This window comes from Dipodomys spectabilis, unplaced genomic scaffold, assembly GCF_019054845.1.
Source record: "Dipodomys spectabilis isolate Male_0828 unplaced genomic scaffold, ASM1905484v1 ptg000498l, whole genome shotgun sequence".
NCBI classification, from domain to species: Eukaryota; Metazoa; Chordata; class Mammalia; order Rodentia; family Heteromyidae; genus Dipodomys; species Dipodomys spectabilis.
In genome coordinates, this window is record NW_024871175.1 from 43,075 (window position 1) to 115,163 (window position 72,089).

The 72,089-nt window shown below is 35.8% G+C and overlaps 1 pseudogene; it reads left to right on the forward strand.

Moving 5' to 3' along the window:
* Positions 1-30,821: 30,821 nt before the first annotated feature.
* Positions 30,822-33,197, forward strand: LOC122098971 (annotated as a pseudogene).
* Positions 33,198-72,089: the final 38,892 nt, after the last annotated feature.

Sequence of the window (72,089 nt, forward strand, 5' to 3'; positions counted from 1 at the left end):
ACCCAGGCCAAAAGTTTAGTGGAATTCCTTCTCAATCTACAGCTGGGTGCATTGGATCATTTCCACCATCCTTCACTATCTAGTTACGAAGATTGGAAAGACTGCGGATCCAGGCCAGTCAAGGTAACAGGCTAGACAAGGTGGTGTGCAACTCTGATGCCATTGATGATGGGAATGCTAAAAGGACAAATCAGGTGCATGTTCTTGTGGAAAGAAAACCCCTATCCTAAAATTAACCACTGATATGACGCTGGCCTAGCAAGAAAAATATACCCCAAGTTGAAATACCCACAATTTCCCACAACCAAAATAAGTATATACATGAACATTCAAAAACTTAGTACAATCTGTTCTTTACTCTAATATCAGCTTTATCTGATTATCATATGATGTGACAGAATAGGTTTTTCATTAAACTTATGATAATTTAAAAAGACCTAGAAAATTCTTTCTCATTTATTAAGTGCAAACGAATGGCAAATTGCCTTTCTTACATATTTGACTACCACTATAAATTCGTCTTATGATTATTATTAATAGTAATATATTCTGATTTATTACTTTAAACTTTTTGCTTTTCTGCTGAAGTTGAAGTATTGAAATAGTATCATCAAAGTGTATTTCTTGGGTATTTAAGGAAGTTTTTTAGAAAGTTTTTAACCAATGGCTTCTAAGAATTCTTAATTGGTGTATATTTTGGTTTGTTTTAAATTTCAATTTAATTTTATTTTAATGGTAATATACACAGGGGTTAAAGTTACATAAATGAGGTAGTGAATACATTTCTTATGGCAGGAACATTGTTATATCTTCCACCAATATTTTTGTACACTTAAAACAAGAACTACTGATGCTTTTGCTGTTGCTATTGATCATTGGGTACTTTTGCTTTCTTTGTTCATACATTTTTATTATAAAATTGATATACAGAGGGTTTACACTTAATTAAGTAATCTAAAGAGTACACTTCATTTTATTTTCTAAATTTCAAATTTTGGGCTTAAATGTTTTCATTTGTTTCTTTAGGATAATTCATTTTTTTCAGAGTTGTAGAATTAGTTAATTTATTTTTGCATGATTTTTACACATGTAAATTATTCAGACACATATATTTTGCTTTTATAATATTTAACATGTGACTATTTAAAATTTGTTTTCTTATTTTTTATATGGTTAATGATGTTAAATAAATTTATTTTCTTATACTTATAAACATATTTGTCCAGGTAACAAATACTTACTGTATTTTCAAAAAGCACATACTTTATTAAGAAAGGCTTCATTATTTGGTCACTTTTTGGAAATATTTTTACTTGAATTAAAAAGAAGTTTGAGCTCGGCATGGTGATTTGTGGCATCCATTTTCTAGCTCTGGTGGGAAGTGTAGATAGAGTTTGTAATTCGGGAGAGACTGGGAAACTCTGTGACCTTATTATAGAACTATTCAGGGTGAACTGATTAGAGGGATAGCCACCGCTACTGTTATATATGGCACCTCGCTATCATATTCTAAATCTTGAGTTAAAACACCAGTAACATCAATCTTTTTTCAAAATAGAAGTACATATGTTTCAAAATGTTTATTATTTAAACTTATTTGCAAAGGTTCTCATTTCTTCTGTTAATTTTCAATTTACTTAAGCTATAAAAATCGAAGTATATTGTGACTATTTTATTTCTACTAAACTTTTAAATAGTACGAGCAATATTATGATTTCATATAACATACTTTTACTATTTGTGATAATTTTCTCCGTTTAATACGATAAAATCTATATTCCAAATATGTGTATGTGGTGTGTATATGTGTGTTTATGTGGTTTTTGTGTGTGTGTACTTTGTGTGTACTTTGTAATGTTTAGGAGGTCACACCATTGCTTCACACATGCAAGGCCAATGTTTTACCGCTGAGTTATACTGCCTAGTTATAATCCAAATAGTGTTTTAAATCATGACTTTGAAACTTTCATTACTAGTATGTTTTTTCAAAATTATATATGATAAAATGTGATCCATATTCTATCCACTCTAGCAATTTTTATTGTTACTTAGAATATTTCCACTGCCTTTCCACTTCCAAACTCTTGTGTTTGTTATTGATAAAGGTTTTACTTTGCTTCTTTTCTCTCTTCATTTTTTTCCTTTATAGTTTAGCTATTCTTTCTCTTATTTCTTTGGGAATTAATTATCATATTCCTATTATAATATCCTTACATTGTAACAGGTATATACAATGCTTTAATTTCTATTTTGTTTTTTCCCATTTTCACTGATTTTTGGTCCAAACTATTAGATGGATTAAAAAGAAACTTGACTTAGGACACTTTATTTTTCTCCTTCTCTTCTCTGAAGTCTTTCTGTTTTTTGCAACACAAAAGCAATGGTATATAACTCCTACATGGTCCATCATTCTTTCCCCTCTCTCTCTCCTCTGTTGTACAGCTCAAGTTGTTATCATTCAGATTTATTATGCTACAGCATTATCTAAATCTTAACTCATTTCTAAATTAATTTTAGTTGTATCAAGTATTCTCTAAAGACATTTATCTCTATATATATCTGGGGTCTTGTGTTTTTACAAGGTACAAAATATGAGTGACTATCAAACATCTAGATATCTCTGTAGAATATTGGTCCACCTGCTCAATAAACTCTTATGTAAATTCAAGGAGTACAGGTCAGTCAGAACAATCTTGTAAAATGGTATAGCTTCAGCCTTCATACTAGCTTTGAATCTTTTTACCATGTTTAGTAGTGAAGACAAAATAGCTCTACTATAAGAGCAGATACATAGAAGAATGTAACCGATTTGTCAAAAATAAATTCTTAGTTTTATGGTCAGTAAATTTTGAAAACTATCCTATAACTTTATGAAATAAAAATAAAATCTTAAATGGTGTATTGGCACTATTGTCTCTCGAGATTTAAAGAATGATCGTAGACTACTACCTCAATACTTTTTTGTTTTGTTTTGTTTTTTGTCATTCATGGGGCTTGAACTCGGCTTAGGCACTGTTTGTGTGCTCTTCCGCTCAATGCGAGTGCTCTACCGCTTGAGTCACAACACCAGATCTGGTTTTCTAGTGGTTTATTGGATTTAATGGTCTCATGGACGTTCCTGCCCGGGCTGGCTTTAAACTGTGATCCTCAGATCTCAGACTCCTCAGTAGCTAGGGTTACAGATATGAGCCTTAGGCACCTATCCTACCTCCATCTTTATACAAAAATTTAAAATAAAAAATTGATTATCAAACTAAATGTGAGATGTTAAAACCTATAAAACATAAATGTAAAAATTCATGACATTGCATCAGTAAAGGTTTCTAAAACTTTGATATGGAAAGCATTAGTGGCTAAAGAAAAGCAAGAATAAACTGGATTATATAAAGTGATAGCCTTTCATAATTCAAAGGACACTATAGCAGAAGTGAAAACATATCCAACAGATACAGGGAACATATTTGTTAACAGAAGTGAAAACTTATCCAACAGATACAGGGAACATATTTGTTAATGCTACAATATTAATGCTACAGTGATTCTGAATCTTAAGTATTTTTATATCTTCTAATTCTATATAAATTTTTTCCTGAATAGGATATTTCTTTGAAGAACATATGTAAATTAATAGTAAATAGAAGGAGCATATGAAATAAGTTCCTCTTTAGTATCTAAGAAAAAAGACAAAGAAAACTCACTAGTCTGACACTAATATAAAAAGATGACACAAAATATAGTAATGCATTTGTGGAGAAAATGATAAGCTCTACATAGGAGAATGATTTGTATAATACTGGGATCATTTTAGCAAGCAAGATTTCAAGTCTTCAAAAGTTCAAAGAGAATTGTATATGATCCAGCCAGTACACTTCTATGTATGTATTAAAGAGAAGTAAAAAAACTTGTTTGGACAGGGAATGTAGTTCATTGACAGTACACTTGAGTCGTATGTGTGAGACCCTGGAAATAATCCTCAAAAACAAATTTGAAAAGACACACTATAGAGTATGTATGCTGGACAAATTCCTGTGAGTGAATTTTATATCTATTTTAATGTCTGTTCTAAAATTTACAGCATTTCTATTTGAAGAAATGCAAGTTTGTGAAAATTAGGCTTGGAAAACCTATTATTGTACAATTTACTTCCAAAGCACTAAAATGTATACAATAAAAGGAGATTATATATTGCATGTGAATTTCATGGCAGCAAAAAAAGAAAACTATTGTTAAAATACTTCACACAAATTGCAGAATACCTAAAAAGATGTTTTCAGGGTTGGCTAAAAATTCTTTGTAAACTACACCATTTAAAACAAAGATGTGATTTCTGTGTATTTTGAGTGTTTTTGGTCAGTTTTTGTTTTTGAGTTCATACAGAATTAAATCAATCAAAAAGTGTATGTGATAACTGTAATATCTAGGAGTTATGCATAACTTATAAGTAATTGATAAACTTTTCCGGAAGAAACTTTTAGCAAATGACAGAAGACCCAAATCTATTCATCTGCATTCTATGAAAGTCATAGGTCACTTCCTCAATCCAATTGCTTTTTTCTACTTTGCTAGGAAAAATATTATTCTCAAGGTAAGATCCAATAGCAATGAAGAGAAACAAAATACATAATCATCTTGATTTATTTGTGAAAATATCAAATGAAATAAAACAATTCCACTTAAGCGACTCCAATATTAGTACCTATGAAGATGTTCCTGAATACCAATATCCAATAAATTTTTGGAATTTTAATTTCTACCAACATATAAAAACTAGAACAAGAAAACAAATATAGCCTTAGAGCAAACCCTTGGACTAATTGTTTTTAATTGTTTTGAAATTACAAAAGAATTGATACCATTAAGAAAATGATTTGTTTTGGAAATCAATTAAAAATGTTTATTACTTATTATAACTCAAATACTAAACAAGAGTATTTTTATACAATCATTACAAATATCACTTTATTACTATAGTAAAATAGAATAAAAGACCAGTCCCAATATATTATCATTATTCTTAATTCCTAATTATTACCTAAATATCTTAAACAAACTAAATAGTCATGTCTTTAACATAAACGTAAATATTCTATACTTTTTACTTAACATTTTCCAGGGGCATGTATTCATGTTTCTAAGAAATGTTCACAGCAGTTAAAAGGTGCTTTTGTGAAATTAATGTGATATATTTTGTTGTTGTTTGCAAGGCCTGGGCATTATCCCTAAGCCTTTTTATGCTCAAAGCCAGCATTCTACAACTTGAGGCACAGAGGGAATCCTGTTTTTAGTGGTTAATTGGAGATAAGAATCTAACAAGTACTTTTTTAGTGTGTGGGGGTGTTCTAGTCGTGGGGCTTGGGCGCTGTCCCTCAGCTCTTCAGCTCAAGGCTAGCTCGACCACTTGAGCCACAGAGCCACTTCCAGCTTTTTTATTTTTGCTTATGTGGTGCTGAGGAATCGCACCCAGAGCCTCATGCATGCAAGGCAAGCGTTCTAACACTGAGCCACCTTCCCAGCCCCCTAACAAGTACTTTCCTGTCTGGGCAAGTTTCGAACACAATTCTAAGATCTCATTACCCAGAGCAGCTTAAATTACAGGTGTGAGTCACTGGCACTTGGTTGGATGTATTTTTTAAATTTTAATTTTGTTTTAAGATTTTTGTTTCACTATAATATTCATCGTTCTACACATAAATTCAGATTTATGTATATATTTCTGATGACAACTAATATCTAAAAATTGTGTCTTTCTACATATAATATATGTATATATATGTATATATATACATATATATATATATTGCTGAAGACAGACTTACTCTAAAACTTTTATGCTATTTTTTGACCTTTTTCATTTCAAAGATATACAGTCTATTGTTCCAAAAGTTTCCTAGAATAGAATAACTAATATTTCAATAGAATGTAGAATCTATTATTTCAAGGGAATTTTAGATATACACATGATATTGCAGTAACATTTACAGTATATTACTTGAAATAATTCTGTTCACACTCTTAAATATTTGCGTGTAGTTATGGAGAGAGAGGAAGTTAATTCATACTGGTTAGGAATTTGCAATACTTCCAAAATCTATTCCAAAATTTGATATAAGCATGTAGTCAATCTACCTGTTATGGTTTAGTTTTTTGGTTCTTTATTTGTGCAAGTTTTTAATATGGATGCATGCACAGTGGTAACATTAAAAATATTAATCCAGATTTTGTGGGTATTTATATTTCTCTTGGGAAAACTAATGAGCTCCAAGAAAATGTCCATAAGGAGCCTTTCAATTTCAATACCACAGTTTGTCTTAAAATGCTTTAAATTCTACAAACTCTAATGTGGACATAGGGTCATATTGTGGAACTTTTCTCCTCAGAGAGTGAGTAATACCCTATTGCTTAACATGGACAATGTACCTTCATACAGAGACTGGGCATGTGCAAAGAAGAAGTGGTAGTTGAACAATTTTCTTAGCAGTTTTTACAGATGAAATGGAAATAGAGCAGCTATGAGCTCAAAAGGAATGCGCAAAGAAGACAAGGGCACAAAGTAGAATATGCCAAGAAATGCTGAAGTATAATTTCAAATAATGTGCTCAAGTGTGAGGGTGTGTTCAAAGTACAGATTCAGACAATGTACTTGGATATCTTGGGGGGAAAACTGCTTTAACCTATTCTGGGATAATTGTACAAGTACAAGCCCCTAACTCTGACTCTAATCAGCCGCAACATCATCATCTAGGGACTATTTTCCAAACTGCAAAGTGAGAAAAAGGGGCTCATCACAGTTAGTGTTCAGGTTGAAACAGTGGCAATCACATAACTTTTCTATAATTCTTCAATTGTTTTGGAACATTAAAATAGGAAAAAGCCAAGTAATTATTTTACATGTACCTAAATTAAGAGGGATGTATTCTATTGGTGTCTCTTTAACTTGAAAGTTATAGATTATGTCTTTTTATTCTCTATCTTGGGACAATGATCTGCTGTAGGTCATTTTCTTCTCGTCCCCTTCTTTTGCCCTTCCACTTACATAATTGTTATTTAAAGAGACATAATAAGCTTGCATTTCTAATTTCTTCAAAATTATCTGAACTACTTTATACTTCTGGCAGCCTCCTATATCTTTCTCAAGGGAAATATTTTTGACACTACCATTTTTATCCTCTATGATATTGGATATCTTCCTACCTAAATCAGTGCAAGATATACATGAGACTCATCCAGATATCTCAAAACTCATACCACCATAAAATCCTATCTTACTTAGAAATCATGCTTTTAGAATGTCTGGGGAAGTGGCATCTCTCATTTTTGAATGACACTAAGTGATACTTATATGCAGTCATGTTTTAAACCAATATGCCACTCAGTAGATGAATGAATTGACAAAATGTGGTTTATGTATGCACAGTGGAATTCTATACTTCAAATTCATATGGAACTGGAAAGACTTGGAAAAATCCTACGAAGTAAAATAAACAAGACACAAAGAAACAGATTCTGTGGTTTCCTCATTTGTAATAAGTTGGGAATGTCTAGGATAGTCCTAGCAGTTGAGCAGAATTGCTCAATAACTATGTTTGTAGGACCATATAAGATGATGATGAGCAAAATGACCTCCTGGATATGGGAACAGAATTTTCTGTTTCTGGTTGTTGTTTTTAATGTACTATGTGATTTCTTTTTCTTTTGTGTTTTCTCTTTGGTTTATCCCCTGTTATATTTGATTTCAGTATCCTGTGTATTGTATATACATTTATCTTAATTTGGCAAGGGAAGAGGCACAACAAAATGGCAAGACAAAGAACAAAGGGCAAACCAATGCAATATCAATACTCAAAGACAACATGTTGGAATTTTACATTACAACTTATGAGCGGTATAGGGGTGAAGGAAAACTGTGAGAAAAATGAGGGAGCGGGTAAAAAGTTCAACATGTTATGTATTCACTACCTTACAATTACCTTGATAATAAAATTAAATTAAAAAAGAGCTGCATAAAATATAATTTCACTGTATTGGTATAGTAAATATTATTCTATGTGTATTACCTTTTTAAGAAATGAACATTTTGGCTACTAATTTGAATTAATTACCCCTTTATCAGAGGGTCATCATCTTGCATATTATGAAACTATACAATATTTTCAGAATATACTTGCCATTATTTTGAAAAAAACATTATTTTAGTATTGTCTCATACGAAAACAGAAATAGTACAATTCTATGGAAACTCCTAACTTTTCAAACGGAATAATTGTTTAAGAGGGCAGAGTATATGTGTTCTTCAACATTCCTATTATTACTAACTACTCATTTTCAAATTCTGAACATGCCATACTAGAGACATTCAAAACAGTACCTGTTTTCATTTTATTTAATTTTGCAATAGGTGCAGTTTTCAATGTGGCGTTACATATTTAAATTCAAGAGAAAAAATAGCCACAGTATGGTAGAAGGTAAAACTATGATGTATCTATATTAATTCCTCTAGAGTAAACATTTGTTCATCAAAGTAAGCCATTATTTCTATGGCCATCAATCCCAAGTTTTATGCCATAAAGTCATCCTAGCTCAACAATTTCCAACTTGTAATGTGCACCTTAAAATTCCTTAAATTCACAACATGACAAGCATATAACTATTGTGAAAAAATACTAAACTTCTGCTAATATGATGCCCTTCGTATTGTGGAAAAACCCTACACTAAACTTTGCTGCATCATTTTCCACCCAGTGTTATTCTTGAGATCAGAACACCTGCAAATATTATTTATGTTTATATAATTTATATACCATAGATATTCAGGAGAACTGAATGTCTGAATATTAAGATCTGAAGACTCTGGTTCAAATCCCACCCAGGAAGGAAGTTTCATTAAATTCTTACCTCCAATAAACTGCTCACGAAAAGCCTGAAACAAGTGGCACTGAGGTTCAAGTGGTAGAGCAGTAGCCTTGAGCAAAAACAGGCTCAGGGACAGTGCCCAGGTCTAGAAGTTAAGTTCTAGGACAAACCAAACAACAAAAACAAAATAAAAACAGACCCTAAGCCTATCATTTTTCTCATTGTATACAGAGGTACATAATTAAGGAAATTTCTTCCTGTGTTATGTATTGTAGAAAAAAAGATGTCACACAATTACTCTCTTCATAACATGTAACACCAAAGTCTCAAAAAATTGCTCTTTTGCTAAATTCATAAATTAATAGCATCAATTTGTTGGCAATTTTATCTAGGTTATTCACATTATCATGTTACTTATGAACTGTTGAAATTAACTATTAACTAAGTTCTAATTATACCTCACTTGAAAGAATATTTTAGGCAAATAGAATGCCAGAATCATTTGTGAATTTGTAAATTAAATCTTCTACTTAAAAACAATTTTATAGTATCCTATAGAATATTAAATTACAAACAAAAATATTTATTTTAACTCTAAATTCTTATTTAGCCAGGTCTACAAAGTCCTACATTAAATGAACTTTCCTATTTCTTTAGGCTAAAGCTTTTGCAATCCTTCATCATTTCTTTGGAATCTAACAGAATGATTATTGCTTTTTCAAATTCTTGGTTGGGAATCATGAGCTCTTTTGCATCTAGTAATGTTCTGTAATTAAGACAATATTTAAACACAACTGAGGATTATATATGAGTTGCAGTTCAATAGGAAACGACTTCTCAAAACATAATGACAAAATTAGCCCAAACGTCCAACTGTGTGTTCCTTTCTGACTTATTTTTTATTCCTTTCTTGGTTTGTTTTATTGAGACAAAATTATACTACCTAGTCCAGTGAAAGTATCACTATGTCATTACACTCTCTATTTACCTGTTTAAGTCTGAGTAATAGAATTCCTGGCTTGTATCACATTGTCCTACCATAGTTTGTCAATTGATTTAATCTACATACAGACTAGCAATTCTGAACTTCTCCAATAATATTTTACACTAGACTGATGGCTCAGACTGTTCATGTACTATTTTCAAAGATGTTCTAATATATGAAAAAGAATATGAACATTTTCAGATGCACGTGAAGGGGTCTCTGATTCATTCCTTCCTGGACCCGATCCCTTTATCCCTTTATTAATGATGACTTGACTTTCTTACTATTTTTGTTCCCACCTACATAATATTCTCAAGCTTTTGGGGAAATTTCACTTGAAGACTTTCTAATATTAAAAGTTATCACTTGATTTTAGTCTTACTCAGGGCATATTTTCTAACTTTTGTACAGAATCTGAGAGTTGTTCCATATGTGTGTTTGATCATATAAGTGCCTCCGTGTGTATGTGCGTATTTGTATGTATATATGTATGCAAAAACCTCAAGCTCTTCTTCAGCAATCTTGCTCATAACTAGTATTCCATCACTTGAGCCATTCTTCTTCTTTTTTTTTTTTTTTTGGTCCGGTCGTTGGGCCTGAACTCTGGGCTTGGGCGCTATCCCTCAGCTCTTCAGCTCAAGGCTAGCGCCCTACCACTAGAGCCACAGCGCCACTTCCAGCTTTTTTCTTTTTTCTTATGTGGTGCTGAGGATTGAACCCAGGGCCTTATGCATGCAAGGCAAGTGCTTTACCACTGAGCCACCTTCCCAGCCCCTTGAGCCATTCTTCTAATGCATCTTTTGGCTGGTTAATTATAGTGTTTCAAAGACTGTTTGCCCAAGCTGGATGCAAACTGAACTTCCCAGACTCCTTTGCATTCTTAAGTTTCATTTCTCCAGGGGTATCAACTTTTGAACTACAACCATTTTTGTGAGTGTAAAATCTAAGCTGTAGCCCAGATTTTTAACTCAAGTTCATATAAAGATAAATGCACATACACATTACATATACTGAGTGTACACTGTTAGAAATGTGATCCTAAGCAGGGTTCAAGTGGCTCACACCTGTAATCCTAGCTAATTAGGCTGAGATCTGAGGATTGCAGTTCAAATCCAGCATCAGTAGGAAAGTTTCTGAGGCATTTATCTCTAATTAACCACAAGAAAACTGGAAGTGGTGTGGGGCTCAAAGGTAGAGAAAAAGTTTTGAGCTGAAGAATAGAGGGACAGTGCCCAGGCCCGGAGTTCAGGCCTGACTACCATCAAAAAAAAAAAAAAGAAAGAAAGAAAGAAAAGAAAAAAAAAGAAATGTGATCTTGGCCACCACTTTATTGCTAGTATAATTCCTGCTCTCTCGACATGGACTTTTTTCCAGTTAAGTCCATGATCTTATATCTGACTTGCTTGGAACCAGAATTATTCTTCCATTCTACTTTTTACAAATTTGCATGATTACCTATCATGATTTAGAGCTAGTAGAAGAAAGAGAGTGGTCTCATCCTTCATGTTCCACTTAGTAGTAATGCTTTCTCTATGTCACTCCCATAGATCTACATACTGGCCTTGGCTTTATTATTTCAATGTTGTCTTATTTGCAGTCTTCTATAGAGTATTGAACCATTATACTTAAATACAGAACTTCTCTTTCTCCTATACCTATTGTTTCTCCTTCTGTTAACTTATGTACACTTGGGTAATAATGCACAACACAAACACTGACCAAAAAATGTTTCTGAGAACCTTCTTCCCACTTGAAATTGGTCTTAATTTACAGAGCACTTGGGAAATTTGAATTTAGTGTTCCAGGGTAATGTTTTTTTTTTCGTATTTTTTATTGTGAAAATGGTGGACAGAGGGGTTAGAGGTACATAAGTAAGTTAATGACTACATTATCTAAGGAGCATTGTTACCTCCTCTTTTTTCTTTCCCCTGCCAGCCCTTTTCACCCCACCATCCCAACTCTCCCCTCCTATCCCCAAGTTGTGAAGTTCGTTTTCAACATAGTGTCTTGTTCATCTCATTGTTACAATAGGTCATACTGTATCCTTGTTTCATCATTTTATTGCCCTTCCCCTCCCCACATTAGAAAAATGTATATGCATGATGCAGTTCACCGATATCAAACAGTGGTTATAACATGGAGGAAGAAAATAGAAGAGAAACAAAAAAAAAATCACATAATTCATGTTAGATACATTAAAAACAATAGTAAAAAAGAAAAAAAAACAAGTTGTGTCCCTATTTTGGGGCTCATTTCACTTAACATAGTCTTATATGGCCATATGTACATGGATAATGTTTTATAAGCCATGGAAATTCCATATTTTCTCGTTACTAAGTTGTCTCTGAAACACATGTTACTGCATGCCCAAAGATGTCTTTGTGCTATTTCAATGAAGCCAGAAAACATTCATTTTGCCTGGAGAAGCACCGTAGATTGTTACTGGAAGTAATTGGAAGGAACTTTTACAGGAAGTAGAAACTGAATCCAGGAGAGAAATTGAACATAGAGAAATGACAAAGTTCAAGTTAATTTGTGCTCTCATTTTTACTGTACAAGAAAATAATCCAAGGCTTGAAGGAAACCCTGTCCCTGACTTCTTTGAGTGTGCTATTTACTCATAAAACTTTCTGTAAACTTCTAGTTGAGAGTATTACAAAAGGAAACAATATGAAATTTGAAGGCCAGCATAGAAAAAAATGGAAATAACATTGTTATACAATGTTCTACTACAAAGAAACAAAGACACGGAGGTTTTAAAATGTCTTATGCATGGATATTTTACTCCTCAGATGATTCTCTTGTTGTAAAAGTCAGATATCCATCCTTTATTCTGGTCCTGAGTTCGCCATATCAATAAGGATTCCAAAAAGCAGGATCCAGTGAGTATGATCAGCAAAAGGAGCCTCTTTTCAAACCAGTGTTTTAAGGATGGTCCAAAGAAATATGTGGGGGTTCTTTTGTTTCATGTTTGTTTGTTTAGTTTGTGCCGCTTCTGGGGCTTGAACTCAGAGGCTGGACCCTGTCCCTGAACATTTTTCTTTCCTGCGCACCTGCTCCCAAAGCTATTACACTACTGCTTGAGCCAAAAGTCCACTTCCGGATTTTTTTGTGTTTAATTAGAGATAAGAATTTGACAGATTATCCTGCCTGGGTTGGCTTTGAACTGAGATAGTAAGAAAGCTAAGTGACATCAACTTTATGAACTTCCCTTTTGAACCAAGAAATATTAGATGAAGTTTATTATAAAGGTAATATTTGACAATTTTTAAAAGAAGAGAACACATCCAGCAAATAAGACATAACTAAAATAATTCAGCAAAATAGGTGCACTGAATCATACTGGAAATTTTTTTTTGCTTGGGAAGATTACTAGTGACTTCGTAGATCCTTTTGGGGAAACTAAAATTATATTTGACTTTTTTGTTGGTCGTGGGGCTTGAACTCTGATCCTGGGCACTGTTCTTCAGCTCTTGAGCTCAAATTGAATGCTCTAACACTTTACATACAGCACCACTTCCTGGTTTCTGGTGGCTAATTGAAGATAAATGTCTCATGTACTTTCCTGACCAGGCTAGCTTTGAACCGCAATCCTCTGGTCTCAACCTCTTGAGTAGCTAGGATGACAGGCGTGAGCCACCAGCACCCGGCTCATATTGCATTTATGTGCACTTAATGACACTGTAGACAAATAATGAAAATTTGAATCAAATGATGACATTTCAGATTTTCAGAAAATTTGAGGTAGCAATTAATATGTCTTCTTTTTCCATGCTGTTACATTAATCACTCATCAGCTATTGGACTCTTAATTTAGCATCCTCTAATGTCTGCGACGGTGGACTTAGTATAAATAATTGTTAGTATAGAAATATAGAAAGCCTGATATTTTTATAAAGCAATGGAGATCAGATAGGAAAGAACAACATAGAATGACATACACTTTATCACACAGAGATTAAGAATTAGCCTAAATGATATAGAATGCTAAAGGTAATGAGGAATAAGCTTGGTTGATAACTAGTTCTTCAATAACCAAATATGGTTCCCTAGAACAGTTTCATTCCTGATTTCAGCCACACTTTTCTCATTGTTGGCATAGAGAAAAGGCATTGATTTTTGAGTGTTGATTTTATACCATGTTACTTTGCCAAAGTTTAAAATCACCTTGAGTCACTTGAGAGTGGAGACTGTAGTATTCATTAAACACAAGCTAATGTCACCTGCAAAGAGGAAGAGTTTTAATTCATCTTTCCCTATTTGGATCATTTTTATATTTGCATCTTGTCTTATTGCTGTAGCTAGGCATTCTATTGCTAAAATGAAGAGAAATGGAGAGAGTGAACATCCTTGTCTTGTTCCTGAGTTAAGAGGACATGGCTTTAGTTTTTCACCATTAAGTTTTATGCTGGCTGTAGGTTTGTAAGTTTTGTCATATACAGCCTTTATTGTATTCAGGAATGTTCCCTCGATTCCTAATTTTTGCAGAACCCTCATCACAAAGGGTTATTGAACCTTGTCAAATCCTTTTTCTGCAACTATTGAGATAACCATTTGGTTCTTATCCTTGCTGTTTGTGATGTGATGAATTATACCAGATTATTTGGTTATATTGAACCAACTTTGCATCCCTGAAATGAATCCTGTTTGATCGTGGAGTATGATTTTTTGGATGAATTGTTCAAGTCAGTTGGCCAACATTTTGTTGAGAAGTTTTGCATCAATACTCATCAAAGAAAGAGAACAAAGAAATGAGTCTATAGTTCTCTTTCTTTGATGAGTCCCTTCCTGGTTTGGGGATGAGGGGATGAGGGTTATGATGGCTTCATAGAATGAGTTTGGTAGTGAACTTTCTCCTTCAATTTCATTGAAGAGTTGAAGGAGTATTGATGTGAGCTCTGCCATGAAGGCCTTGTAGAATTCCGCTGTAAATCCATCTGGTCCTGGGCTTTTCTGAGATGGGAGGTCACTTATTACTGTTTCTATTTCAATGCTTGATATGGGCCTGCTAAGATGGTTTAACTCATCTTGTTTACTTTCAGCATTACCATATTTGCTAGGAAAACGTCCATTTCTGCCAGGTTCCCTAACTTACTAGTATAAAGGTTTGAAAAGTATTATCTTATAATGTTCGGAATCTTGATTGTTTCTGAGGTGATGTTTCCATTCTCATCTCTGAGTTTATTTATTTGAGTGTATTTTCTTTTTTTTCTCATAAGATTTGCTAAGGGTCTGTCAAATTTTTTAATTTTTCAAAATACCAATTCTTTGTCTTTTTGGTTCTTTCTGTTTTCATATTTGGATTCTAATTTGTTTAATTCTGATGTAATTTTAATGATTTCTTTCCGTCCACTGTATTGGCGTTTATCTTGCTCCTCTTTTTCAAGGTGGTTCAGATGTCTCATTAAATTGTTGGTTGCAGATCTCTCCAATTTGTTGCTGTAGGAACTCAGAGCTATAAACTTTCCTCTGAGTACTGCCTTTGCTGTGTCCCAGAGGAGCTGGTAATCTGTGTGTTCATTTTTGTTGAATATCATGAACATTTTAATTTCTTTCTCTTATCTTCCATGACCCACTGGTGATTCAACAATGTGCTGTTCAGCCTCCATGTATTACAGGAAGTTCTTGGGGGATTTTGGTGTGGAGTTCTAATTTTATTCCCTGTGTTCTAAAAGAATGCAAGGTATTACTTCAATATTTCTGAATTTAGACAAGTTTGATTTGTTACCTAAAATGTGGTCTATTTTGGAAAATGTTCCATGTGCTGCTGAGAAAAACAAGCATTCTGATGCTGCTGCTTGAAATACTCAGTAGATGTCTGTTAAAACTAGTTGATCTATGCAGTTGTTTAGAAGTGCAGTTTCTCTATTGAGTTTTTGAAGAGTTGATCTATCTAGTGGTGATAGTAGTGTGTTAAATCCCCCAACATTTAATGTCTTTGTATCTGTGTTATCTTTGAGACAAAGTAGTGTTTCTTGCATAAATTTGGGTTCTCTGTTGTTTAGCGAATAGATATTCAGAATTGTAATATCCTCCTGAAGGAGAGATTCCTTAATTAGTGCATCATAAACTTTTTTTATCTCTTGTGACTAATTTTAATTTGAAGTCAATTTTTTCAGATATTAGGATTGTAACTCCCGCCTGTTTATGAGGGCCATTTGCTTGGTAGATTTTCTGTTTGTTTTTTTTTTTTTGGTTTTGTTTTAATATGAAAATATACAGAGGGTTTGCAATTACATGGTCAAGATAGTGAGTAAATTTCTTATCAAGCATTGTTGCCTCATCCTTTGTTTCCCCATAACATCCCTTCCCATTTCCACACCCCCACCCCTACTGGCCTCTACCACCCCATCCCCACCTCTCCACCCCCACCCCACCGAAGTTGTAAAGGACATTTATAAATATAACGTCTTGTTCATCTTATAGTTGTAATGGGTCCACCTGTAAGCCTATTTAACAGTTTGTTTTTTTCCTTTTCCCTCCACAAAAATATATCAACACCAAATACAGTGAAAGCAGGGCTTATACTCTGGGGGTGATACATATAAAGCAACAAAGAAATCATCTTGTAAACATCTTAGAAACAATCACAGGAAATTAATAAATTTGAATCCTTAACATGTGGTTCATTTCACCTAACATCAAGTTGTCTGACAATTTCTGTTTGTCTCACACATATACTAGTTATTGCAAATAAAGGAAACCATGGGACCTATATTTCTTTGGGCCTGGCTTACTTCACTTAATATAATTTTTCAAAGTCATTCCATTTCCTAACAAATGGGTCAATGCCATTCTTTCTGATGGAGGCATAGAATTCCATTGTGTATGTATACCACATTTTCTTGATCCATTCATCTACTGAGGAGCATCGGGGTTGGTTCTATATGTTAGCTATGGTAAATAATACTGCAATAAATATAGTTGTGCTGGTAGTTTTAGTATAGTCTTGTTTGTGATCATATGGTAAATTGCCTAAAAGTGGGATTGCTGGGTCACAGGGGAGCTCTATGTGGAGTCTTTTGAGGAATCTCCATAGCATTTTCCAAAGTAGATGAACAAGTTTACACTCCCACATACATTGCAGTAATTTTCCATTCTGTTCAAATCCCCTCCAGCATCTTCAAAACTTTGGCAAAATAACAGGTTACAAAATTAAGCCTCAAAAATCAATGGTTTTTCTGTATGTCAACAATGAAAAAAGTGTGGCTGAAATCAGGAAAGAAACAACCACACAAAAAATAAAATGCCTAGGAATTAAACTAACCAAAGAAGTGAAGGGCCTCTATGATGAAAACTTTAAAAATCTGAAAAAGGAAATGAAAACGGATATTACAAAGTGGGAAAACCTCCCATGCTCTTTAAATGGAAAGATCAACCTCATGAAAATGGCAATACTCCCCAAGGCTATCTAAAAATTCAATGCAATACCTATCAATATTCCAATCTCATTCTTCAAGAAAATAGTAGAGGAAATCCAAAAATTCTTATGGAACAGTTAAAGACCCCAAATAGCAAAAACAATCCTTAACAGAAAGAACAGTGCTGGAGGAATATCAATACCAAATTATAAACCCTCCTACAAAGCTATACTAATCAAATCAGCTTGGTACTGACACAAGAACAGACCTCAGGACCAATGAAATAGAACTGAAAACCCAGAAATGAACCCACAGACCTTTAGCCATCTAATCTTCGATAAGGGAGATAAAAAAAGAGAATGGAAGAAAGACAGCTTCTTCAGTTAATGGTGTGGTAAAATCGGTTAATCACTTGTAAAAAACTAAAGCTAGATCCTTATATATCACCCTGCACCAGAATCAACTCCAAATGGATCAAAGACCTCAGAGTCAAGCAGATACTTTGAAACTATTACAGGATGGAATAAGAGAAACCCTAGGTCTCCTTGGCACAGGTCGAAATTTTCTTAATAGAGACCCAGAAACACCACAAATCAAACTGGATTGCATGAAATTGCAGAGCTTCTTTCGGCAAAGGATATAGCTAGCAAGATCAATAGAAAGCCCACGGATTGAGAGAATATATTTACTATCCATACAATGAACAAGGGTCTCATATCTAAAATATGCCTGGAACTCAAAAAATTAAATCCTCAACAAATCTTCAAAGAAACAACTGGCCAAGACATAAGTGGGTGAAAGACTTAAAGAGAAACTTCTCTGAAGACGAAAGGATGGCAAGTAGACACATGAAGGAATGCTCAACCACCCTAGCCATAAAAGAAATGCAAATCAAAACATCATTGTAATACCACCTCACCACAATGAGAATGCTTGGTACATTTTGTTCTAGTCTTTCGCTTTCTACATATGTTTTTATGGGCACGGTGTGACTCCTGAAGGAAGCAGATAAATAATCTTGCTTTGTAATCCAACTGGATAATCTATGTTGGAGAGTTAAGTCCATTAATGTTGAAAGATATGACTGAGAGGTTTTTGGGAGTTCCTGCCATGTTATCCAACTTCTTGGGTGCTGAGGCAACTGTGTTCTTCTTATGGTTCTTGGATTCTCACTTTTTGTGCGGTTTCTTTCCTCTTATTGTGGTCTTGTTGGTTTTCTATGTGAGGAAATCTTTAAGTATCTTTTGTAGGGCTGGCTTGGTGGAGATATATTATTTCAGCTTTTCTTTGCTATAGAAAATTATTATTTGACCTTCGGTTGTGAAGGAGAGTATAGCTGGGTAGAGTATCTTGGTTGATAGTTGTTTGTCTTTAGGGCATGGCATACATCATTCCAGCCTCTTCTTGCTTTAATTGTCTCTGCTGACAAAGCAGAGATTATTCTAATTGGTTTCCTTTTATAACTGATTGATCCTTTTCCTTGACAGCTTTAAGGATCTTTTCCTTGGTTGAATTGATTCTCTGCGGATTTTAATGTCATGGTGGCATGTCCTGTTATGATCTGGTGTATTTTAGGTTCTAAAATCTTCTTGTATCTGAATAGGCCTAACTTTTTGCATGTTTGGGAAGTTCTCTGCTTGGATCCTATTAAATGAATTTCCTAAACCATTAACTTCTGTCCCTTATCTGCTGCTCTACACCCATTATCCTCAGATTAGGCCTTTTGATGGTTTCTTCCAAATGTTGAATAGATCTGTTATATTACTTGGATTTGTCTTGGATAGTTGTATGTCCTTTCACTATAATATCTAGGCTGTCTTCCATCCCCGTGATTGTATCTTCTGCATGATCAAATCTACTGTCAAGGCTTTCTACTTTGGTTTTTATTTCTTTTCCTTCTAATTGGTCAGCTGTGATGGCTTCAAATTCATTGTTGGAGTTTTGTTTTAGATCTTGTATAAACTTTTTTAATTCCTTAATTTGATGTTCAGAGTTTATTCTCAAATCACTTAGTTGATTGGCTATGGTTTCCTTGGATTCCCATTCCTTCTGTCGGGCTCCATTCAGCAGTCTATTTCTGATCTCCGTGAATTCCTTCAGCTGTCTGTTTATGAATTCCATGAATGCTTCTATTGATCGTTATCTAGACTCATCCCACTCTCGCAATGCCTCTATTACTCTTTGATTAGCTTCCTCATCTTCACACAATTCCTGTAGTTCTCTTTGACTGTTCTCAGCCTCCTCATGCAATTCCTGTCTTTATCTTTGACAGTTCTCAGCCTGTTCACACAATTCCTTAATTTCTCTTTGACTGTCCTAAACCTGTTCACTCAAGTCCTGTGTCAATCTTTGAGTAGCTTCCTCACCTTCAGGAGATTCCTGTATTAACCTTTGCTTTGCCTCCTCTCTCTCCTTATCATGTTCATCCTGAGTCCTTTGCAGATTTTCAATCTTTTCATTCACCATGTTCACCAGTAGTATTTGTAGATCTTTTTAGGAACTCTCCTCTGGATTATTCATGAATTGTTCTGTTACCAGATGTCATGAGTGGGACTTGAGATACCCAGACCTGCCATTTTACTTGTGTTTTTCTGGCTTGTTTTGCCCATTTTGTATGAAAGTAACACCAATTTCATACTAGAACACTATTTTAAAGCAAGCATCAACAAAAGTATTGTAGTTGCACAATCAAAATGGCTGCAGATAAAATCTAGTTCATCAGATACAATCTATTCAACATCAAACAACTATGGATTAATGGGCTATAAACAGCAAAGATAAATTTGGCAAACCAGAAATTTTTAGGTTTAAGAAGAAATGTGTTGAAAAATAGGACTAGAGGGATGTGGAGAGATTTAAAAAAAAGAGTGAATTTAACCAAATCCTAATCACAGAGAGGGAAATGGATTGGACAGAATGATAAGAGAGTGAGTAAAACAAAACAACAAGAAAAAATGGAAAAACAAACATTTAAATTTAAAAATGAAACACGTAAAAATTATATAAGTTTAAAGAAGTGATATTGAGAGAAGAAAAGGATAGGATGAGAAGAGGGGAGAGATAGAAAGAGGTATGAAAAACTAAAAAATAAAATTTCCTAAAATTATTTACTTGAAAATTATCTAGGTATAAAGATATAATACTGCTATTAAAGAAGTTAAGCCTGAGGTTGTCAATTGAGTGATAAACTTCTGGATTAAGTATGTACACAATGGGGCATAAGGTCTAATAATCAATGGCAGGAATATATCTAGGATGAGCGGAACAGCAATTAAGTCATGTAAAAAAGGAAGAAATAGAAAAAAATGAAAAGAATAAAAAAAGGACTAAATGGTCAAAAAAAGCATACACACAAACACACACACACACACACACCTAAAAATTTATGAGAGAAAAAAATAGATTAATAGAAAAAATATTTTTCAAAAGTATTAAAATTAAAAAAGGTACAAAAATAGAGTTCTTTGATTTCTTTTTGGTGGGAGAGGGTGAGAATGGGAAAATCCTGTATCTCCACTGTGTCCCTAACCAGTCTCTTGGTGGAGTCTCTGGTCTGCTTGTGGTGGTTGGTTTTCCACTGGCTTGATTGGTTTCTTAAGTCAGTTTGTTTGAGCAGGCAGAAAAATGTTCTGCGTTACCCAGGATTTTGTGATCTGCTTCCCAGTCTAGTTCAGTGGGAGGGAAATCTGCTTTGAGTATCACAAAAGAGGGAGGTGGCTGTTTCCTCTAGTTTGGAGATGCTGTGATGAGGCTAGGTTCTTGGCAGGGTTGAGGCCTTTCAGCAAACAGTAGTTTTTCTTGAGGGGTTAGCTCCTGAGACACTCACAGAGCTCAGCATTGAGACATTCTTAGGTTTTTTGTTTATTAAATTTCAATTGATTGTGTAAGCTGCTGTAGGGAGGGGCAGCCACTGACTCTGTTTACCCAATGTAGAAAGTCACTCCTCCAGAGGCCGAGCAATCACTGCTTGGGATGTGTGACTTTGCTCTGGGTGGAGTTGAGCCTGGCAAGTCAGGTCAGGTTCCTGTGAGCAGTTAAATGACTCTTTTGTTTTCGACCAAGGTCTGAGTTGGAGGTAGTTGCTCAGTGGGGCTTTGTCAGGATCAAAGGTGGAGATCTATGGTGGTGGGGGAGGCGTGGCCTTCCCTCCTTTGCTCGCTGAAGAGTAAGGATGTCAGGGTTCTACTCTCACCACAGTCTTAGTTCCTGGGCCGTCTCTGTTCAGTGATCTGCAGGATGAAGATATCTGCTCCTTGTCAGTTCTTGCAGGTGTTGAGCAGAATCTGCTCTCCTGCTGCTTCTGGCGTCTTTGTCCTGGACTCTCTCAGGTTTTATTTTTGTTTTGTTTTGTTTTTAAATTGTGAAAATACCATAGAGAGGAGTTACATTTACATGGGCAAGGTAATGAGTGCATTTCTTATCAAGCGTTGTTGCTTGCTCCTTTGTTTCACCTTCCCATTCCTTCCCATCTACCCCCAACTCCCGGCCAAAGTTGTAAAGTTCATTTTTCGATATAACACCTTGTATATCTCATTCTTGCAATGAATCCACCTGTATCCCTATTTAAACAATTTGTTTTTTCCCTTCCCCTCACAAATTATACCAACATAAACTACAATGAAAACAGGGGTTATGTCGTGGGGGAGGGACATAGAAAACAACAAAGAAATCATCTTATAAATATGTTAGAAATAATACCAAGGGGGGAAAACATTTGAATACTTATCTTGACATTTTTATCTCCAATAAACCACCAGAAAACTGGAAGTAGACCTATGTCTCAAGCAGTAGAGCTCTCACCTTGAGCTGAAGAGCACAGGGATAGCAATTAAGCTCAGAGTTCAAGCCACATGACTTACCAAAAAAAATGTGAACATATATATATATGTATGATGAAATGAATTACATTTAAAATTAAATAAATATTTAAGTTACACATTTAAATCATAACTAAATATATGATACTTTTATACTATATACATATATTTAGATATATAAAATCATATTGTATCTTTATGTTTATAAATATATTTGTAATTTATTTCCAAATAGTACATCTGAAGATTTTGGGGAAAATGTAGAGTTTCTAAAGGCTTACTACTGACCCATCATACTTTCAATCATATTTTTCACTAATAAAAAAATGTCTGGAGTACTAAGACAATGATTTTGAAACAGAGTAGCTTTTTATTCCTTATGATTTTGGATTAGAAACATCTACTTTGTTGGTATGAAACCTAAAAAATATGATCTTGAACTCACACTCCACAAACTGGACTCATACATTAATTTAGCAACTTACAGGTCTCAAACTGTTATTTGAATCCTGTATCTCACAGTGTCTGTTTCCTTAGAGTCAGCTACATGTACAAACATGCATGCATTTTCATGCTCACATACACCCTCATACTCACATGACATACTAAATGTAAAACTGTAATAAAAAAATAATATAGATACTGAAAAAGAACTCCTTTGCAAATGTGATTAAAATTTTCTTTTTGAATATAATGTATTACTGAAATACTAATGAAAGAGCAGCTGAGAGGATGTTTCAAATACTAGAGTGCCTACATAAAGAGCATGTTTCTCAGTCCAAACATCATTATTTCCATCCTTCCTTCTCCCACATAAAAAACATAAATAACTACAGAATCAACCTACATGTTCCTTATTCACTCATTGACTAAAGAAACTATAGTATATATGCATATATGCACAATGATATATTATTTAGCCGCACATAATAGTGAAATCATATCATCTTCAAGAAAATAGTTAGAACTGGAAACCTTCATATTAAAGCAATACCCCATAGTGTGAAAAACAAATACTAGATTTCTCATATGCAGACTCTAGACTCAGAAAATAAAATGATTGACTCAGGTGTAAAAGTTGGAAAGGATTAAATTTGGAAAAAGTAAGAGAGGAGATGAAGAGAAATATTGTGGAGTAAATATATTCAAATATTTTGTTAGTATGATGACAGAACAAATCATGAGTATAAAAATAGGATAATGAAATTAATAAAAGGAATATAATTTACCAAGCTACATTATATGGACGGATGTATATAACACAATGAAATACTTTGTGAAATTAATATTTGTTAATAAACAAAAATTCATTCAAGTTGTTATAGATTCATATGTTAATTTCCATTTTTTGCTCAGTTGTTTCCTTGATAAAATAGAAGGAGATATTGGTTTTACTCATTTAGAAAAACAATCTTGTCCAATTAGCATTAAAGTAATCTAGTTCTTTACTGTCAATGTGAAATTGTTCAATCAAATTAATAATTATATTAGAATATTTCCAATGCACTCTTCAAAATATTATCCCTTAGGTATATACTTTTTGCAATTTGTTGAATATGTTTTCTTTACTTAATTACTATATACCATTTTCTGAATGTAGTTTGGTAGATGCAACTAAGACATATTATACCAGACCAGGAAAACAACTATTCAAAGAGTTTTATCAAAAATGCTTATAACGAAAAAAAGAGGTAAATCCAAATTATGTATATTTGAAGACAATACTTGGTTAGTCTTCTTCTCACATTCCCCATTCCCTTCTTGAGAATAATATACATTCTAAAGAGATGTTTAGAATGTTTTGGAGAAATAGCTTGACTTTAATCTGAGGAGTTACTCTATAAGGCATATTGATTACTTTGTGTTCAGAAAAACTAAATTCTTACCTTATCATTTTCTTAGGTTTTATACTCAAGTTTAATTTCTGATGGATGACAGATAAAGATATAAACATTTTTTAACTGTGGCTAAATTTAGGCTGAGGAATGTAGGTACAACTGTACTCCTGCAGATAGGCCTCATCATCAAGAGACCGTTAAATGAAAATATTAACCAATGCTTCATGAAATCTTGCTTATGAGATTTTGTGTATTATAAACAGTGGTTATTAGCATTTGTTTTGTAATCACCATCATTTCATGAGTTAGTAATTGAAGTGAGACATTATACTCAAAACAAAATTTAAGGAGGCATCCAAAATTAATTACCAAAATATACATCATTTAACACAATGTTTTTAAAATACTAGCTAAAGTAAATGATTTAAGAAAAAAATAAACATGTAAAATAAATACAGAATGAGTATGACGGATTTTTCTTTTACCCTAGTTGCAATATGGCTTGCATGATGACTTTTCTGGTAATATGTTTAGTTAGGTCTTAATATTTAAAGTTATGTTATTTTGTATATTGATTTGTCAGGTAAAAAAGGAAATGAATTCCATGCCAGTGTGAACATCCATAATGATGTTACAGTTGTATCGTGCTACTCCCAAATACCGCTTAGTCCTAACTCACAACATTAATGGACTTAACTGTCCAGTTAAGAAACATAAAATGTCCAGTTGGATTAAAAAGCAAGATTCTTTTTATCTGCTGCCTTCAGGAGTAACACCTTGCCCATACAAGCAAACAACTTTTGATAGTGAAAGGCTTGAACAAAATCTACCCAGCAAATGGCTCCTACAAACACGTAGGAGTTTCAATCCAAATATCAGATGAAATAGAATTCAAATTAAAATTAATGAGAAGAGATTACCAATGTCGCTACATAATAATTAGGGGATCTCCCCTAAAGGAGATTATTACAATTTTAAACATATATTTGCCAAAGAATGGAGCACGAAAATGTATCCAAGAAACACTACTTTCCCTCATATCTCACATAGATGCAAAGACATTAATTACTGGCGACTTTAACACACCACTATCCTGATTACATAGATCAACTCGTCAAAAACTCAATAGAGAAACCGCACATCTGAACAACAGCATAGATCAGCTAGATTTAACAGACATCTACCGAATATTTCACCCAGCAGCATCAGAATACACCTTTTTTTCAGCAGCACACAGAACATTTTCCAAACAGACCACATTTCAGGTCACAAAACAAACTTGTTTAAATTCAGAAATATTAAATTTGTACCATTCATTCTCCCAGACCACAAAGAAATAAAATTAGAACTCAACACCAAAATCTACCAAGAACTTCCTGTAACACATGGAGGCTGAACAACACACTGTTGTATCACCAGTGGGTCAGGGAAGAGATGAGAAAGAAAATTAAAATGTTCATGATATTCAACAAAAATGAACACACAGATTACCAGCTCCTCTGGGACACAGCAAAGGCAGTACTCAGAGGCAAGTTTATAGCTCTGAGTTCCCACACCAACAAATTGGAGAGATCTGCAACCAACAATTTAATGAGACATCTGAACCACCTTGAAAAAGAGGAGCAAGATAAACGCCAATACAGTAGACAGAAAGAAATCATTAAAACTACATCAGAATTAAACAAATTAGAATCCAAATATGAAAACAGAAAGAACCAAAAAGACAAAGAATTGGTATTTTGAAAAATTAAAAAATTTGACAGACCCTTAGCAAATCTTATGAGAAAAAGAAGAAAATACACTCAAATAAACTCAGAGATGAGAATGGAAATATCACCACAGAAACAATCAAGGTTCCGAACATTATAAGGTAATACTTTTCAAACCTTTATACTAGTAAGTTAGGGAACCTGGCAGAAATGGACGTTTTCCTAGCAAATATGGTAATGCTGAAAGTAAACAAGATGAGTTAAACCATCAAGCATTGAAATAGAAACAGTAATAAGAGACCTCCCATCTCAGAAAGCCCAGGACCAGATGGATTTACAGTGGAATTCTACAAGGCCTTCATGGCAGAGCTCACATCAATACTCCTTCAACTCTTCAATGAAATTGAAGGAGAAAGTTCACTACCAAACTCATTCTATGAAGCCATCATAACCCTCATCCCCTCATCCCCAAACCAGGCAGGGACTCATCAAAGAAAGAGAACTATAGACTCATTTCTTTGTTCTCTTTCTTTGATGAGTATTGATGCAAAACTTCTCAACAAAATGTTGGCCAACTGACTTGAACAATTCATCCAAAAAATCATACTCCACGATTAAACAGGATTCATTTCAGGGATGCAAAGTTGGTTCAATATAACCAAATAATCTGGTATAATTCATCACATCACAAACAGCAAGGATAAGAACCAAATGGTTATCTCAATAGTTGCAGAAAAAGGATTTGACAAGGTTCAATAACCCTTTGTGATGAGGGTTCTGCAAAAATTAGGAATCGAGGGAACATTCCTGAATACAATAAAGGCTGTATATGACAAAACTTACAAACCTACAGCCAGCATAAAACTTAATGGTGAAAAACTAAAGCCATGTCCTCTTAACTCAGGAACAAGACAAGGATGTCCACTCTCTCCATTTCTCTTCATTTTAGCAATAAGACAAGATGCAACCATAAAAGGGATCCAAATAGGGAAAGATGAAGTAAAACTCTCCCTCTTTGCAGATGACATGATATTGTCTTTAAAGAATCCCACGGACTCCACTCCCAAATAACTCAAGCTGATTCTAAACTTTGGAAAAGTAGCAGGGTATAAAATTAACCCTCAAAAATCAATGCCTTTTCTGTATGCCAACAATGAGTAAAGCGTGGCTGAAATCAGGAAAGCAACTCCATTTGTAATAGCCCCACAAAAAATAAAATACCTTGGAATTAACTTAACCAAAGAAGTGAAAGACCTCAATGATGAAAACTTTAAAAATTTTTAAAAGGAATCAAAACAGAAATTAGAATGTGGCAAAATCTCCCATGCTCCTGGATTGGAATTATTAACATCATGAAAATGGAAATACTTCCCTAGGCTATCTACAAATTCAATGCGATACCTATCAATATTCCAACCTCATTCTTCAAGGAAATACAAGACTCAATCCAAAAATTCATGTGGAATAATAAAGTCCCCAAACAGCAAAATGATACTTAACAGAAAGAACAGTGCTGGAGGAATATAAATATCAAACTATAAACTCTACTACAAAGCTACAGTAATCAAAACAGCTTGGTCCTGACACAAGAACAGACCTCAGGATAGATGGAATAGAATTGAAAACCCAGAAATGAACCTGCAGACCTATAGCACTGTAATCGTCAATAAGGTTGCTAAAAAACAAGAATATAAGAAAGACAGCCTCTTCAGTAAATGTTGCTGGAAAATTGGTTAATCACTTGTAGAAAACTAAAGCTAGATACTTATATATCAGCTTGGTCCAGAATCAACTCTAAATGGATCAAAGAACTCAGAGTTAAAGCAGACACTTTGAAAACATTACAGGATGGCATAGGAGAAAACCTAGGTCTCCTTTGCACAGACCAATATTTTCTTAATAGAGACCCAGAAATACAACAAATCAAAGAAAGGTGGAACAAATGGGATTGCATGAAATTGCAGAGCTTCTCCTTGGCAATGGATTTAGCTATCAAGATCAATAGAAAGCCCACTGATTGGGAGAAGAACTTCATTTGCCATACATAGGACAAGGGTCTGATATTTAAAATATACCTGGATCTCAAAAAATTAAATCCCCCAACCACAAATCCTCAAAGTAACAACTGGCTAATAAATAAGTGGACTAAAGAGTCAAAGAGAAACTTCTCGGAATAGGAAAGATGAATGGCCAATAGACACATGAAGAAATGCTTAACCTCCCTAGCCAGAAAAGAAATGCAAATGAAAACCACGTTGTGATACCACCACACCGCAGTTAAAATGGCTATAATCAAGAACCCTAATAACAACAAAGGCTGGATGTGATGTGAGCAGAAGGGAACCTTACTGCATTGTTGGTGGGAGGAGAAACTTGTTCAATCATTTTGGAATTTGTTATGTAGGTTCCACAGAAAACTCCACATAGAGCTCCCCTATGACCCAGCAATACCACTTTTGGGCATTTACTCAAATGATCACAAACAAGACCATACTAAAGCTACCAGCATCACTATGCTCATTGCAACATTATTTACCATAAGTAAGATATGGAACCAATCTAGACATTGCACCATTTGTTAGGAAATGGAAAGATTGGAAAAAATTATATTAAGTGAAGTAAGCCAGGCCAAAAGAAACATAGATACCATGGTTTCCGTTATTTGCAATAACTAATATATGTCTGAGACAAACAGAAACTCTCAGACAGGTTGTTGTTTGGAGAAATGAATCCCAAGATACGGATTCAAATGTTTTCTTTTCTGTCTTGTTATTGTTTTCAACATATTTATAAGATGATTTGTTTGTTGCTTTGTATGTACTTCCCTCAGGCTATAAGCGCTGCTTTCACTGTATTTGATGTTGATATAATTTTTGGAGGGAATGAGAAAGACAAAGTGTTTAAATAGGTTTACAGGTGGACCCATTTTACAACAATGAGATGTATAAGACGTTATGTCGATAAACGAACTTTACAACTTTGGTGGGGTGGGTGGTGAGGGTGGTGGGGAGGGTAGTGGTAGAGGGATGTGTGGATGAGGGGAAGAGGGGAAGGGATGGTATGGGGAAATAAAGGTGGAGGAAACAATGCTTAGGTTAGGTTCCTGACATTGGGTATGAGAAAATGATCTATCTAATAATAAACTTCCTTGCCCAGTCATAAAATACATTCATAATTCCACACATACAAAAAAACTAGATCATTCAAAATAATGAGATTATTTAACAGAACCACCCAGCTCCTGAGCCATCTAATCCCTGATTTCATTCATTCATGACAATGCATTTTTCATATCACATTTAAAAATTATTTGAATCTCTCTGATCAGCAGACACAAATGTGCTATCATATAATAGAAAATGTAGTTAAAATTACTTGTCCCTAGGTAATCTTTAATATATCTTAAAGAGTTCTATGTCCTTGCAGAACCTGTTTCTGGCATTTTGCCCTAATGTCTAATATTAAGTTACAAAGGACATACCATTTTCCCTAAAGGTTATGCTATGTAGTTGACTCTGATTTTTTGCTTATTCTAAATTAAAATTTCTCAACCAGTTGAATTATTGTTTATGTTACTCCTGAGCCATTCGAAATATCAAAAAGAACTGGAAATTCACCTTGGCAATGATTTGTGAATGGCAGTTATGGTTGTGGGGAGGTAAAGGACTTGAATTATCTAGAGTGCCTTAAAACTGGCACTGTTATTTAAGGACTGATCACGTAGTAAGCTTTTAAAGTGTGTCTTCTTATTTCATGTATGACGGTAAAAGTATGCTTTTCATCACATCCTTGCCTGCAAAGAACTGGAATTATTTCCTTTGTAGAGTTTGTGCTGAAAAGTCTGACTTAAAGAGGCACAATAAAGAACTAAGTAACCCCATTACAGACTAGCAACCATCTTGTGAGGTACGGATTATTAAAAAACAAAACAAAACAAAACATGAATTTGACCCAGAAATGACACAGGAAAGAAAACAATTGCCAGGCAACTGAAACATATATAATCCTTGGGCAAGCAACAGGAATTTTCTCTGGATACATCAACCAAACACTGGGTGGCCATACAAGACACGGTGACCCAGAGGCCAGGTGGTCCCCGTCAATAACAAGTCAGTATTAATAATAACCAATCATGTATGTGTAGCTTAATTTGCTTAAATTAGCCAATCACGTAATTTCTCATGTAACACTCCCTTAAGGTTGTTTATTCAATACTATAAAAACTGTACTGATTCTATGCTCGGGGCCTCTCTTAGTGTCAGCATTTACCGAGTGCACGGAGGACCAAGCTCGAATTTGCAAATAAACCAATCTTGTCACTTACATTGAATTTGGTGGTCTTTGGAGGACGTTTAACAGATGGGGGCTCGTCCGGGATAAACCCATAAACCCAACCAGACACCTGATCAGAGAGTAGCAAAGAATGGCCGGTAAGTTAAGGCATTGCCGCTTTGTGACTGTCTGGGGTCTGTGTGTCCTACAGGATTGGTATTGGAATTGGCAAGAAGTCCTGTCGGATAGTGCTATAAGGCAGCCAACTGGACTGGTGGGAGAGGTCGCCTAGTTCCCCGGGAAGGTAAACTATCCACTAGTGTGGACACTTGGGCCTGTTTGTTGTCAGAAACTTTCTGTCTGATAGTTTACAAGGTAGACTGTCCACTAGTGAGGACATTTGGGATTTATCGTGTCTGTAATCCTTCACTTTCTGTCTGACAGTCTACCATGGGCATGCTATTAAATGTGTGTCTTGTCCTAATGTCTGTGTGTTTGTAATGTGAGTATTATGAAACATTTCCTCACTCAGGTTCATCCGGAGGTGGATGCCCAGAGACCCTGTTTGTCTCCATTTGAGGCTGTCAGTCTTCGCTCTGTTACTTTGTCCAATAATAGCTACTTTCTCTTTCAGACTCCGTTATATTTCCACCTCGAAGGGTGAAATCTGGCCTAGAAAGATTGGCCCACTTGAAGCAAAGCTAGAGTCAGGTAATCTATCGATTGCCACTGCTAGATCCCCTTTGGGATCTTAGACAGACCAGCTAGTCCACACTTTACACCTTGGGACATTGTTAGCTCTGTCCTTGACATTCTTTAAATTAGTTGTTAGGAAGATAAGGGGAGTGCGAGGTGCATTCTGGTTCTGATCCATTTCAATGTATATCAATTCACACCTAAGACCAGAGGAAAGGAGAAAAGTAATTACAATTGTCACAAAACGAAATAGCTGGTGCTTTCAGCAATTTGGGATATGACCACTACTCAAAATGACTCAAGGAGTAATAAAGCCCCACGGAATACTTTCGAACAAAACTTCTTGGGTGCAAGGGGTCACATCAGTTAAACGATACTCATGGACCACCCAAAGAACAGTGGATCTGGTGACGGGACAAGTGTCTCACTCATTTTCAGTTATCCCAGAGAGTCTTTATCCCTTATTAGGAAGATACTTGTTGACTAAGGTCAGGGCACAGATTGACTTCTATCCAGAAGGCTCCCAGGCGACAGATGCCCAAGGGAGACCAATACAAGGGCTGACTCTGAGCCTGGAAGACGATTACCAGTTGCACCAATCACCCCAGGCTCCTCACCAAGAAATCACCTACTGGCTGGAAAGGTATCCAGAAGCATGGGCAGAGACTGGAGGAATGGGACTAGCAAAGAATAGACCAGCTCTATTCATTGACGTAAAGCCAGGAGCTGACCCAGTCAGAGTCTGGCAGTACCCTATATCCATGGAGGCATGGGTGGGAATAATGCCCCACATTAGGTGTCTGCTAGAACTGGGTATACTGCGGCCCTGTCAGTCGGCATGGAACACTCCCCTGCTATCAGTCTGTAAGCCCCACTCCAATGAATATAAGCCAGTAGAGACTTAAGGGAGGTCAACAAATGGGTAATGGACATTCACCCGACTGTACCCAACCCCTACACACTCCTGAGCCCCCTGACTCCCTATAGGCAGTGGTACACAGTATTAGATTTAGAAGATGCCTTTTTCAGCCTACCCTTGGCAGCTAAAAGCTAAGATCTCTTCTCCTTTGAGTGGACAGATGTAGAAAGAGATATTAATGGACAGATGAACTGGAAAAGACTTCCTCAAGGATTTAAAAACTCACCTACACTCTTTGACAAAGCCCTGCATGAGGACTTAGGTGAGGCTAGGGGAAGCCACCCTGGCTTGACTTTGTTGCAATATGTGAATGACTTATTAATTGCTGCTAAATCTGAAAGAGAATGCAGCCGAGGAATGGAGGATTTACTCCAGACTTTGGGAAGCCTTGGTTTCTTGAGTGTTGGCCAAGAAAGCTCAAATCTGCAAATCGGAGGTAACTTACCTGGAATATTTATTGAAAGGGGGGCAGCAGTGGCTTACAAAAGGAATAAAAGAAAATGTCCTTAAAATTCCAACACCCCAGTCTCAGCACCAGGTAAGGGAGCTTTGGGGCTCAGCAGGCTTTTGCTCTGTGGATTGCTGGGTTTGCAGAGTTGGCTAAACCCCTTTATGAGGCTACCAAAGAAAAGCAGCTGTTTTTATGGATGAAGTAGGTTGAACAAGTCTTTGAAAAGATAAAAATGCCTTATTGTCAACCTCAGCATTAGGACTCCCTGATACAACTGAATACTTTTATTTGTATGTGGATGAACATAATGGGATTATGAAAGGAGTCCTAAGCCAATATCTAGGCCCATGGAGAAGACCAATAGCCTACTTTTCAAAGAAATTAGACTGGTGGCAGCAGGATGGCCACCATGCCTGAGAATGATAGTGGCTACTGCTCTAATGGTTAAAGATGCAAATTAACTATGGGACAGGAACTCTATGTGACCACGCCCATGCTATTGAGAGTGTGTTAAAGCAGCCACCAGATCGATGGCTCAGCAATGCCTGAGTAATCCATTACCAAGGACTGCTACTCACTCCTCTCAGAATTAATTTCCAGGTTCCCTCAGCTGTCAACCCAGTGATTTTTCTACCAGATTCAGACCTAGACATGTCACTACATGATTGCTCGGAGATCCTGGCGCAAGTCCATAATATCCAAGAGGACTTAAGAGATCAGCGTTACCAGATGCTGAACTCGTGTGGTTTACAGATGGGAGCAGCTTTGTTCATCAAGGATATAGGTATGCGGGAGCAGCAGTAGTGACTGAGAGTGATGTCATTTGGGCCGAACCTCTGCCCATAGGCACGTCAGCCTAGAGAGCCGAATTAATAGCCCTGACCCCAAGCACTAACGCTAGGAAAGAATAAAAGACTAACTCTGTACAGTGTTAGTCGGTATTAATTTGCAATGGCTCATATACACAGAGCTATCTACAAAGAAAGAGGATTACTGACAGCAGAGGGAAAGTCCATCAAAAATAAAGATGAAATTTTGGCCTTAATCTCTGCTCTTTGGTTGCCTAAGAAGTTGGCCATTGTTCATTTCCATGGACATCAAAAACGTAAAGATGCTGTGAGTAAAGGCAATAACCTGGCCCACAGAACTGCCCGGGAAGTGACAACACAAAAAGACTCTACAATGATGATAAACCTCCCAGACCCCGGTGCAAGAACTCTCCTGGACACTCCTACATATAACACAGAAGATTTAAAATGGATTGATCAACTAACAATGGCACAATGCCTGAATGGTTGATGGAGAGATTCTAAGAGCAACATTATCTTGCTAGAACAGTTAGGGAGTAAAGTACTACTGAAAATGCATCGAGCACCCACATGGGTGCGAGGAAGATGCAAGACATGGTGAGAAATACTGGTCTAAGGGTCAAGAATAGTCATGCTAAAATAGAACAGATTGTCAGGGACTGTAAGGCATGTCAGCTGAGTAATGCAGGGAAAATTCAGGCAGGACCAGGCAGTCGGATAAGAGGAGATAGATCAGGAATCTACTGGCAGGTGGACTTCACAGAAATCAAACCTGGCAAGTATGGATATAAATATCTATTAGTTTTCCCTTTTCAGGATGGGTAAAAACCTTTCCTACAAAGTGTGAAACAGCACAGGTGGTGGCTAAGAAGTTTCTGGAAGAAATCTTACCCAGGTTTGACTTCCCTAGTATGATAGGATCAGATAATGGACCAGCCTTTGTGTCAAAGGTAAGTCAGAGACTTGCTAATGCTCTTGGGGCAGATTGGAAACTGCATTGCGCTTATAGACCCCCAAAGCTCAGGACAGGTAGAAAGGATGAATAGAACTATAAAAGAGACCCTGACCAAATTGACCATGGAGACTGGTGGTGAGTGGGTAACTCTCCTTCCCTTTGCCTTATACAGAGTATGAAACTCCCTTTTGAAAATTTGTCTTTCCCCCTATGAAATTGTATTCGAAATGCCCCCTCCCATATTTCCTAATTTTCAGAGCAGTTTCTTAGGGAAGATGATGACTCTGAACTTTTGTTCTCTCTCAGGGTCCTGTAGAGGACCCGCCTTTAGGTCTGGCCTACACTGAATGTGCTGTACGAGTCAGGCCCTCCACCGATCCCACATCACTTCTGCCACCGGACTGGGTCCTGGTGAAAAGACACTGACAGGAAAACCTGGAACCCCGGTGGAAAGGACCTTTGTGGTCATCTTGACGAATTCAACTGTCCTCAAAGTCAACGGCATCACTAGCTGGATCCACCATTTGCATGCGAAGCCTGCAGATCTCATAACCGATTTTGGAGAGAACCCAGAGTGATAAGTCTCACTTTCCAAAGACAATCCTTAAAGCTCAAATTGAGCCATAAAAAGACTAAGTCATGAAATGGTTGTTGACTTATACCTTACTTGGAAATTGTATTGAAATAATAGTGGGTGCCTGCAATCCTAATCGCCCATATAATTGGACGGATTATTAGTAATCATGTAATGGACAAACCATTCCCTCTGGCTGTGAAAGAGGGACCCTCCCTATGGTTTCGAGACAGGCTTACATTTAATTTGTGACAGCTCGCTGAGGGAGTATGGGAAGGACCTAGGCTTGTTGAGTGTAGACGGAGACACTGATATGTTTGCCCAGGGGAAGGAAGGACTAGTAATTGTGGAGGACAAGAGGACTTTTACTGTAAGAGCTGGGGCTGCAAAACAAGTACCTCAGGAAAATGGAAAGGAAAAGGATGAGACCTTGTTACTTTTACTAAATCAGGGCCAGCGGGCATCCAGTTTAATGGGATGCCTGTGCACCAACAAATTAGGGTTCCCCAGGATTCTGATGCCTGAGTGGAAGTTCGGTTCACAGACAAGGGCAAACAAGTCATAGGATGGGAATTAGGAAAGACTTGGGGACTAAGATTTTACCGATGTGGAGAGACTCACATTGACATACTTAGAAGTCTACAGGCAATTGCCACAGCTAGCTATTTCCCTTCAGTAATGGGAACAAACACTGTTTTAAGACCGGTTTCTGCCACAAAAGCCAAAGCAAGTGAAAAGAACAAGCCCCAGGCTGTAGTGACCCCATCTCCTCTGAAAAGAGGAGACCCCATCAGGGAGAACATCACCTTGCTGGAGGATTCTCTATGGCAGCTGTTGGTTCAAACTTATAATGTAATCAAGCAGACCCGCCCTGATATTACCAAAACACGTTGGATGTGTTCTGATATGACACCCCCATTTTATTAGAGTATTGCAGTGGTACAGAATGTAACTAAAACAAGTAAATCATGCAGATGGGAATAAAAAGAGGCAAAATTTACCCTAAAGGCAGTTATAGGACAACGGTTATGTGTAGGACGAGTACTAATTTTACTCACTTATGTAATCAGACCCAAGAATGGACTCCTGAGGAAGGTTATTGATTACCTCCCCAAGATGTTTGGTAGACATGTTCAACTGGCCTAACCCCTTTTGTGCACTGGAAGTTTTAAATAGGACCCACAGCTTTTGTGTCATGGTGCAACTCATCCCACGACTACTTTACAATTCTCTGGAAGACAAGATGATAAAAAATGTCCGCAGCAAGCTACTGACCCCGAAAAGCTAAAATAGAAATAATAAATGCTGTGAGAATCAGAGCTCTGGTGGGCTTAGCTGGAGTAGGAACTCGAGTAGCATCCCTGGTTATTCAGAGAACACCCTACTCTAACCTTTGTGCTTCTATAGATGAGGATATAAAAAACCTGGAAAGTTCTCCAGCCTACCTTCAAAAATGTCATGATTCCTTACCTGAGGTGGCGTTACAAAACAGTCAAGGGCTGCACTTTTCTTACAGCAAGGAGGTCTATGTGCTGCCCTAGGGAAGAATGTTGCTTCTATGCAAATCACTCGAGTTGTTAAAGAATAAGGGAACAGCAAGAAGGATGGTTTGAATCATGGTTTAACTATTCCCCTTGGATTACTACATTAATATCCACTCTGTTGGGTCCCATTATCATTCTAGTGCTTGTGTTCACAATAGGGCCTTGTGTTGTAAATCGACTAGTGATGTGTGTTAAGAAACGAGTCAATACCATACAACTGATGGTCTTGAGAATGCCATATCAATTAATCCCTGATAAAAGACGTAACGCAGGCCCGTAAGGACAATGATTAGCCTTTCAGGTGCATAATAGAAAAGGGGGAATGAAGAGTCTAAGACTTAAAGAGGCACAATAAAGAACTAAGTAACTCCATTACAGATTAGCAACCATCTTGTGAGGTACGGATTATAGAAAGAACCATGAATTTGACCCAGAAATGATATAGAAAAGAAAACAATTGCCAGGCAACTGAAACATATGTAATCCTTGGGCAAGCCACAGGAATTTTCTCTGGATACATCAACCAAACACTGGGTGTCTATACGAGACACGGTGACCCAGTGGCCAGGTGGTACCCGTCAATAACAAGTCAGTATTAATAATAACCAATCATGTATGTGTAGCTTAATTTGCTTAAAATATTAACCAATCATGTAATATCTCATGTAATACTCCCTTAAGGTTGTTTATTCAATACCATAAAAACTGTACTAATTCTATGCTCGGGACCTCTTAGTGTCACGGGTTACCGAGTGCATGGAGGACCAAGCTTGAACTTGCAAATAAACGACTCTTTTTTCACTTACATTGATCTTGGTCTCTGGTGATCTTTGGAGGGTCTCCAGTCCAGGTATAACAATGCCCTCCTGCTACTGCAGTGAAACCCACAAACAACTGTACAGCTGTGTTACCTGCTTTAGATTTTGAAATTTTCTTCCAGTAGCCCTAGTGGTTTGAGCCCATATTTATGGGATAGTCACATAATACACAATTGCAAAGCACCACAATATACAAAGACAAAATGCAAAATGAGGTTCAATTTTTTTCTTTGTTGTTTCACTTTTTTCTTTCTTTTTTTTTTCCTTTATTTTTAATTGTGAAAATACAGTACAGAGGGGTTACCATTACATGGGCAAGGTAATGAGTACATTTCTTAACAAGCATTGTTGCCTCCTCTTTTGTTTCCCCTTCGCTTCCTTTCCCATGACCACCCCAGTCCCCCTCCGCCAAAGTTGTAAAGTTCGTTTTTCAACAAAATGGCTTGTACATCTTTTTATTCCAATGGGTCCACCTTTATTACTATTTAAACAATAAGTTTTTTTTGTCCCCCTCTACAAAGTATACCAACATCAAATACAGTGAAAACAGGGGTTATACTGTGGGGAAGAGACATACAAAGCAACAAAGAAATCATCTTATAAATATGTTAGAAAAAAATCACAAGAAAGAAAAAACATTTGAATCCTTATTTTGGGCTCCATTTTGCCTAACATAAACTTATCTGACCGTTTCTGCTTGTCTCAGACAAATACCAGTTATTGCAAATAAGGGAAAACATGGGACCTATGTTTCTTTGGGCCTGGCTTAATTCAGCCTTGGAACAAAACAAAAGAGTCATTTTTTTTTTCTTATTCATTGTCTTTTAAGGAGGTAGATCCTGTTTATTTCTCATTATTGTTGATATGACTTAAATAAATTTACCAGATTTTTCAAATAAAATAGAGAGATATAAAATGACATATTTATTAACAAAATAAAGCTAAACCTTTGAGTATATTTTTATTTAGTTCTGTTCTCAGTTATGCTGAAATAACATTGACTTGAGACAAGCATATGTGTAAATTGACACGTATCAATCACAAAGAACTCTGGAATCTTTGGGCTTTCATTTCTATATCGTCACCTAGAAAACAAAATTATCACTTGCTTCATGTCTTAAGTAACATACTTAATACAAGTTTTATTAATTTTACCAATATATTTCATAATCTATGGAATCGATGCATTGCATAAGGATTTGATTTCTTATTTACACTGAATTAATATTAGGTTTATTTTATTTTTTCACACATAAAATAATGACATTCTTTTTTTTCGATTTCTTTAAAAATTTATTTATTTTTATTTAATTTTTTATTGTAAAGTATATAGAGAGGGGTTACAGAACTAAGGAAATAGTCTATTTCTTCTAAACAGTGTACCCTCTCCCTTGGTTTTTCCTGCTTTCCCCCCAACTCCCATCCTCCCCCATAAGTTGTAAAATTCATTTCCAAAATAATGTTTTTTTGAGGATCACTGATGCATTTGTCCTTTATCTCACCATATCTGTGATTTCCATTCCCATCCCCAAATCAGATAAAGATAATGACATTCTTGAGGATGAAACATGCCTGTTTTTCATTTTGATTGCCAAAATTGAACTATAAGGCACTTTGAAAATTAAACTTTAAATCTGAACTAAAGCAAGATATTCCATCACTTATCCAATTATTCCTATTGAGAGGTTAAAGTTTGAGGCAATGACCACCACGTGTTGCCTCCTGAGCCTCAGTACTCCCAGGAAGACTTGGAGTGGATAAAGAAAATTCCCATGGCCTATAAACCCCTAGACACAGAAGGAAACAAAGACTGGTGGAAAATTGGGGAGGGAACTCGAACAATGCAGGACTTGCTCCGACACTCAGAGGTAAAAATTAGGCAAGGAAATCAACTCATTGAGGACATTGTTAAAAATTGTAAAGCCTGTCAGCTCACCAATGCCCCCAATCAACCTGTTACAAAAGGAGCTAGCCTCCGTGGAGATATGCCAGGTGTGCATTGGGAAGTAGACTTCACAGAAATTAAAACTGATAAATTTGGATATAAATATTTGCTAGTTTTTGTAGATACTTATTCAGGATGGGTTGAAGCCTACCCAACAAAGCATGAGACCGAGAACGTGTTGACTAAGAAGATCCTGGAAGAAATCCTACCCAGGTATGGCTTCCCATCCACCATCGGGTCAGACAATGGACCGGCCTTCGTCTCAAAAGTAAGTCAGGGAATAGCCGCGGTACTGGGGACGGATTGGAATTTGCACTGTGCTTATAGACCCTAAAGTTCAGGGCAGGTAGAAAGAATGAATCGGACTCTAAAAGAGACTAAATTGGCCTTGGAGAGTGGTGCAGACTGGGTATTGCTCCTTCTTTTTGCCTTGTTTAGAATAAGAACTTCACCCTATCGGCTTGGCTTTACTCCTTTTGAGATAATGTATGGACACCCTCCACCCATTATCCCTAGCCTTCAGACTGAATTGCTTGCTGATTTGGATGATACTGAATTTCTGTGTAAGCTTGACTATTTACAGCTGGTGCATAAGAGTATGGGGCCCCAGCTTAGAGCATTATATGATTCTGCTTCTATTCATACTCCACATTTGTTTAAACCAGGGGACTGGGTGTTTGTTCAAAGGCACAACTTGTGATCTCTGGAACCATGGTGGAAGGGACCTTACATGGTGCTACTGGCTACACCTACTCCCCTTAAGGTGGATGGCATTGTTGCTTGGATCCACTGTTCCCACACCTGACCAGCTGACCCCTTTGTCTTGGACAACCGTGGGGAAAGATGGGAAGTCTCCAAGCATCCTACCCAACCACTCATGAAGAAAAGAAAAATGGACTGATTGTTATTGGTATACTCGTTCAAGATCAAGAGCTGTTGGAGTTTAGTTTTGGGCCAGAGCCACAAGATTGTGGCTCAGGACCATAAGTCAAGGGGGGGAATGAAAGGTTAAAGTTGATTGTGTTGATTGTGTGCCTATATAAGACCTGCAAATCCTTAGCTCGGGGCTCTCCTCCTGGGTCCCGCTATGTCGGAGTGTAGGAAGAGGCCCAAGCTGCAGCCCATTTAAATAAAACAGCTGTATAGTCTGACTCTTGGTGGTCTTTTTTGAGGGATCCTGCAACCTTGGCATTACACTATAGACTTCAATATAACTTATTTTTGAATGGTAGGAAATTCATATTATATCTACTCTCTATAAAATATTTAAGAAATAAATGATCATGATAATATTAATTTTTTCCTTCAAGTAGAAAGAAAGAACCTCACTATAGATGACAAAAACTTGAATGGAGATGCCATAAAGTTTATGAAAAATTCAAGTCATTATGAGTTAGATGAAATAGTCATTTTTGAAGGTCACAAAATGAAATCTCTTGAAGCTTCCTTATCTGTTAAATAAAATGTATTTACACTCAAAATATTTGATTCATCTCTCCAGCAATGGTATAACCAAACCACCTCCATGCCAAATAGTTTCTCTGATTAATTCAAGTCAATATTTAGGAACAGATGTTATTGAAATCTGTAGAAATATCTACCCACCACTCTAGAAATTAAATCTGAAGTCATAAAGGGTTGGGATTAATAATTAGCTTTCATTATGTTACCTTAAAGAAGTGAACCCTTTGAAGTGGGCATAGTTGTAGAGATTTGGTCACTGAGAACTTGTGATCAAAGAGGATGTTAAGATCAAAGTCCTTTCCTCCTCTTCCTTCTTTTTATTCTCTGTTTCCTTCTCCTTCCCCTTCTCCTTTTCCATTTTGCTCTCTCTCTTCCCCTCCTCTTCTTTTTCCCTCTCCCACTCCTATTCTGCCTCTTCTTTACTTCCTGGCTTCCATGAATACATACATTCCATCACATGTTCTTGAAATAGGGTACTGTGCCACCACCAACCAAAAGCAAGGAGGATAAGAAACATGTACTGAAATGTATAAAATCAGAAGCCAAGGTTAATCTTTCCCCAATTTAAGTTAATTTTATAAAGTATTTTGTCATATTGATATGAGACTGACACAGCATGCTCTCACTTATTATAAGGGATAAGATTTACTAGAAAAAATCTGACCAACATCACCCTAATAAATTATTGATTAAATTAATATTATATTAGGAAAAATCTATTTTAAAGTGCCAGATATACTTCAATAAGAGACAAAAAAATCACGTCTATGGTTTACTATGAAAAGACAATAGAATTCAATCTATTCCTCAAGGAAATTGACCTGTATTTGGTGTATTGTCAATTTCATAAATGATGTAAGAAGACTGAAGAACACATTTCAACTCAATCTGTGTGATATAAAATTTACTCTGTCCCCTGTATTCTATCTATGTCTGGTTCCCAAAATGATTTGTATTCTTATTCTAAACATATTTTTAATTAACTTTATGTAATTGCATGGGAGTTGCTGTTTGACAAAGCAGTTTATGAATAGTGTTTAGTGAGGTTTTTTTTTTTTTCTGTTTTGTCTTCTGAGGTTTGAACTCTGGGTCTGGGCGCTGTCCCTGAGCTCCTTTGCATGAACATTAGAACTCTATCACTTGAAGCATAGCAGCACTTTCAGATTTTTCTGAGATTAAATTGGAGATAAGAATCTCACAGACTTTCTTGCCTGGGATGGCTTCAAATCACAATCCTCAGCCTCCTGATTATTGAGGCTCACAGGCGTGAGCAGCTAGTGCCTGGCTTATACAATGAGCCTTTTTTTTTTTTTTGGTAGTCCTGGGGCTTGAACTCAGGGCTTTGGCAATGCCCAAGAGCTTCTTTTCCTCACTCTAGCACTCTACAACTTGTGTCATATTGCCAATTCCAGCTTTTAAAAAATTATTTAGTACTGAGGAGTCAAACCCAAGGCTTCACACATGCAAGGCAAGCAGTCTACCACTATGCCACATTCCATGGCCAATACAATGCACCTTGATGATCATTATCCCTCATTCTACTCAATCCTATCTCATCCCTCAATTTGCATAATTTTGTAGAATATTCACTGACTTGCAATGTCATATATAGTCACTCAGAGAATATATACTGATTATACTTTATTGATAGTTTTATTCATCAACATTCTAAAGTTATGCATTACAGAATTCTGGGATTTTAAATTCTAAATTTTCACACACTACTATTCAGATTTACACACTACTATTATAAAAATTTTTCCTAAGGTTAATGCAAATGCACTCTGTAATTCTTCAATAAAGTACAATGATTCTTAAAATATTAAAGAGTTGGAGTAAGAACATCAGCTTCAGTTCTAGAACATTTTATCATCACTACCCTCTCAAAATACTCCAATATTTATTAATAGTCACTTCCTGTCATCATTTCAACCTACCTCCTCTAGAGCAGCTATTATTTCATATTCTACCTCTACAGATGTGCCAATTTTAAAAAACTCACATTATTATAAAATGTAGTCTATCCATTTCTCCCATGTAATATTTCTGTTTCCAAAGTAAGACCATGAAAATTTTTCTCATGGATGGAGTATATTGTTTTGTATGCATGTGAATAATTATATAACATCCTCAATGGACATTTCAATATTTTATTATATGTTATTGTAAAAGGTTTTGCTATGTATATTCCTGTAAATGTTTCTCATTTGATATAGGTTGAAATATATTTTGTATATACAATTATGATTCAAAATGCTGGATCAAATTGGGCATCGGTGGCTTATGCCTGTAATCCTAGCTACTCAGGAGGCTGAGATCTGAGGATTACGGTTCAAAGCCAGCCTGGGAAGCAAAGTCCGTGAGACTCTTATATCCAATAAACCACTAGAAAACCGAAGTGGCACTGTGACTCAAGTGGTAGAGTGCTTGCCTTGAGCTGTAGAGTGCAGGGACAGTTCCCAAGCCCGGAGTTCAAGCCCCACGACTGACCAAAAAGGAAACAAAAAATACTCTGGATCATAGAGGCAACTCTATGTGTAATATCTTAAAGATTGCCAGTATGTTTAACAAACTGACTGTATCATTTTAAGTGCCAAGGACCAATGTATAAGAATTCCAATTTCTACATAGTGGTTGTGCAGTGTAATCTCATTGTTGTTTCTATTTCCACTAATCTCTATATGTATGCAATTTCTAGGTATATAATGATACTTCCATATGTTCCTTGGTTGTTGTTATATTAATATAGAGATATGTATTTCATTTGTTTTGATAATTTATTCACGATGGTTAATTTTTTTCATTGGTATTAATATGCTCTTAATATATTTCTGATTCAAGTGTTTTAAGTAAATGAATATGTATACACACTATGTATACATGTGCATATATTCATACTTATATGTGTATACATACAAATACCTATATATGTATACATATACGAATATACATATGTGTATATGCATATATACAGGCATATATGTATATTATTATTTTCATTTCTCTGTAAATTATCATTTTACTTTATTTGCCAAACATGTCCTTTATTGATTTTACTTTATTTTATTTTATGGTTAAGATGTACAGAGGGGTTACAGTTACATGAGTAAGGCAATGAGTATATTACTTGTTGATCATTGTTACCCTTTCCCTTCCTTGTTGTCCCACTATCCCTTCCCTCCCCCAGCTCTCACATTCCTATCTCCCCACCCCTCACTGCATGAAGTGGTAAAGTTCATTTCCAATATACTGTCTTCTGAGTATGTTGCAATGTGTCATCCTGTGTCCTTGTTTCACAGTTTTGTAATTCTCCTTCCCCTCCCCAGATTAGACATGTATATACAAGATGCAGGATACCATAACTGAGTACAGTGACAACAGGGGATATGCCATAGGGGAAAGAACATACAAAGGGAACAACAACAAAAATGAATAAAATGGCATTGTACATTTACAACAGTAACAATAAAGACAAAACACTAAAACATGTCCTTTAATATCGAGGTAATTATTACAGTTAATATTCTTATCATTTTTGGAACTTTGCAAAATGTTTGGTAGCATTCAGTGTGGACTGATATGTTCAATTTTTGTTAAATCTATCTACTCATAAGGTATCTGACAGCTCTCTTCTAAAGCAAAAAAGGCAGTCTTCTACAGCTTGGTTCCAAACCATTTGTATTTTTTCCTTGTACTAAGAATACTGACTGAAGCCTGGTGCTGGGGGCTCACACCTATAATCCAAGCTACTCAGGAGGCTGAGATCTAATGATCGCGGTTCAAAGCCAGCCTGGGCAGAAAAAGTCCATGAGACTGGTATCACCAATAAACCACCAGAAAATTGGAAGTGGTGCTATGGCTCCAGCCTTGAGCTGAAGAGCTGAGGGAAAGCACCTAGGCACAGAGTTCAAGGCCCACGACCACCACCACCACCAATAACAACAACAAAAAGAATACTGACTCGAAAAGCAAAAGTATTAATCAGTCTTAAAGTTAGGCTCAAGTTTAACATTGTGGTATTATCTTAGATGCCAACAGCCTTCTCATCTAATGAGCCATGTGTTCTCAGAATGTTAACCAGATTTCTTAGTTTATTTACACAGTTACTATAAGTATGTATTTTATCATCTATCTTTCATTTCACCACAGAATCTGTATATATCCTTTATGTCATACTTGAATACAAATGCCTTTGGAAGATATTTATTAATTGATGTATATTAATTGTATGAAGAAATCTTATTGAAATACTTTACACTCTCATATTGATCAAGGGCCTGATTAACCTGTTTTTTTTTCTCCATTCTTATTGCCCTTTATTTTTCAACTGTTTTCTGTGAATTTCTTTCTGCTGCCTTCACATATCGTCAAAATTATTAAAGTGCTGTTCACCCACTGTCATTGAAAATTATACAATGCTGTATATAAAGGCAAAAATCAAAATAAATGGAGACATATAATTTTTGTGGATTGGAGGATACAATTGAGCCAAGATATAAATTGTCTCCTCCCCTATTTGTTGGTCATTCGTGGTTTTTGAAATCTGGTATTTGGCACTGACCCAATGCTTTTCAGCTCAAATGAGTGCTCTACCCATTGAGAAACTCTGGCACTGCTGGTTTTCTGGTTGTTTATTGGACATAAGAGTCTTACGGACATTCCCGATCCAGCTGGTTTTGAACCACAATCCTCAGATCACAGCCTCCTATGCAGCTAGGATTACAAGCATGAGCCAACATGGTCCAGCTTCACAGTTTTATTTATGTTTATGACAACTTCTAAAAACACCTGAAAAGCACTCTGACTCATTCACAAAGGAAAATAAACTGGAATATATTTCTCTGTCCAATATTAAAGCTGTTAGTATAAAATTGTTATATTTGTAGAGAAAAAATGTACAGCTCAATGGGTCTGTACAGCACCAGATTAGCTCCACATAAATATTATCAAGGAATATTTAATAAGAGTTAAAACCAAACATTTGTAAAATGCAATTCTTTTTAATAAGTGGTGAGAGGTTAGACAATATTGGGGAGAATTAAAAAGTAAACATTGACTTAAACATAACAATTTATTCAAATATTAACTTCAAGCAGGATTAAAACATGGCATATAAAACAAAATGAGTGATGCAAATGTAAAACAAAGAAAGATGTCTTGACAATTTTGGAGATGAAATTTTCTTAAATTTGGCATTAAAATTATAGGCAAGGAAAACAATACAGTAGAACTTAATGAAAGTGTAAAATAATTTGGTCAGTGAAAGCTCATATACAAGTGGTGAATAGAAGTTGGAAGCAGGTGGCTCATGTATCTCATCCTAGCTACTTGTAGCCTGTGATTTAAGTTTTGCTATATGAAGCCAGCCCCCCACAAAATAAAGTCCTTGAGAATATTATTTCTGATTAATCAGCAAAAAGCCAGAAGTGAGGCGTGACTGAAATGTTAAATTTTTAACAAATTAAAAGAAATTTCAGGGACCCTGAGTTCAAGCCCCAGGACCATACATACATGTAGAAAGGTAATAGTAGTAATAATGATAGTGATGATGATGATGATTGTGATGATTATAATGATGATGAGGTGTACCCATAGTCAAGGATAAAATATGTATAAATCTTATACCTGAAGAATGCCTCAAATCTAGATTCTACATAGAACTCTCAAAACCTAATGTTAAAAAGAACATCAATTAGAAACCAGCAAAGTATATCTTGTGAAAAATAAGCACAAGAAAATCATCATCAGTCGCCAAATAAATGCACATTAAAACCAAAATGACATCATAAAACATGTATAAGAATTACTTCACATAATACAATAATGACCATACTAAATGTTATCAAAAAACAGAGAAAATGGATGCTGGCAGAAATGTCAAATGGGAAATTCACTTCTGAAAACATTTGACAAGTTCTTAGCATATGAAATAAGCAAATACCCACCATATAGCACAGGAATTGATCTTTCCAGGTTTTGTCTCATAGAAATAAAATATAACATTCACCCAAACGCCAAAACACAGAGGATTATAGCAGCATTATTTCCTCTAGTCAAAGAAAAGGAAATCAATTCAGGCTTTCTTCAAGTGAATGGGAAACGAATTGTGCTACATTCTCTAATAACAGAACCAAAAGGCAACTCGAGTTAATGCAATAAAAAATTAAGGCATACAATAACTGGGAATAATCTACCTTAGATTTGATGGCAATCATGTTTATTTATTGCATGATCTCAATGTTGGAGAAAAAAAATATGTTGGTTGCCAGGATAAAACAGGTTTCAGATGGAAAAAAGACAAGTGGTGGGTTTGATTATAAAAGGCAAACATGAGACAATTATTTTTGGTAAAGAAACCTATCTGTAAATACTGGATATTAATATAGATTTGATAAAATTATATTGGACTTAATATGTGCACAAAATAATTAAATTAACTGGTTTGCATAAGATACTTGAGACATATTAATGTCCTATTTGTGATGTCATACTAGAAATATTTAAATAAATTGGAAAAAAGTATTCAAGGGATTTATCTTTGTTCTTATAAGATCATAAAGATCCATACTAACCTCTATAGAATTTAATATCTAGAAAACAGAAGTCAATATTAAATGTTTACATTGAAAATAATGTGGATCCAAGCTTGAGATGAAATATACCTTGCTAATTAGAAGGCGGAGATTTAGAAGACTGATATGAGGGCCAGTTCTGAAAAACACAAATTCGTGAGGAACTACAAAAACAAAGAAAGCTAGATATAATGAAATTTCCTGCTATCTCACGTTTGTGGAAGCCATAGGTAAGCGATAATTACTCAAGGATGACTTGGCCTGAAAAATAATCTAAAGCGGTTAGAGCCTTAGCAACAAAAATAAATCTGTAGCATGCTTCCCTTTTATAATTAAACCCACTACTTCTATTTGTCCTAACTTGTTAAAACAGGAGTGGTTATAAACAAAAGCACTGGTATGAAGCCTCAATATAAGGACCTCAGTCTATGTGGGCCAAACAGTCTCTAACATGAGGTTTTATTTAAATTACCAAGCATTATTTTAGATTTTGCATAGTGGGATGGTGCATAGTCACAAGCAAGGTCTGCTAAGTCAGGTAATCCAATCTACTCTTTCACATGTTACCCAATAGCAAAGTTTCAATAAAAATGACTACAATGAGATTGTACAAATGAGACTGCCACTTTTCCCTTTCATGAATCAAAATTCTGTCAAATGATTTCTGTCTTCCAGATGTTTACATATTCCTCATGATCTTTTCTACTATTTTGTCTTCATTATTGATGTTCATATTACTTTTTGTTGTTGTCTTGTGTGTATATGCCATTTTTAAGGCTGGAACTCAATGTTTTATGGTCTTCCTTGAATTTTTTGCTCATAGCTTTTTGTTTGCTCTATTTTTTTGCTCTAATTTTTTGTTCTATTCCTTGAGCCATATTCTCACCTTCTGCTTCTTGCTGGATAATTGGAGAAAAGTTTTCTCACATTTTTGTCTGTTTGGACTGACATTGAACTAAAGTATTCAGGTCTTAGACTCCTGAGTTTCTAGGATTCTACACATGAATGGCTAACGCCAATATTTGCTTTACTGTTATTTTAATTATGTGATAGAGGAAAGTGGAAGTATATTTGTGGTAAGGGTGCAATTTTCAAATACAAGTTTGAATCAACTAGATATAATGTAATTGATATCAATTTTAACAGTTAAATCAATGAATATTACACATTTCCAAAGAAATATAATTGAAAACAAAACGCAGAATGGTTTACTTAAAAGAAGAAACAGAACCATGAATTTCTTTCACTTTACAATTAATGTTTTATGTAACTTTAATTAGCAGACTTCCATGACTAAAAGTTAATATATTAATTTTATACTACAAGAAGAAAAGTGATCATAGTTAAGAATAGATATTTCATCACAGTGAGAAGATAAGTTTTTGAGCATTCTCACTAAAAAAAAATGTTACATGCAGAAATTAATGGATATAGTTGCTCATGCTTGTAACCCTAGCTACTAAGGAGGTTGAGAACTGAGAATCATGGCTCAAGGCCAGCCTACGCAGGAAAGTCTGTGAGTATATTATCTCCAATGAGACAAAAGAAAACTGGAGTGGCTCAAGTGGTAGAGCACTAATCTTGAGCTGAAGAACTGAGGGACAGTGTCCAGGTCCAGATTTCAAGCCCCCAAACTGACAATTAAAAATAAACCATTAAAAATAAATAGTACTTTGAAATATATCTTAAAATATATATTCTAAAAATTTTTAAATCCTCACTAGATATACTAGTTTATTTAAATAAATAGAAGTGTTTTCTGGTTTTAGTTGTTATTGAATGAATTGTGTAAATCACACATTCCTTATTCAAATCATATTTGTAGGTATATACACTTATATGCCATAAGTATAACTAACAGATATGTGATAGGCAATGCTGTTTTAGGAATCTCCCTTGGCATTCTAACATTAAAACTTCTCCCCTGAAATCGATATGCCCTCCAATCTTGTTCAGAAGTTTCAACTCATTGGAGCAGAAAAGTATAAGCCATAATCATTGTTTGGAAAAACTGTAACATTTTACACGTATTTCACTTAGTTTAAGAACCAAAACATTTAAGTCATCTGAAATATGCCAGTAATAGCAAAATGTCTTCTGAGCTTTTTAGTCTCTTAAGAGATGAAAATCTTTAAACATACATCTAATTTTTTCTGCCTAACATCCTATATCTTAAGAAGATCTTTGGCATAAAGGATAAATACAGATTCTCTTGTGAAATGAAAGAAAGAGATGAGAAAATACATACTTATAGTGATTGTGTAAATAAACTAAGAAATTCATTCAACATTCTGAGGGCTCTTAGCTCATTGGACTAGAACGATGCTGGAATCTAAGATTATACTAAAATTTTAGACTTGAGCCTATCTTTAAGACTGCTTAATACTATTGATTTTTCAGTCAGTATTCTTTTTGTTGTTGGTCATGGTGGTTGTGGGGGTTGTGGGCCTTGAACTCTGGGCCTGGGTGCTGTCCCTCAACTCTTCAACTCAAGGCTAGAGTTCTACCACTTGAGCCATAGGGCCACTTCAGGTTTTCTGGTGGTTTATTGGAGATAAGAGTTTCATGGACTTTTCATGCACAGGCTGGCTTTGAAACATGATACTCAGATCTCAGCCTCGTGAGTAGCTAGGATTATAGGGGTGAGTCACCGGCAACTCAACTGGCTTCTCTGTACAACATCAACCATAAAATAAAATGAAGTAAAATCAATAAAGGACGTGTTTGGCAAATAAAGTAAAATGATAACTTACAGACAAATGAAAATAATAACATACATATATGTCTATATACATGTATATACACATCTGTATATCCTTATATAGGTATTAGTATATATACACATATAAGTATGAATATATGCATATGTACATATAGTGTGTAAACATATAAATTTATTTAAGTAGACTTGAATCAGAAATATATTAATAGCATATTAATGCCAATGAAAAACTTTAACCATCCTGAATAAGTTATAAAAAATCCAAATACATATCTCTATAGTAATATAATAACAACCAAGTAACATATGGAAAGATCATAACATACATAGACATTGCATACATATAGAGATTAGTGGAAATAGAAACAATAAGCTAGCCATGCACAACCATTATGTAGAAATTGGAATCCTTATACATTGGTGTTTGACATTTAAAATAATATAGTCAGTTTGTTGAACATACTGGCAATCTTTAAGATATTATATATAGAGTTGCTTCTATGATCCAGCATTTTGAATCATAATTGTATATACAAAATAGATTTCAACATATGTCCAATGAGACACATATACAAGAATATACAGAGCAAAACCTTTTATAATAACATGTAATAAAGAATTTAAATGCCCATTGAGGATGTTATTCTATTATACATATGCTCTATCCATGAGAAAAGTTTACATGGACTTACTGTAAAAACAGTAATATTACATGGGAAAAATGGATAAAATAGACTACATTTTCTAATTATATGAGCTTTTTAAAATTGGCACATCTGTAGAGGAAGAATATGAAATAATAGCTGCTCAAGAGAGGTATGGTCGAATGTTGACAGGAAGTGACTAGTAATAAATATGGGAATATTTTGAGAGGGTAGTAAGGATAAAATGTTCTAGAACTGAAGGTAATATTCTTACTCCAACTCTTTAACATTCTAAGAATAATTTACTTTATCGAAAAATTACAAATTGCATTTGCATTAACCTTAGGAAAATTTTTAGAATAGTAGTGGGTGAATCTAAGTGATAATATAGAATTTAAAATCACAGAATTCTATAATGCATAACGTTAGTATGTTGATGATTAAGACTATCAAGAAAATATGATCCGTGGTATATTTTCTGAGTGACTATACATGCTATTGTGAGTCAGTGAATATTCTACAAAATTATGTAAATTGAGGGATGAGATAGGATTGTGAAGGATGAGGGATAATGATTATCAAGAGGCATTGTATAGGGCTGGGAGTGTGGCTTAGTGGTAGACTGCTTGCCTTGCATGTGTGAAGCCCTGGGTTTGGTTCCTCAATACTACATAAACAAAAAATCTGGAATTGGCACTATGACACAAGTCATAGAGTACTAGCATGAGGAAAAGAAACTCAAGGACATTGCCAAGGCCCTGATTTCAAGCCCCAGGACGAGTGAAAAAAATAGGTGCATTGTATTAAACCGGGCAATAGTGGCTCACACCTGTAATCCTATATAATTAGGAGGCTGAGGATTGAGGTTTGAAGCCAGTCCAGGCAAGAAAGTCTGTGAGATTCATATTTCCAATTAAATCTCAGAAAAATCTGAAAGCGCTGCTATGCCTCAAGTGATAGAATTCTAGCATTCATCCAAAGGCACTCAGGAACAGCATTCAGACCCAGAGTTCAAACCTCAGGAGAGAAAAAAGAAAAAAAAAAACCTCACTAAACACTATTCATTAGCTACTTTGTCAAACAGCAACTCCCATACAACTACTTAAAGTTAATTAAAAATATGATAAAATGTAAGTCATTTTGGGAACCAGACATAGATAGAATACATGGGACGAAGTAAATTTTAATACATGCAGTTTAGGTTGTAATTTGTTCTACAGTCTTCTTACATCATTTATGAAATTGACAATGCAGTCAATTATAGGTCAATTTCCTTAAGGACCAGATTGTATTCTGCTGTCTTCTCATAGGAAACCATAGACGTGATTTTTTTGCCTCTTATTGAAGTATATCTGATATTTTAAACTAGATTTGTCTTAATATAATATTAATTTAATCAATCATTTCATTAGGGCGATATTGGTCAGATTTTTTTCCAGTAAATCTTATCCCTTATAATAAATGTGACCATGTTGTGTCAGTCTCCTATTAATATGACAAAATACTTTATAAAATTAACTTAAAAGGGGGAGAGATTAATCTTGTCTTCTGATTTTACACATTTCAGTTTATATTTCTTATCCTCATTGCTTTGGTTTGGTGGTGGCACAGTACCCCATGTCAGGAACATGTGACGGAGTATGTGTATTCATGGAAGCCAGGAAGTAAAGTAGGAATAAGAGTGGGGAAAGAGAGAAACACGAGGAGGGGAAGAGGGAGAGGGAGAAGGAAAAGCAAAAGGAGAAGGAGACAGAGAGTAAAAGAAGAAAGAAGAGGAAAGGACTTTGATCTTAACATTCTCTTTGATCATAAGTTCTCAATGACCAAATCTCTACAACTATGCCCACGTGAGAGGGTTCACCTTTTTATGGCAACATAGTGAAAGCTAATTATTAATCCCAACACTTTATGATTTCAGTTTTAATTTCTAGAGTTACGGGTAGATATTTCTGTAAATTGTGATAAATTCTGTTCCTAATTATTTACTTGAAATAATCAGAGAAGCTTTTTGAAATTGAGGAGGTTGGATTATACCATTACTGAAGAGATGAATGAAATATTTTGAGTGCAAATACATTTTATTTAACAGATAAGAAAGCTTCAAGAGATTTCATTTTTTGACATTCAAAAATGACTATTTCATCTAACTCATAATAACTTGAATTTTTCATAATTTTATGACATTTCCATTCAAGTTTTTGTCATCTATTGTGAGGTTCTTTCTTTCTAGTGGAAGAAAAAATAAATACTATCACGATCATTGATTTCTTAATTATTCTATAGAGTAGGTATAATATGAATTTCCTACCATTCAAAAACAAGTTATATTCAATTCTAGGAATAATTGCATGAGCCATGGAATATCTTGCTTTATGTCATATTGAGATTGATTCAATTTCTAAAAATCACTGTTGACATAGTACATGAAATTCAGTGTTTCCTTGAAATGTCTTAGTAATCAAACTTCAGAAATACATAACCAGTAACTTAAATATTTATATACCCAAAAAACGTATGAATCTATATATTATGTCAAAAACGCTTAGGTTTAAAAGAAGAAAAAATCATGTGACTACAGTAGATAATATTTAATTTAATGAAAAATTGCTTCATTCACCCTGACAGAGCCTATTGCTTTTAGCTTAAATGAGAAATTTGATTAAGGATCCCTTTTCGCTTGAATAATAGAGTATTTCGATTTGTGCAAAGATTCTGACATTTAAACCTTTGAGTGTATATTTTTTATAAAAATGAAAACTATTTTTCACAGTGCATGTTCAGCTTTAATAACTAAATAAATATCTAAATATTAATTTGTTAAACTGATAAGAAATATATTTTATTCTTAGGTATATCTGTGCTTAATATGGGTTTCTCTAGCTTGTAATCCTCGCTACTCAGGGACCTGGGGTTCAAAGCCAGCCTTGGCAACAAAGAAATCATCTTATAAATATGTTAGAAACAATTGCAAGAAAGAAAAAAAAAACATGTAAATACTTATCGTGAGGTTCATTTCACCTAACATCAACTTATCTGACCTATTCTGCTTGTCACAGACGTGCCCCTCCCCCACGGTATAACCCCTGCTTGCATTGTATTTGATGTTGGTATGATTTGTGGAGAGCAAGGGAAAAATTACATGGTTTAAAAAAGGATACAGGTGGACCCATTGCAACAATGAGATTTACAAGTCATTATGTAGAAAAATGAACTTTACAACTTTGACAGGGGGGTGGATGGGGCAGGAAGGGGGGGAGATGAGAAAGGTTGAGAAGTAGAAAAAAAGGATGAGACAACAATGCTTGATAAGAAATGTACTCATTAACATGCCCATGTAATTGTAACCCCTTTGTACTGTATTTTCACAATAAAAAAATTTAAAAAGTTTTAAAAAGCCAGCCTTGGAAAGAAAGTTCATGAGTCGCATTTCAATTAATCACACACACATCAACACACACACACACACACACACACACACACACACACACACACACACACACACATACACACATACACACACAAAGCCAGAAGTGCAGTTGTTGCTCAAACGTTAAACCAATATCCTTGAGAGTTCAAATCACAAAAACAACACACACACAATATTATGTCTAAATTCTTATTTTACTTTGAAGAAATAAACAATATCATGGAAAGTGATATTTGTTACATATCCTGCAACTTTTGTGAAGTTGTTTTTAGTACAATTTCTCTTAAGATATAACATAGGTTATTAAAATTAATATTATTCTAGACTACTCATAATTACTCATAACACCTTGAAGAAAAACAGTTGGTGTTTTTTCTATAGCCATAAGATATGTTCTGAGTAAAAGAAGAAAGGAAGTATGGAAGAAGAAAGAAAGAAAGAAAGAAAGAAAGAAAGAAAGAAAGAAAGAAAGAAAGAAAGAAAGAAAGAAAGAAAGAAAGAAAGAAAGAAAGAAAGAAAGAAAGAAAGAAAGAAAGAAAGAAAGAAAGAAAGAAAGAAAGAAAGAAAGAAAGAAAGAAAGAAAGAAAGAAAGAAAGAAAGGAAGAAAGGAAGGAAGGAAGAAAGAAAGAAAGAAAGAAAGGAAGGAAGGAAGGAAGGAAGGAAGAAAGGAAGGAAGGAAGGAAGGAAGGAAGGAAGGAAGGAAGGACTGAAGGAAGGAAGGAAGGAAGGACAGAAAGAAAGAGAGAGAAAGAAAGAAAGAGAGAAAAAGAAAGAAAGAGAGAAAAAGAAAGAGAGAGAGAGGGGTAAGGAAGGAGGAAATGAGGGAGGAGGGAAAGAAGGAAGGAAGGAAAAAAGGAAGGAATGAAGGAACGAAGGAACAAAGGAAGGGGCGGAGGAAGGAAGGGACAAAAACGATTCAATTTATAAAATCAGGTATTTAGCCCAACATAAACTTCATGTAATTAACACTTTAGTCAATGCAATTTTGCAATTTTCATTTGCATGTTCCCCATGCATGAATGAAACCAACAAATGAAGGATCAGAAATAACCAGATGTATCTATTTGCATCTATGGTAAATATGTATGCAATTTTTTCTCAGTTTCTACACATAATCAAATAATTATTTGTAAACAATTCACACTTATTTATAAGTATTTTAAAAATTGAGGTATCCAGGATGCCAATATATTATATAACGTGAATACTAGTATTTATAATGCTATGAATATTACAATCTTCATATTTTATTAATTGTAACAATTTTATTTTGTATTTTATGAGAGATATTAGCGTACTCTGATTTTGGTGTCTGTGAGAGTTCTAATAGCAGACCTTAATTAAAATCAAAGGAGATCTGTATTTGTTGGCTAAACGAATATTTTTGAAAGCAATTAACACATCAGAGATTGTTCAAATACATCAGAAGGGCTTTAGGCTGTACCACGTTTACATGTTTACCTATGATGTGATTCAAGAGCCACTAAAAAATCATACTTCACTTTGCCATCACTATAATTATCCCCATTGTAAGAAGAATCATTCACATAATTCACATGATATGAGCTTGTCCTTAAGTAATTATTTTCTATGAAATAAGATCCAAATGATACACCACACTGAGTTAAAGAAAAAGTTGCAAAGTGTATTGGATGATGTAACTCCTTCCAGGTAAACATGTTGAAATTCTATTCCTCTGCCTGGTCACATTAGAATGAACGTTTCAGAGATTACCCTGTAGTAATGATCCTGATAAAAGAAGCCCAGTATAACTACTCTGCGATGTGAACGTCCAGAAAATAGATTATAATGAACCAGAAAATGGACCCCCATTAGACAAAGAATTGCTTGAATTACCATTTTTATAATCAATGTTTAAACTTCTAGAGTATGGATAATATACTCCTGATGTTTTTAAGCCACTTATTTTGAAATATTCTAACAGCCCGGTGGCTGACAAAAAGCAAAGTAGTTTTGATTTAAATTTCACAAATTCAGATAAAAAAGATTAATGAAGTTTTATTATTTGAATTTTATTCTCCATATCTCCAGGTTTAAAATATTTTAAGGGCTGGGAAGGTGGCTCAGTAGTAGAGCACTTGCCTTGCATGCATGAGGTCCTCAGCACCATATAAGCAAAAAAAAAAAATCGAAGAGATGCTGTGTCTCAAGTGGTAGAGCACTAGCCTTGAGCTGAAGAGATGAGGGATAGCGCCCAGGCCCAGAGTTCAGGCCCCACAACTGGCAACACCCCCCAAAATTTTTAAATGGGAATCTAATTGAAGTTCAACTCTATATTCAACTATCATAATTAATTTTTTGAATATTTTTATTATCTTTATCTGTAAAAATAGTTGGTATTAACTGAAACAGTGTATGGATACATCTTGATCAATGTCACCCCATTCAACATTTTCATCCACCCATCCCAATCAACCCTGATTCTTATGTATCTCAATATTATGTTCTGGAATTACTTGCCATTTAACAAAGCAGTTTATGTGTATGAAGCACCTGGAATTGTGTTACCACATCAATATTTTCACCCCCCATTTCACACTACGCCTAGCTTTGCATATTTCAATTCTGGGAAGTATACAATGGATTCTTGCCTGTATTCGATCCTTTTCCCCTTCAATTTCCTACCCATCTCATATTGCCCCCCTTTGTCCTCTCTTGCAGTACACATTTACTGGTATTTATTTTGTTGGGCTTTGACTTAGTCTTTTAAGAGAATTATAGTATTTTCACTCTCCATGGACTCTGCCACTTCAGATAATTCATTTGTACTTTCTTGAATACCATCCAGTGTGTTTACTTTTACATTTTTAGGCACCTTCTATCTAACACAAATGAGGAAAATCATGCAAGCTAAGTTTCTCTGAGTCTGCTTTATTTCACTTAATATTATTCCCACGTGTTTCATTTTCCTTAAGAATGGTGCAATATTATTCTTTCTGAAGGATGAGAAGAATTCCATTATGTATGTATGTATATATATATATATATATATATATGTTGTATATATGTATATATGTATGTTTATATACATATATGCATACCTATACTTGTAAATTGGGATCAATAAGATTATATATATATATATATATACATAATTTATATATACATATATAATTCTCGACCTCTTTTTACAATGAGAGGTATCTGGGCTGATTCCATATGTTGGCTACAGAAAATAATGCAATAATGAACATGATTGTGCTGGTAGCTTCAGTGTGGCCTTGTTTCTGCTCTATTGAATAAATGGCCATAAGGGGAGTTGCTGGATCATAGGTAGGTAGCTCTCTATTCACTTGTGAGACAATTTCCATAGTGTTTTCCAAAGTGGTGGAACAAGATTACATTCCCATCAACAGTGTAATAGTTTCCTTTGGGCCACATCCATATCAGTATCTGTGATTGTTCAGTTTTTCATAATGACATTGTAACAGGGGTGAGATGAATCTGTGTTGTTTATATTTGCATTTCTTTTACAGAGAGAGATGTATCTATTTGTCATTCTTACTTCTTCTTCTAAGAAGTTATCTTCAAATCTTTATCCCATATATTGATTGGGTTCTTGTTTATTTGAGTGTCTATTTTTGTTGGGTTTAACTTTTTGATATCTAAATATGTGTTAGCTATGAATACCCTTGTCTGATGCTTAGTTAGTAAAATTCTTCTTCCATTCCATTTTCTTACTATATATCCTGCTAACTTTTTCCTTTGCCTGAAGAAACGCTTCAGTATGATGCAATTCTATTGATCCAGAAAGAATGATATTACACTATTCATAAGGAAAAGTAAAGACTTTGAACAAACTTATATTAAGTGAAGAAAGACTAAAAGAAATATATGCTGCCTGATTTCCCTCATGTGTTGCATTAGAATGTGCCTTTAATTCTACAAGTAAAGACATGTGGATGGTAAAAGAGAAAACATTACAATCGGACATGATAAATTATATGGGATTCTAAAAATTTATAAGTGAGATCAAAGGAGGATGCCCTGTGGAGAGGATCACAAAGGCTCAATAGCTATATAAATATTATCATATAAAATAATGTTCATTAAAATGGTCTCCAAGAAATGATAGATTTTTATTATTTTGCTTTTTCCTTCTGTGGTCTCATGTTTGTTTTTTTTTTTTTTTTAATTTGTGCACCTTTGTTTTATGTGTAAGTTTAGAAATGGCAAGAGAGAGCACAGAAAAGGTGGGACAAAGGGTTAACAAATGCAGCAGTGCTACTCAATAGACACTACATTGTAAATGAACTATACAACTATATGGGAGAGGGAGCTTGAAAGTGAAAAACTGGGAGAACATGAGGGAAGAAGTGACACTGTTCAAAAAGAAATGTGGTCATTATCTGACTTAAGTAATTGTAACCCTTTTGGACATCATCTTTACAAATTAAAAATGGACCTCATAAACAGGTCAGATTAGCTGTAGTAATTTTAGATAAAATAGGCTTTACATTAAAAGTGGTATGAAAGTAAAAAGAGACAAAGAAGGACATTAAATATTGATAAAGAAAACTCTCCATCAGAGGGATATAACAATTCTAAATATCAATGTCCTGAATCCTAGAGCTCCCAAATTCATTAGACAAATACTACTTACCCTAAAACCACGCATATCCAGATATATTGTTGGTTGATTGAACACAACATTCTTACCTCTGGACAGGCCATACAGGTAAAAAATTAGCAAAGAAACTTCAGGGCTAAATAACTGCATTGACAAGCTATACCTAACAGATATCTACAGAATATTTGACTTAGCAGTGTCTCAATATATATTCCTCTCAGCAGCCCATGAAATGTTCTCCAAAATAGATCATATTTTATATCACAAGAAAAATCTGTGAAAGGGCTGGGAAGGTGGCTCAGTGGTAGGCTGCTTGCCTTGCATGCCTGAGGCCCTGGGTTCAATTCCTCTCCACCATATAAGCAAAAAGGAAAAAGCCGGAAGTGGCGCTGTGGCTCAAGTGGTAGAGTGCTAGCCTGGAGTTGAAGAGCTGAGGGACAGTGCCCTGGCCCAGAGTTCAGGCCCCATGACTGGACCCCCCCCCCAAAAAAAAGAAAAATCTGTCAGAATTCAAAAATAAAAATGAAATAATTCTTTGTATCCTGGCAGATCACAATGGGGCCACATTAGATCTCGACATCAAAAGGCATCACAAAAAATTCTGAAACTCACAGACTGAATAACACATTGCTAAGTAATCAGTGAGTCACTGAAGACATACAGAGGGAAGTAACAACTTTTATGGAATTCAATATAAGTGAACACACAAAATACTACCACCTCTGGGACACAACAGCACAGCTGATACTCAGGAAAATATATAGCTTTGAGTATGTACATCAGAAAATTAGAACAATCTTGAATCAGCACTAATGATGCACCACTAGGTCCTTAAAAAAAAGAACAAGCCAAACCAAAAAACAGTAGACAGAAATAACACATATTAGATTGAAGAAATAAATGAATCAGAGTCTTAAAAAACCATACAATCATAATTGACTTTTATCTACTATTAGCTCACAAATTCACACAATGAATGTCAACCCAGCTATTTTCAGAGATAATCTCAACCAGCTCAAACCAGTGAACAAAACAAACTCCTAGGATTCTAAGAAACAACATTTTGTTTGCCTTTTTAAAATAAATTTACTCTGTTGTTCTTATTAAGGAGATTTATAGATGGATTACAATTACAAGAGTTAGGTAATGAGTACATTTCCTTTTGTGAAATGTGTTCAGTTCCCTCAATTGTTCCCAGTCCAACTCTCCTGTCTCCACCCATGTGTTAAATAGTTCACTTTCATCAATGTTCAATGAACTCCACTGCTGCAATTTTTCACAATTTTCCCTAAAGCTGTGTGCCCACCCCTCACATTCCTGAAGATGTACAATGAATATACCAAGCATAAAGTAAAGAAGAAATAATCATCACAGACTATAAACAACAACAAACACAAAACAAAAAAGGACTTTTCTGTTTCCATATATCATAGGTTGTTTCAGTATTTATATCTTGTTATATAAATATAAATGTTTTTTATTATGAAGTTAATTCAGGGACTAAGGTATGATAACATAATCTTGCTTTCTATTTAATAATGCTTTTTATTTTAATATTAAATTTGTAAGTAACACAATTATAGTCCTAGTGAAATTTGAAGGTTCAGATTTAAAGTTAAATTTTCAAAATATCTAATAGTTCCCTTTTGGCAAACAAAATGAAAGACAGGTATGTTTTATCCTCAAGAATGTTATTATTTCATGGGTAAAAAAGTAAAATAAATATATTAATTCAGTGGAAATAAGGAATCAAATACTTATTCAATGCATCAATTCCATAGATTATGAGATCTGTTGATAAAATTAATAAAACTTCTTTAAGTAGATTACTTAAGATATGAAGCAAATGATAAATTTCTTTTTAAATGAAGTTGATACAAAAATCAATATCCAATGATTCCAGAGTTCTGTATGCTTGATACATGTCAATTTACACATATGCTTGGCTCATCTCAAAGTTATTTGAAGATAACTGAAAGCAGGACTAGAATAAAAAAAATCATGCAAAAGTTTAGCTGCATTTTGTGATTAAATATGTCTCCTTTATATCTCTTTATTGCATTTGAAAAATCTGGAAAATTTGTTTAAGTCACATCAACAACAATGAGAAATGAAGATCCCCTAGCTCCTTAAAAGACCATCAATAAGAAAAACAGGAAACAATAAAAAAAATTGTAGTTGATTGTACTGCTTTGCAATTGTGGATTATGTGCCTATCCCATGAATCTGGGCTCAAATCACAAGGGCTACTGGAAGAAAATTTCAAAATCTAGAGAGGCCAATACAGCTCTGTAGTTGTTTGTAGCTTTCACTATAGTTGCAACTGGACACCAACTGTACAAAGAAAATAATTCTACTGCTTTTCAGGCAAGAATGTGATGAAAAGCATACTTACATCTTCTTATATGAAATAAGAAGACCACACTTTAAAAGCTGACTAAATGATGAGCCCTTTGCATAGCAGTGCCATTTTTAAGGCACTCTAGATAATTCAAGTCCTTCATCCCTCCCCAAACATTAATGCCATTCACAAAGCATTGCTGAGGGCAATTTCCAGTTCTATTTGATATTTCAAATGGCTTAGGAATAACATAAATAATAATACAAGTTGTTAAGAAAATTTAATTTTGAATAAGCAAACAATTCAGATTCAACTCCATAGCATAACTTTTAGGAAGTATGAATTAAGGAATTAGGAATATCCTTTGTAATTTAATATTAGAAATTAGGGCAAAATGCCAGAAACAGACTCTGAAAGAAGAAAAAAGAAGTCTGTGATAAGATATATTAAAGCTTACCTAGGGACAAGTAATTTTACCTACATTTGGTATTATATGATAGCATATGTTGTTCTGCTAATCAGAAAGACTCAAAAAGATTTTTAAATATGATATGAAAATGCATCATCATGAATGAATGAAATCAGGGAGAAGATGGCTCAAGAGCTGGTTTGTTCTGTTAAATATTCTCATTATTTTGAATGATCTGGTGTTTGTTTATGTGTGGAATTATGAATATATTTTATGTCTAGGCAGGAAAGTTTGATTATTAGATCATGGTCTGATACCCAATGTCAGGAACCTAACTTGAGTCAGAGTGGTGATTGTGTGTGTGTGTGTGTGTGTGTGTGTGTGTGTGTGTGTGTGTGTCTGCAAATCTGTATTTAGCAGGAAGTATCTTATTTCCCTCAGGGTATTTACTTAATTGTATTTGTTATATTAAATTAATGACAGCAGATAAAGGTAATTAACATTTTCAGACATATATTTATGTTCCTATGATTGCATGAACAAACTAAAAAGTAATGTTTCGGATATGAGTTTTGTGGAAGGTCAGCTGAAAGTATGAACATTTGGAATCTTGAGAAAGATCTCAATGGCAATAATTTCAGTGTAAATCAATTTTAGACAACACTTGCAAGGATATGTAATCCTATATTAAAATGCAACATGTATTGATTTCCAAAACTACACTATTCTAGAAATTTGTAGGAAAACATGTTAAATTACAGAAACATAAACGTAATGTGATTATTTATTCCATACAGTTTTACATTTTAGTTTCGTCAAGTAAAAATACCATTTATTTTTCTGTATAGGAAGGAAAACCCTAAATATTACAATTTATGCCATATTTTACATTGGGAAGCTTTGTCTATATCACTGTTTATTTCTATTGTTTCTGCTTTCCTATTCATAATTCTGCTTCTCATGGTATTCTCCTAAGGACCTTTATTTTCTCCCAGTTTGGGGCTTGAACATACCTCATCCTCTCATTTTGTTTGCTAACGGTAGTCAGTCTATCATTTGAACCATCCCTCCAGCATAGAAATTTTTATAGTTAATTGGAGATAGAACCTCATGAATTTCCTACCAGCCTGAAAACCATTATCCCCCAAGTCTCATCCTTCTTAATCACTAGGTTATAAAGACGAATCATGGACCCCAATATTCAATGACTTTTCAGGTTTTATAGATTCCCCATATTTGCTAGTAATTTTAATAATAAACTACCACAGATTGTTTGGCATTAACACTGTAAGTACATTGCCTCTGAGTTGGTGGATCTATAACTCCAATATCAGATTTGGCTTCTGAGTCTTCTTTCCTTGGCAAATTCAAGGCCTTCTTTGTGGGACACATGGGCAGCAAAGATGGTGCTGAGAAGAAGTTGAGTGGGCAGAGTCCGAGTTGTTTATGTTAAAGTCTGACTGGATACCACAATCAGGCGAAGTGACATCAGTGTATAAAAAGCTCGTGGACAGCAGGGAAAGTACAGAAAGCTTAAGTGCATAATAGGGTGACCTCTACATTGATTGGTTGGTTCCTTTTCCTCCCCTTCCATGCCACATGTTTTTTTTTTACTTTAAAAAGTGCTTGCTGTGTGGTAATAAATGAGTTCCTGCTTGACTTGACTCCCTGCTGCATCTGTCTCTGAAGCTAAGGGAAGCTGGGGAACAGGCAAGTGACACATGTAGATTTCCTAGCAGCCCGTCCATCTTCCATGGGATGAATGAAAACCCAACATCTGTTGCTCAACATTGAGCATGAAAGGAAAATATACCGCTCGAGGCTAAGCAGTCTCTCAGGGTAAGTGAAACCATTAAGTATGGGTAATTTTCTCTCACAAAAGGAGGACTTGGGAAGTGAAGAAGAAAAGGAATGGTCAAATTTGACTGAGAATGCACTGATCAGACAGAAGCACACTCAGTGGAAGTCAACACAAGTGTGAAGGTTACTTCCCTCCCCCGACTCGGGTGCCCCTGACAGTCCTAGGGCCCCACCTTATGCCTCCAAAATTGGGGAAGGGACAACACCTTACGGAGGGACCTGTGAGATGGATCCCGATGACCAAACTTCCACAGATGGGCCAAGGGCCAGGGAAGTAACCTATGTGGAAGCCTACCTTGTAAAGGAAGGGCCACAGGGGAGTCTGGACCCTGGGCCACAGGATTTGCTTCACAAAGAGTATCCGGTCAATCTGGCACCAAGAGCTAACAGACCCTTGGAATTGTATCCATGGGAAGCTAAGGATCTTAAAGACCTCCAGAAGGTGGTGGTGGAGGATGACCTGAACTCTCTTTGGGCCCAGACTCTATTACAGGACATTGTTTATCATACATGTGTCCCTAAGGACTGGATGGATGTGGCTAAAGCCGTCCTCACCAGTTCTCAGTTTTTCAAGTGGTGTGCCTTCTTTAAGGCAGAAAATAACCAGCAGGCTCAACCTGCAATACCTATTATTTATGCCATATTAACAGGAGCAGGGGAAGGTACTCCACTGGCATCCAAAAGGCTGCAATACCTGGCACGTACTGTGACCAAGTGAGGCAGGCAGGACTTGCCACATGGTACAAACTGGATGAAGGGTCCACTGAATCCCGCATAGCAGGAGAGACAAAAGCACAGTGAACCTCTGCCTCATGTTATCGACCCTGTCCAACAGAGTGTTCAACAAAGCTGACAGCAGGGAACCTCCGGGATCAATTTGTAAAGCTAATGGTTTGGGGAAGGGATGAATGCAGACCACCACGTGGCCTGTGCTGGATTGAGAGAGAGTTCCGTGAGCAGATGGGTGGTGGCCTCTCAAGATGTGGGAATGCAACAGTACCAGTCCCAATCACTAGCTTTAGTTTTATAGGCTCAGAAACCTGTAATGACTGAGGCTATCACCTAGGCACTGGCAACCAAGGGCCAAGGAACTCCAAGAACATTGGGGAGAGCGACTTGTTTTAAATGTGGGCAAGAGGGGCACTTTAAGAGGGACTGTTCACAACAATCCCCTGCCAACCAGTACAGGGAGTCCAAACTGCCCCCTACACCCTGCCCCAGGGGCAGGAAGGGGTACCATGGGAAAAAGGATTGTCGATTCAAATTTGATTTAGATGGGAAGCCTTTAAACTAGAGGAGGGGCATCCTCCAACCCTTTTAATTCATGGAGGAACCCCCTCTGCTGTAAGGTCCAGGCAACCTCATGGCAGGACAACGCAGGCCCATTGGACTGTCCCCCTGGTAAAAAGACTCAGCCCTAAAATGAGTATTTTTATAGGCAGGAAGCGGTTTCATGCCTAATTGACACGGGAGCAGACAGAACCATACTCAGGGAGGAAGAAGTGCCCTTGGACTGGAAGCTTGCACCTGGGTCCCCAATATTGGGGGTAAGGGGCAACTCCCAGGCTAAAGAGATGGTCGCCCTTATGAAATGGACTAGCCCAGATAGAGAGAAGGGAAAGATATGCCCTTTAGTGGCAAAAAAAAAAAACAAACCTCACCGCCATTTTACTAGGGCAAGACATGCTAGGACAAATGGATGCTATGGTCACTACAGACCATCGAGCATTCTATGATGATATCCTGGATGGAGAAGAAGCACAAAGGCTTAAATGGGATCTAGAGGGACTTAAGGAAAAAAAATTTTTTAACTTTCATAATTATAGAGAGGAACATATGGTACCCACTCGGGTGCACCCCCAAACCTAAAGGCCACTTCCTCCCAAGTACCTCTCATTAGGTGGAAGCCGGGAATCCCTATTTGGGTGGAGCAGTGGCCATTGACAAAACTTAAACTTGTGGCCCTCCACCTTTTGGTGGAGGAACAGATAAACCTTGGGCACATACATCCTTCTATGAGTCCTGGGAACACCTGTATTTGTTATCCAAAAAGCATCCAGGGCCTGGCACATGCTCCAAGATCTATGTAAAGTAAATGAAAAGATGGAACTAGTAGGAACGCCCCTATGAGCTATGCACTGGACTCCTGCTATACCTTCAGAATATGCCTTGGTTGTGATTGATATTAAAGATTGTTTTTTTTTTTCTCTATCCCACTGCAACTGGATGACTGCAAGAAGTTTGCCTTCTTCATCCCTTCTCTTAATTTTTCCCAGCATGATTGGAGGTTCAAATGGAGAGTGTTGCAACAGGGAATGGTCAATAGCCCGGCCTTTTGCCAATAATACTTGGCCACACTTTTAGGGCCTGTGCTGGGTTCAGATACCTCCCTTGTCTATGCCTACAAGGATGGTATTATTCAGAGGCACCAAGACCCGGTCCACCTGGAGGGCCTTCTGGCCCAGGCTCTTGTCATATTAAAAAAGGGAGGTTTTACTATAGCCCTCAATAAAATAAAAAGTACCTCCTTTTAAGCTGCTCAGATCCCACCTTACCTGGTCTCAGGTCAGCCCCCATAAGTCTTTGCTGGATATTCCAGCCTCTCTGACCCTAGCCCAACTTCAAAGTCTTTTAGGGGAAATCAATTAGCTGTTACCATGGGTTCCCATCCCTAAAGATTGGCTTGTGAACTTATTTGACTTACTAAAAGAAATGATGCCCCAAGAAGTTATTACAATTACAAGCAGGTATCTGGCAATATTTTTACAGTTCCAAAAAGCCCTGGATGAAGTTTCCCTGAAGAGGTATTCTATTCTTGAGCCCATTTCCCACTGGTTGTTTGTGGGTGACACATTGATTTCTGCAGTTTTAACTCAAAGGGGGGAGCCATTAGAGTGGGTTCACACTCCCCTGGGGGGCACACTTTGGGTGTACTCTCAGGCAAAACAAATTGCCGATGCTATTATCAAGGGAAGGACCCAAGCCCAAAGGAAATATAGCTTTGACCCGCACTCCAATGTTTTTCTTTTTCGAATGACAGACGTTGAGTGGCTCACTCGAGCCAATGCTCATCTTGCTCTCTCCCTAGAGGGGTTTCTAAGCCATATTGACTGCCATTACGGGCTATCCAAATGGACCGTCATGATATGGTGACTTCCCCTCAAAATGCCTTCTCTATTTGCTCCTACACCTTTTCCTAGCATCCTCCATGTTTTTACTGATGGAGGTATAAAGCAGGCTCTGCCTATGCACCCTTTGATGAGCAACAAAAGACCACGAACCAACAAAGATTTCAACCTTGTCAAGGGTCGGCACAATATAAAGAAATGTTCACTGTAATAATGGCCCTTCAGGACATTCAAAAACCCTTTAATTTGTATTCTGATGGCCTATATGTAATTATCTTGCTCCCTCATATTCCCCAGACATATATTAAGTGGGATGGAAACCCTATTTTCCCCCTTATGGTTACTTTTAAGGGCCTATTAGAAGGACAGGGAGACCCTATTCATATTCAACATTGAGAGGGCATTCAAAACTTCCTGGGTTTTTATCCATGGGCAATAATTGGGCAGACCAATTAGCTACTGGCCCACAAGCATTAATGTTACAAGAGGCCACCCATTTACATGATTTAATCCACATCAATTGGAGAGGTCTTCAACATAAATTCCCTCAGTTTCCTGTAAAGGACCTCAAAAGGATAGGACATACCTGCAAAACATGACAGCTCTTCTTAAAAGTACTCCCTTTACAACCACCAGGGTTAAATCCCAGAGGCCTCAAACCCAACATCCTCTAGCAAACAGATTTTACTCATTTCCCAGCTTTTGGTAAGATTAAATATATTTTTGTTTCTATAAATACCTATTCATGAACATGTTGGGTCACAGCACATAGAGGAGAAAAGAACTAAACATTCACAAACACATTTTCTTCAATGCTTTGCCTCCTTGGGTCTAATACCACAAGTTTAAACCGATAATGAACCCTGTTTTGTTAGTATAGCAATGTCAGTTTTTTGACAGATGGCATATTAATCATACTACAGGAATTCCCTATAATCCCCCAGAACAAGCAATTATAGAAAGAAAGCACCAATGTCTTAAGGAACAATTATTAAAACAAAAAGGGGGAGCTAACCCCCATATACAGTTATAGATAGCTTTATTTACCATTAACATTTTTAAATTTTTCAAAGATGCAAATGAATCCAGATTTCAGAAGCACTGGTGACAATTAAACCCTAAGCCCCAAGGGAAAGTCAGGTGGAAGGACCCTCTGACACAACAATGAAGAGGACCTTACCCCCTAGTGACCATGGGCAAGGGATTTGGATGCATTTTTCCCATAGAGTAGACAGCCCCCATTTGGATCCCAGCCAGGAACCTTAAGTTTTTACCCATTACCTCTATCCACGAGGATGCCCAAGGATAAACTAAACAACAAGGAAAGAAAATGGCTATTGTGGTCGTGGCTTGTGTTTAAAATGGGAAAGCTAAAAAGATAACTACTAACCATCCCCATGGGCAACCAGCCCTGGAGAAACTCTTATGTTCCCTAACAATTGCAGATGGTGATACTCCAGCTGTTGGCTGTCCTGACACTCCCAGTCCCAGCAATGGCCCTGCAGAATCGACATCAACCTCAACAGGTAAACTGGGCAGTGATCAGCAGTGGCAATGGAGAAATCATCAATAGCACCAAGCATGATAGGGTGAACTCTACAATGATTGGTTGGTTCCTTTTCCTCCCCTTCCATGCCGCATGGTTTTTTTGCTTGCTGTGTGGTAATAAACAAGTTCCTGCTTGATTTGACTCCCTGCTGTGTCTGTCTCCGAGGCTATGGGAGGCTGGGCAACGAGCGAGCAGTGCGCTTACCTTTCCTAGCAACCAGTCCATATCCGCAGGACAGACGAAGACCCAAAACTTTTACATCTCTTGGAGGAGTTTTCAACATACATGCTACCTTTGAGATTCTGTTTCCATGTCCAGTCACTTTCTAAGACAATGGGTTTTTGTTCTTTAGCATGATTTCAGTGGGACAGTAACCAACACATAATGTATTACTTAATGGATAGAATAAAATCTCATAGGAAATTGTTTTGGACATGGAAGTTATGGTTATACTTTTAAAAAATAGCAAAAGAGGTAAAGGTTTCATTAGAGCTTGTAAAATGAGTATGAAGTCTTGACTTTAGACATGCCAAATTCTTACCCTGGCACACACTTAAATTCCTGGGGGTACTGGAGGATTAAACCCAAAACCCTGTACTTGTGAAAAAGCATCTCTACTACTACCAAACTTGCAGATTATAATTGGATTGATTATTTTGAGGTAGTATCGCTATGCCTTGGCCTTCTTGAACTGTGGTCCTCCTAACACAAGCCTAAAACATTGCACCCAGCAAATGGTTAGAGTTTCTGAAACTTCTTTGTGTGTCTGGGCTTGCCTGGAACTGGAATTCTCTAATCTCTGTTTTCCAAGTAGATAATATTATAGCTTTGAGCCACTTTATTCAGTAAAAGTATACAATTTCAAAATATCTTGATATTACCTATATCTGTGCTTAACATATAGAGCTAACCTTAATTTTCTCCCTCTTTTGTTTAGCACTCTGAGCTGGAAACATTGGCTTTCTTGATACACATAGCTTTTTGGGGATGGAAACCCATCACAATCTAAAAAATCTCCCAGCTGGGCGATGGTGGCTCACGCCTGTAATCCTAACTTCTCAAGAGGCTGAGATCTGAGGATCGGGGTTCAAAGCCAGCCCTGGCACTGTAGCTCAAGTGGTAGAGCGCTTGCCTTGAGCTGAAGAACTGAGGGATAGGGCCCAGGCCCAGAGTTCAAGCCCCACGACCGACCAAAAAAAAAAAAATCTCCATGTCAAAAATCAAGGAAAAGAAGTCTTCAGTTTGGAAAAAAAAAACTGATCCCTAACTTATAAATGCAGTATGTTTATTGTTAGTCAATGCTTTCTTAAGTATAAGGAAGAAGGCAGAAATGTGAAAGATGTCAGGTCTCTGTAGAAATTCTGTAGTTGTCACTTCATGTTAATTTCCTTCCTTAAGGCTTGTTTTATTAAAACCCTGGGTGAATATTGGTTGGACTGATTGGTAATCTTCTCCAGGAAATGAAGCTGATTTTAGAAGGCTGATGGTGTGTGAAATAAAGGAATGATGAGAATGAGCACAGATATTGTTACAGAATGAGCCGACTAGGTTAATTGCTGAACAGCAAAACAAAGCAAAGTTTCAAGTCTGATGATCCACATTGGAACATAAATAGATAGATACATATACAGATACAGGTAAATATACATATACATATACATACATACATGAAAAATTAAATCTCCAGTAAAATATAGAAAAACTTGGCGTGACAAATATTAAACTAAATCAAACTGGTTTTAGGAAAGGTACAGTAAAATATCAACAGTTTAGCATAGATTTTTGTAAACAATGAAAATTCTTCCTTCATTATATACTTTGCAAATATCCTTAGTAAATTTTAAAGTTTTTTTGTGTAAATACCGTACAGAGGGGTTACAATTACATGGGTAAGGTAATGAGTACGTTTCTTATCAAGCATTGTTACTTCCTCCTTTGTTTCCCCTTACTATCCCTTCCCATCTTCCCCTCCTGACCCTCCTCCCCACCCGGAGCCAAATTTGTAAATTTTGTTTTTCTACTTAACATCTTGCATATCTCATTGTTAAAAGGGTCCACCTGTCCTAGCTGCTGCAAATAGAATGATTAGGTATCTTTTGTCAAAAAGTTCATATTTGTGGAAACAAACACCAGCAGTGGTAACTTTTTTTCCAGTCCTTGAATTCTGGTTCTGGGCCATGAACATGGTTATGCTGGTATAGTTAATGTGAGTTTGTTTTTCTATTTATTGGATTACTGCCCATGATGGTAATTACTGGTTCTTAAGGGAGATCTATGTTTAGAATATTGAGGAATCTGCATACTGCATTCCAGAGGGGTTGAACATGTGTAATTTCCCACCAACAGTGTAATGGAGTTCCCTTTTTGCTACATCCACATCAGCATTTGCTATTGTTAATTTTCTTGATAATGGCCATTTAACTGGGACGGGGTAGAATCTGTCTTGTTTACTTGTAGATATATAGGCACTTTTGAGCTACCATAAATGAATAAATCTAAGAAACCTATATTGCTCTGAGTGTGCATTCCTTTCTCTTAGTACAATTTTCTCAACCCTTTCATTTTCCTTAAGACTGGTGAAAAGTCATCCTTTTTGATGGGTGAATAGAATTCCATTGTGTGTGTGTGTGTGTTTGGGTGTGTGTGTGTGTGTGTGTGTGTGTGTGTGTGTGTGTGTGTGTGTGTGTGTGTTACATGACTATATGCCCATGAGTTCATTTCTAAGCATTCTGTTTCAACTGAAATTGTGTAATACCATAATAAATTCAGATTACTTTCTCTACTGATTTGAAGAATATTGTTGGGATTTTGATGGGTATCGCATTGCCAATTGTTTGGGGGCAGTCAGTATTGCAGTTTCCAGAATGTTAATTTTTCCAACCAGGAGCATTGAAATATTTTCCATTTCCTTGAATTTCCCTCAATTTTTCGTTTTTAGATTTTTAAAGTTTTCACAGTAGAGGTCCTTCACATTTTTAGTTAAATTAATTAATTCATAATTTTTTGTTTTGTTTTGCCTAAATTTGATTTGATTTTGAGGCTAATATATATGTGGGTTGTTTTTTGGATTTCAGTCTGGATCTTCCCATTGTTGGTAACATAGGAAAACTACTGATTCTTGTGTTTTTTATGTCCTGCTTCATTGCTGAAGGTTAGCATCACCTTTACTAACTTGATTGAGAAAGCTACAGGGTCCTTTAAATACAGGATTATTTCATCTGTGAAAAGGGATAGGTTTTCTTCTTCCCTATTTGGATCCCCTTTTTGTTTTTCTCTTGCCTATTGCCCTTGCTAGAAAGTCCACTACTATATTGAAGAGTAGTAAAGAGAGTGGACATCTTTTTCTCATTCCTGATTTTAGTGTCTTCATGCCTCCACTGTTAGGTCTGTGTTTATTCTCTCTTAGTCATATACATACACTATTATACTGAGGAAAGTCCCATGTGTTCCTTAGTTCTCAGATCTTTTAACCAAAAAGGGGTATTGGATCTTTTTAAAAGCTATTTCTACATCCACATAGACGATCATGTGGTTCTTTTCCCTGCTTCTGCTGATCATCTCTGTTATGTTTATTGACAAGTATATTGAATCCAATTGTATCCTAGGATGAACACTGTTTGATCATAGCATACTTTTTTTTGTGTTAGTTGCTGAAATTGGTTGGTGAGAATTTTATTGAGAAGTTCTCTATCAATGTTTATCAAAGACTTGGGTTCATAGTTCTCTTTCTTTGATGAGTCTCTATCTGATTTGGGGAAGAGTCTAATTCCAGCTTCATAGAATGTGTTTGATAATTCCATTTCCCTTTCTATTCCATTGAAGAGAGAGATCTGAGTATTGTAAGTTCTTTGCAGGCCTTAATTTCATGGTAAATCCATTGAGTCCTACATTTTTCTGTTATGGGAAATTGTTTATTGAAATTTCATTTTCATTACTTCTTATGTATCACTTCTTGGTTCAGGTAGAGTATAGGAAAGCCTAAATTTTTCCAGGATTCTCCAGGTGATTGGCATATGGTTTTCAAGTACTCTCATATAACCGTCTCAATTTTGCTAATTTATGTTGTGGTCTCATTTTTTTCTCTAATTTTATCTATTTGGGAGGGTCCTCTTAGGAGCTCTTAGGAGCTGTGAATCATCTACTCAATATATTTACATTGTTCTCTGGTAGGGAGCATGTCATATAACCAGTTCTTGTTCTTCTTGATCTTTTCTGTGGAGGATATCTTTGATTAACTTCCATCCTCCTGATTTGGTGGAGATACATTGTTTCAAGTTTTCTTTGTCATGAAATATTTTTATATATCCTTTAACTGTAAAGGAATATTTGGCTTGGGACCATATTCATGGTCCATAATAGTTTGCCCTTAATGTGTGTTATATATCATGATGGCCTCTTCTTTTTGTTTTTACCATTTCAGCTAAGAAATCTGTAGTTATTCTGACAGTATATCCTTTATAAATAATCAATCTTCTCTATGGCAGCTTTAAGAATCCTTTTCTTGATTTCTAATGATCCTCTAATGGATTATGATGTGGTGGTGGGTTGTTCTTTTCTAGAATTCTCTGCTTGGTGTTCTAAAGGCTTCTCTTCTCTGAATGAAGCTGTCTCTTTGGATGTTTGGAATGTTCTTAGCTAGAATTCTTTAAAATGTTTCATGTTTCCCATCCATTTAGTGTCCTGCTGTTCTCCTTAATGCCAATCTAACCCAAATTTAATCTTCTCAGTCTTGAAGTTCTGGCAAGATCATTTCTTATTCTTTGGATTTGTTCTAAATGCTTACTTCTTCTTCCCTACTAGACCTATTTGGTCTTTGACCCCTGAGATTATCTTCTATGT